Source organism: Boleophthalmus pectinirostris, unplaced genomic scaffold, assembly GCF_026225935.1.
Source record: "Boleophthalmus pectinirostris isolate CB_2022bp ecotype Guang Dong unplaced genomic scaffold, ASM2622593v1 HiC_scaffold_10, whole genome shotgun sequence".
NCBI lineage: Eukaryota > Metazoa > Chordata > Actinopteri > Gobiiformes > Gobiidae > Boleophthalmus > Boleophthalmus pectinirostris.
The window spans coordinates 9,588,037-9,660,125 of NW_026570971.1; the positions used below are offsets into that span (position 1 = coordinate 9,588,037).

At 40.2% G+C, this 72,089-nt stretch overlaps 1 protein-coding gene across 2 annotated transcripts; it reads left to right on the forward strand.

Annotated features, from left to right (window-relative positions):
- The first annotated feature begins 441 nt into the window (after nucleotides 1–441).
- Nucleotides 442–30,343, forward strand: si:ch211-266g18.9 (transforming growth factor-beta receptor-associated protein 1). Of its 2 annotated transcripts, XM_020917534.2 has the most exons (13): nucleotides 442–563; nucleotides 2,370–2,872; nucleotides 4,917–5,124; nucleotides 6,911–7,105; nucleotides 12,660–12,805; nucleotides 14,229–14,311; nucleotides 16,032–16,376; nucleotides 16,446–16,503; nucleotides 19,992–20,147; nucleotides 21,347–21,481; nucleotides 24,300–24,435; nucleotides 26,623–27,044; nucleotides 28,497–30,343. In XM_020917534.2, exons 2-13 carry the CDS (start codon nucleotides 2,411–2,413, stop codon nucleotides 28,674–28,676), a joined length of 2,526 nt encoding a protein of 841 aa, XP_020773193.2. In that variant the 5' UTR covers nucleotides 442–563; nucleotides 2,370–2,410; the 3' UTR covers nucleotides 28,677–30,343. The 2 variants fall into 2 exon arrangements, with proteins under 2 accessions (XP_020773193.2, XP_055017775.1); XM_055161800.1 differs by lacking the exon at nucleotides 28,497–30,343 and having other exon boundaries at nucleotides 24,300–24,430; nucleotides 26,623–26,873.
- The last annotated feature ends 41,746 nt before the right edge of the window (nucleotides 30,344–72,089 follow it).

The window sequence follows — 72,089 nt, forward strand, 5'->3', positions numbered from 1 at the left end:
AAGTTGATTCTGGAAAATATGACTCTTTTATGGCTTTTTTATGGGCCGTGACAAAATAAAAGGACCTTAATACTAGCTAAATTTAACTTCCAAATATCTAATTGTGATAGAGTTTCTTTCATTGCATGCAAAAGTACATGACCCTATCTCCTCCACGCAGTTTTATAAGTTCACCGACCCCGTTCTGGTGACTCTTTGGACCAGGGAATCAAATGCCAGGTTTTCCTCTCACCTTCTGAACCCCACGCACCAACCACAAGCACTCGCCTGTACGTGACCTCAACTACTGTCTCCAAAACCCTACCCCCAAATTACGCTGTCCTCCTCCTCACACCCAGAGCAGCAGCTACGCCCAAAATAAAGCTACGGGTACACCCAAGGGTCATTTCTAAGTGACCAAAACCGCAGCCCTGGACTCTGCCTTGTTTTGGTGGTTAAAGTGTGTTTCTTGGAAGGTTTTGTAAGAGTGAGAGAAAATGCTGACTTGGACTTCCTGTCAGGATGCAGTCACATGGGGAGGCTTTAAACTGCACTTGTAAAACGACCGAGAGGAGCCACACAAGGTAAGACACCAGGGTTGAAGGATATTAGAATAAATGTAATAGTAGAAATGTTTAAAGGTCCTATATTACACAAAACTAACTTCTGTGAGCTTTAAGAATGCTGTTACCTCCTCAGTCTGGAGTTGTGCTTTGTTTGAGCAATAGTTTTCAAGTTAACAGATCCTTTTACCATTAGTTAAGTAGATATAGACAATTCCAGGGCTGAAATCATCCAACTGATTCTAGTGAAGGCGCATGGCATTTAAAAACAAAGCAGAGCACTGTCTGTATCACCATGTGACATCACAAGGAGAAACAGTGGAGTGTTTTCAGTCTGAGAGAATATCTCAGTCTAAATATGCAGGGTTTGTGAGTGACACATGTGTGAATGAAACAAAGGTGCATTTTTGAAGAGGAAACATTAGAGCATATGGGCCCGGTCAAGCAGAAGTAAACAGCAAGACCAAAAATTCAAGTTAATGCATCTGATATAAAAATGTATGTATAACAGATACATATGTACTCTAGTTTATGAAACTGTTTATCTTTTTTCTGTACCATTTTTGGTTCTAAAGTTACATACGTTTTCAACAGACCATGTATGAAACATGGAACAAAAATTATTTCCCAAATTTCAAAGACCTGCAAATCATGTAAATAAATGGATGTATTTCATCATATCTTGTGTTATTCCATCTTTGAACTGTTGATGAAGGTACATGATTTTTCCAAAAAAAAAAAAAGTATTTAAAATGATAAAAATTAGCTTGGAAGGACTGACATATTTTATAGAAATAGTTACCTTTCATTTTGAAGTAATATTAAAGTATTCGGAAGAAAAAAGCGACAAATTATGCAAAATCCTGCACCTTCTACTTGCTGCACAATTTTCCCTCCGTTACTTTTCCCTCTGTTACCATGACCTTTCTTAATAAAAAATCTCATTACTCAAAAAGTAAGAGGTTTTTCAACCTAATCTTGTACCATATGGTAGAAAACTATATGAAGCAAATATTCAAACCAGTTTGTTAAGGATATGTAAGTGAGAACCAAGAGTTATCACTGTTTGTATTTATTGCCCAAAAAGTGCTGCATATTTCATTCCCTCCGTTACCGACATGAGCTTTTTAAAAAATGTTGTCAACAACTTGAAAGAATATCGCAGGTTTAACTTGACCCTGTTGGAGTGTTAACTCCAAAAAAATATCAAAAAATAGCATAATATATACTCTATATTAAAATTAAACCAAAACACATTAAGAAATAACAGCTGACACCAGTTTCTTATCGCAGACTTTTTGGTCAGTGTACAAATGGAAAAAGGTAATAGTTGGTGTACATCTCTAAAGAATGCTGAACTTTAGCATAGCCATTTTGTCCTTTTGTTTATTGGAGTAAGGACATTGTATGCATTTTTTCTGCCATACTGTGGAAGATTACAGCCAAAGGAACATTTCCATGGAAACAAGCAGATAAAGAGTCAGGTTTGTCAAGATAAAAGCCCGGTCACATTCAGGATGCATGTTTTTCAGTGCAATAAAAACATTATTTAGAAACATGCTTTTTCATTCTGTGGCTTTAAATCAATGGAAACTGTAAAGCTCACAACAGCAAGCATGCAAACCAAACAGTTCCTGATTCTGGGACGATAAAGTTCAGAAAACAGCTGTCTCATTTCTACCTTAAGAGCTGCTTTTACAATAAATCTCTATGTAAGACAAATTTTGCTTAAAAACATGGTACAAGGCCTTTAAGTTTTATAGCTTTGTGTAGGTTATTGGTCATAAAACTCACTAAACATATATATTTTTTATTCTGTTATTTTAGTGAACATCTGGATTGATCTAAAAACACTACAAAATTCCACCATGTCTATCAACGCGTTTACATTGTCCTGCGTCTACGAGAAAACTTTAGATCCAAGAGACAAGGACAGATTCAGTATTCAGTGTCTAGAATGTTACCACCCAAACATCTACATGGGAACCAAACAAGGAACCGTCCACCATCTCCTCATCTCCACCAACGTTCATCCGAGCTCCTGCCAGACCTACACCAAAGAGGCCAGGGTGAAGAAACTCTCCAGCTCTCCTGTCGCCCGGATCCGCCTCGTTCCGGTCTACAACCATCTGCTCGCCCTTAGCAACCGCGCCGTCACCACGCTAAACATGTTCTCCCTGGAGACCAACGCGAGCTTTAAGAAGATCCAGAATGTTTCTCAGTTTGAGGTGTCACAGCGAGAAGACACGGTGCAGATGGTCACGTGCTCCAGTCAGAAGAGGGTGATCAGGGTGCTGGCTGTAGAAGTAGATCGATGGGATGTTTTGAAGGTAAGGAATTTCGTAATGCTTAATTTTTTATAATTATTGTGCATCAGAATTACACAGAAATCCCTTAAGGTGTTCGATTTTTATATATATATTTTTTTCTTTTCATCGCATAATTTACCTAGCAACAAAAAATGCAGAATAGTTTTGATTAGACTATTAAAAATAACCAACACTTTTATTTTTTTAAATGAAGGTTAAGGTGGAAAAAAAATTAAATCATTCCTTAAATTCCTTGCATTTTGAGTGAAGTTTTCAGTGTGTGTAGATTCTTCCTGTATTTTTGTACTTTTCTTTTCAACAATTTTTCTTCACAAACTTCCACTTACCTGATGGAAAAGTATGAGAAATAATTACCTATCCCACCAAACCAAGCCATAATTAGACAAAACATGAAAACATGTCATATGCATTTTAACTTTTCTGGTGCAGGGTACGAGCCTGAATCTTCAGCCAGTTTCAATTTGTGGAAACCGTCTGACCTCGCAGCATTAGGATTTGTTTGCTTGATGGTAGGCGGGTACTTTTTTCATTTAACCAATCATTGCTATTTGGTCGTGACGTATGTAATGCACCAAATTAGGGATGGGCATTCGATGAAATTTACTTAATCGATCGTCGGAAGAATTAACGATCGATTATCGATTAATCATTAACGTGTTTATATTAAAATGATCATCATTATTATTACTATCTGCACTACTAATCTGCATAAATAAATTCAACTTTACGACATATAAACCGTAACGACTCTAGAGCCACATCAATCCGTTTGAGATTATATTGTGTTTAACGCAGTTTTGAGCAACTCTCACAAAAACGAAACTTAAAACCGCATCGCTAATTTGCAGAAACTAAGCGAAGATAAAACTACAGCTCTTGTGTCGCTGATGCGGTCAACTTCTGTTGGATTAAAAGACATGACTCAGTGGAATACAGGTTAGTGTGACCAGATTTGCGTTTGTCAAAACCAGGACACCGTACGGGGCGTGGGAGGTGGGGACTCGTCATCGACACTGCGCGACTCTCACCTGGCAAAACTTTTTCCCACTGGACACCGAAACATATGTGCTGCTTTGTACACTGTGCACATGGACTCACACTTGTCCCGAACGCAACGGAAAGCATGGAATTTCTTGTACAAATCATCGTTAAATACGCATTTGCGTTGCAGACTGACCGACTGTTTGTGTCTCGCTCCTTCTGAGTGCAAAGAGCTACATGTACGGACCCCTGTTTGGTCACGCTACGCACAGCAACCTACATTCGGTTTGTCGATTAAAATGAACGTAATCGATGAAATTCTTAATGATCAATTATCGATTAATCGATTAATCATGCCCATCCCTACACCAAATCCTGTAGGAAGAAGGGCAATAACATCTTCATAAAATTCACCAAACATGTTGTTCTGGCTTTAAATCCTCGATCTCGGGAATCGTTGCCAACACAGAATGTCTGTCTTCGTCTACATCCATCTTGGCTGCTTTGTTTACTGTTGTGTTGTTTCACAAAAGGGACCCAGACAGGCGCTTGAGTTTGACGTCATGGCTTCACAACTCTTCGCTGATTGACCAGTGTGCGGTCTACAACTTCCAGGGTTCTTGCAAATAGTCTAGTGTATTCTGATTCCTGAACTAGTCGCTGCAGAGAAATGAAATTGAGCGGAGGCACTAGGTAGGCAGGTACACCACCTGGAATGGGATGTGCTTGTATTGCCTGGAATGTTCCACAGTATAGTATTAAACCCGTCCATCTCCTTTGAGACCAGCAGGTGACTCCACCAGGTCTCAAGTTCCAGGTTACTAAGAATATTGTGGAATTAAAGGCAAAGCAACAATAACATTTCCAGGGAGACAAGGAAGCGGCGTTATTCTGTTTTTTTCTGTCCATCATCCATCATCATCAAGGATAATCCAAAAAACATAGTACTGAATTAAAATGAGCTTGTTTTTGCTTCTAAATATCCCATTCTTATTTGTTTTCAGTTTTTACCATTATATTGTGATCTATAATAATGATATTATCATGATGTCTCTGTTTTCAGGAGATCCCGCTGGCTCAGGAGCCTTTAGAGCTGGCAGTGGATGTGTGCAGCGCATGTGCATGTGTGGGCACCAGTGAACAGTACCTCCTGTGTGACCTGACGACCGGCCACAGGGAGGCGCTCTTCCAACACGGCCACAGCAGACAGCAGGTCCTGGTCAGCTCTGTGGGGGGAGGGGAGTTCCTGCTCAATGGACCTGGAGGACTAGGTAACAACACAAACAACTCAAGTCATCTAATGCAGTAATGTCACAGGAAAAGTCTCGAGGGTTTTAATGATTCTCTAAGGGCCTGTTTACACGAGAACGCTTGCGGGAAAAAAACGAAAAAATATTTTCTCGGAAGTGCCTTTCGTTTAGACGGTGACGGCATTTTTGGGGCTTAAAAACGCAAATATCTGAAACCACACTCCAGGGTGGAAAAGTTGAATACGCTCCACCGTAGAGTTTCCGTCTACACTGTCCAAGACGCAAAACTCTGGTCAGATCTGCTCACGTCACGTACACATTTGCGTCACATACATCACCACCTAGCGTTACCACGAAGCTGCCTAGCATGCATACCCAATCGAATTTCACACTTTTGCATCACCGTATACACACAGATTTCCTCCCAAAAACGCTTGTCTAAACGTGGAATAAAAAGTGAAGACGCGACGCCACTTTTACATCTTCTGTTCAGACCATCATCATATAAACGTAGCCATATTTTGACAGTTGTAAATGGGAAAAGGAGGAATTCAATTTGTCAGCTGGCCAAAAGTTTATTTAGTTGAATACGTTTCGCAGCTCCTCCAAGCTTCTTCATTTCTGGTCAGACGCTGTTGGACACTGAAGCTAACTACACTGAAACTACTCTGAAACTAACACACAACTTGTTTACAGTTGTAAATGAAAAATATTTGACTAAATAAACTTTTGTCCAGTTGACAAATTGAATTTCTACTTTTGCCATGGATGCTACCTGGACGACTGAGGGATTGTGCACACATGTTGCAAATATAAAATATAGTTTTACACAAATCAAAAAGCAGTTTGTGAAAGCTTAAAAATACATTGAAAATAAAAGGTAGTACAGAGTCTACACATCACACAAGGGAGACTCAGAAATCTATCCAAAAGTCTGACACAAGATTTTTTTTTAACACTTTAATCATTAATTCAACAAAATAAAGACGTTTTCATGTATTTGTATTTGACAAATAAAAATTTCTGTGTACGTTATAGGAGGTATGGACCAGCACACAACATGGCTCCTATATAACAGTTATAAAATTCCTTAGTCTGAGTGTCACGATTTTCGTTCAGTAAAATCATAAAACCTGCCAAGTCACCAAACTGTGAACAATTTTGAAGATTTGTAGTAGAATCTAAAATATTAAATCTAACTTGTCATAGGCACGTTAAACCTCTTCTCCTTGCCTATGGACTATGTAAACAAAAATGGTACCACGTTATAATAACTACACCTTAGTTAGCCTTAAGTATGACTGAAATAAAAAAAAAAAAAACATATGTGGCTTGCGCTCTTTCAGTTTAAAAACAAAAAGGTGCTGAACCTGTGTTGCCATCTGCCACCTGCAGACAGAAGACAAGTCCAGGTTTTTGCAGGTGCTTGGTTTAAGGAGTCACCATTCAGATCAGAGAGAGGCATTTTAGGTTTAAACCAGCTGGATTTCAACATTGAAACTGGCAACACAAGTGAGAGGTTTTCTGATTATCAACTAAAACACCAAATTATAACAAGCTGGCATCATATCCAATGTTTTTATAATGAAGAAGGAAACAGAAATGTTCTTACTGAAGTCAAACCTGAGATCAGATCGATTACAGAGACACATATTTTTAGATTTGGTGTCTGTGATGATCTCATTTCATGATATAATCCTCTGAATCTTGGCCATATCGCCGTTGGCTATTTGCTTTGTTGGTACTTTGCCTAAACCTCCTCTCCTCCTCCTTTCCGTCTCTCTCTCTCTCTCTCTCTCACCTCCAGGCTTGTTTGTGATGGCGTCTGGGATGTGCCAGCGCCCGCCTCTCCACTGGTCCCCGGGGGTCCTGGCGGCGTGCTTGTGCCCCCCTTACGCCCTGAGCCTGCAGGACTCTGAGCTGGCGGTGTACAGCCTGTTGGACCAGCAGAGGAAGCAGACTGTCAGTGTGAGGGGGGCCCTGGGGATGGAGCCTACTGCAGGTATTTAGTTTTAGGTGAAATCAAGACATTACATACAGTAGGCCCAAAAAGGTTTTAATTCAAGGCGAGCAAAAAGTGTAACATATCTCATCATCATCTATTTATAAATATATTTATTGGTGTAGTTAGAAAAGTACCATGAAGTAAAATGCTCTTTGTTGCCTTATCATTACCGTATTTTCCGGGCTATTAGGTGCTCTGGATTATAAGGCGCACTGTCATTGAATGGTCTATTTTTTAAACTTTTTTCACAAATAAACCGCACCAGACTTTAAACAAAACTCAACAGTTGGACGGGTCAGTGGGACTTTGTTTGGCGCGTTCACGTTGACTCTGGGCTTTGTTCAGTTGTGGCGTGTAGGGAGGGTGCTGTCTGGGACCAACTGGATTGTCGGCGTGTTCAGTTGTTCAGTTGTGTCTAGAAGTGGCACACTGCACTCGCTTTTTCTGTTCGTTCCTCCGTTCCGTTCCTCGTCGACGTGGAGTGATGAGTGTGGCTGCTGGTGTTTTTCGCTGCGCGGTCGCTGTCTGCTCCGTGCATGTTTGCGTGTGCTGGAGGTGGTGCGGCTTTGTAGTTTACTGAAGTCGTGCTGGGACACCCGAGTGGATTCGTGTATAGGGCGCTCTGGATTGTGGGGCGCGCGGTCGTTTTTTGATGGGGTTGGAGGCTTAAAAGTGTGCCTAATAGCCCTAAAAAAAATCCTAAAAAAGGGTTTACTAATCTTTGGTGTTACCTGGTCCAGACTGGTAGTAGGAAAAAAGTTTAAAAATAGTTTAGTTATATAAAACTAAAAGGATTGTTATGGCTTCTAATTTAACATTATCTGTAAGACATGTAAATAGCCATCCTTAGGGCAGGGGTCTCCAACCTTTTTTTTTTCCAGTGAGCTACCTTTACAAAAAAAAAAAAGAAATGCCAGAGAGCGACTAATTTCAACAGTCACAAAGAAACTGAGTAAATATAAGAGCCACGATGAGCCTTAGATGGGGAACAGTTAGATGCTTATAAAACATAAACCGTTATCAATTTATCGGTGCACCAAGTTAGGCATCAAAACTATACATATACAATTAATTAATCAGTAATTAATCAAATTTTACTTATTATCCACAATACATAAAATTAAGAAATCCCTTGGCGAGCTGCTTGGAAGGAGGTGTAGAGCTTCTGGTAGCTCCGGAGCTTCAGGTTGGAGACGCCTGCCTTATGCCAGGCGTACACTGTGCGATATTTTCGGTCGTGTCACTCAGCCCCAGCTTAAACTGTACGACCAAATCACAGGGTTTAACAGTTCACAGCTCACGAATCATGTTCTCACACTGAACGAACCGATGCTCGGATGCAACTTGCCTGCTCACACTGTACGTTCACATAACGACCGGAGTTGTCAAAGTTGTTGTTCCGGAAGTAGAAAACCACGAAGAAGAAAACCACGGAATTAGAAAACCACAGATGTGCGGAGACACAATGCTGAGCCACTTCTGCGTCCGCGCATGCGCAGTCTGCCAGATTCTGGCAAATCGGTTCGTGGAACAACTTCAACAGAGCGAAATCCTCACGAGAGGCGACTGGATTTCAAACAAGTTTGATTTTCTTGCGACCTACGAATGTCGATCGGGAGCTGGTCGTGAGCCATTAATCGGTTCTCTTTACCCCATGTAAACTACATGAAGCACGACACACGATGAAGCCAAAACTCGGCCCGATCCCCAAAACAGTCGCACGAGCGAAAAATCGGCTCAAAAAGGGTCAAAAATCGCACAGTGTACGCCCGGCCTTAGGGTGTCCACTTCTTGACTCCCACAGAATCAATATACAAAAACTCAAGTAGTCCGTAGTGCGTTTGATTTCTTTTATTTGTAGATTTTCTGGATATTCAGTGTGTGTGTGCGGTCAAACACCGTGTCGGTCGCCCTCCACAGTGGAATGATCCCTACTCACCTGTCTCCCTATTTGACCTCATTATTTGACCTAATTTTCCCCTTCGACCTGCCCTTTTACACTATAAACAAAGGACCTCAACTGACTGAAATAACTTAAGTTAGGACTGAAAATACTTAATTTTCACATTTACATAAATTTAAGAATAATATTTTTATAATTGGTTTTAAGGGAGAATAAAATATGAACTCATAAATAAATAAAATAAATTTTAAATAAATTAAATTAAGGCTTTAACATCTCCAGCCCCTAATTACTGGTCTAGCAATTACAATATTAATAGTAATAAATAATAATAATAAATAATTCTACATTCTATTTCAACATTTCACATTTTTATAAAATATTTTCAAGGGTCAGGTCAGTCAAGTTTGGTTTTGAGGCAAGTTCAGTGTCCATCCATTAATCTTCATTTTCTAATCAAGTCGAGTTTAGTCACAGGTTGTTGGAGGATACCAGTCTTGGTTTTAACGAGCACACTTCACACTGATTCTTTACTTCCAGGACAAAGGTTTGAAATCTTCGTGACTGGTTTCAAATGTGTTTCAGTACAAACCGACTGTCTGTTCAATAAACAGCTTCCTCTAAATGCAGTTTCAGTTCTGATTTTAACACACAAATAGCAAGAGTGGCAGCAGTGAGCTCCAGTCTGGGGATAGTCATTTTCTTTAAGGGTGTTACTCTTGATTTGCCCATCACTAAAGCCACATGGACGTGTCCTGAGCTGTTGGTGAGTCTCAGGTGGCTGCCTGTGCTGTATCCATGCTCGCTTGCATCAGAGAAATGATGTAACTGTTCTTGTTTTACCAGAGTTTTCTAGTTTCAGACATCCGTTTACTTGAAAATGTTTTAGTTGTTCCAATTCAGACAGACACTTTCCATAACACTGTGACAATTCAGTAGGAATTACTGTATCCCAGCCACACTTCATTTGACAGAGATTTTGCAGAGTAAGACCAGCACCGGGGGGTCACACACAGAACTAACAGTGGACAGAACAGCTCTTCTGGTAAGTGATTTAGTTTTGACAGAAATCTGGAATCCAATGTATCGTTTTCTATATTCCCTGTCATGCCCAGAGTCTTTCAGCTGATAGTTTATCTCAGTCTAAATCAAGTTCTTTGATTTGTTTTGCTCTGTTTTCCTCTGAAATGCAGACAAAACGGCACGACTATTACTGACCCATTTAGTCAGTTTGAATCCTCCTTTTGCACACAGTATACTCAGCTCTTTGACGACTTGAATAGCTGCTTTTCATCTACATAGAAGTTTGATTTTATTGTCTCGACCGCTGCAGCTGTGACACTGTGCTTGTTGTCCTCTGCCGACCTTTCCAGTGCAAAATTGGCGCAGCTTGGCGAAGAGATGGCACCAAATAAATGCACTTTCATTCTGTATTCTTGCAGCGGTTGGCTAATGTCTCCATTTGGCCACCACAGAAACCTCAGCAGATTTGTGTCCTCTTCATTCACTCTTGCCTGATGAAACATTCCTTCAATTTCTGCCATTAAAGCAACTTGTTATTTACGAAATCTGAGCAGCACTTCGAGCAGTGAGTCGGTCAGATCAGGTCCTTGGAGCAGCTCTTTATTGAGGGATGTGCCCTGGAACGAGGAAGCACAATCCAATACAACTCTGAGTGTCTTTTTGTGCTTATGGTACTATGGTGGCTTATGTGTAAATCTTTTAACGGCACCTTTTCTGCATATCCTTTAGTTATGACGTCCTCCATAAATGTTTTGTACTCCTCTGCAAAACTGTCATTGTGTTTGAACTTTCTGGCCAGATATTGAGCTCTTTGTTCAGCATTGTGAGAGTTATTTGGTATCACAGTGTCTTTGTTGCGCAGTAGTGATTGTTTTTCAGTGTGGCCTCTTGTGGCATCATATTCATAAACTTTGTATCTTCCACTGACATTTGGAGCCTTTCCTCATACTCCTTTTTTTAGGAAAGTCATGGCTGTATTGTTGTTTCAAAATAGACTTGAGTTTTTCAATTGAAATGTGGTTTACTGATGCCACAGGTCGACTTTGTCTGTCCACAATCCGTGTATCATTCGTTCATTCGTTTTTCAATACAAAACCAAAAATAAGAAAATGAAAAAACAACTATTTTCTTCATTATCTGTCTCCAAAACCAAAAAACAGATAACAATTCTTTTTTTCAGTTTATCCATTTTGTGTTTAAATGAAAAATGGAAAAAAAAAAACAAATAACTGGAATAACTTACGTTAGGACTGAAAATACTTCATTTGAACATTTACAAAAATTTAAGAATAATATTTTTATAATTGGTTTTAAGGAAGAATAATATACAAATTCATGGTAAGTAAAATTACTTTTTAAATAAATTAAATCATGGCTTTAACAAAGATACTTTACATTGTGATTCCTGTGGGTGCATCAAATAATTTCTCTTGCTTTGTTGGAAATTGGAAACCAACAACAATAAAATTAAAAGTAAATTAAAATGATTGTTTCCAATAAAAAATGCATCCATGGAAAATGTACTGTATACATTTTATTTGTATGAAATTGATGTGTCTTCTTTTATCTGTTTTTATCATCTTTATCATCATCAACATCTTTATTCCAGACTCATGGTCCATTTTAAAAACAGACAAGGACAGTGACAGTACAAGTGTCTCCACATACTGGACTGATATCTTATTTCACTGAATCTTATATTTGTGAGTGACATTATTATTTCATTGTCTGATTTGTTCAGTCTGCAGATAAAACTGTACATGTTCACTCCTGCAGTAACAAACAATTCAGTCGCACTCGTCCATCGTGGTTTTATGCATGTAGTTTAGATTTTTTTAAATAATTTGATGTGAGCAGGTGTTGAAAACCACCTAGTGCCTCCGCTTAATTTCATTTCTCTCCAGTGACTAGATCAGTTCGGAATACACTAGATGGTTTGTAAGAACCCCGGAAGTTGTAGACCGTGCACCGGCCAATCAGCGAAGAGCTGCGAAGCCATGATGTCAAACTGAAGCACCTGTCTGAGTCCCTTTTGTGGTACAGCACAACAGTAAACAAAGCATTGAGATGGTTGTAGACGAAGACAGACATTCTGTGTTGAGAACAATTCTCGAGATCGAGGATTTAAAGCCGGAACAAAGAGAATGTCTGGTGAATTTTATCAAGGGGAAAGATGTTATTGTTCTTCTTCCTACAAAATTTGGTACATTACATACATCACAACCAAATAGCAGCGATTGGTTAAATCAAAAAGTACCCGCCTACCATCGAGCGAACGAATTCTAATGCTGCGAGGTCAGACGGTTTCCACAAAGTGAAACTGGCTGATGATTCATCTACTTGAAAACTAGCACTCAAAGCAATGCATCTGGCTTGTCTAATGCGACTGCGATGTCCTTAATAAACATGAATAAATAAAACTGCAGAATGACAGAGTATGTTTCATGTGAGAATATTTAATAGTCTCATCTAGAAGACCTGATGGCGCCATGTCTGTCCCTGTATGAGCTCTCACTTTACATCAGCGACTGTGTTCACTCATCCTGTCTGTACCTGCTGCTGTTGATGTGTGATCCTCTCTTCTCTTCTCTCTCTTCTCTTCTCTTTCTCTCTCTCTCGTGTCAGATGGAGTGGTGTTGTTCACAGACAGGGCGGTGTACACTGTGAGCATGACTCCTCTGTCGGAGCAGGTCCTGAGGCTGGTGGAGGAGGAGAGGCTGGAGGAGGCGCTGCTGCTGCTGGAGGCTCTGCCCACACAGGATCCACACAGGGTCAGTCTGACTCTGTCCTCACTGTGTTGTGCTGTTATTATTCATTATTTAAGAAGGGCCAAGAGGGCACTACACTGAGGAAGTGCTTTTGTGAGATAACATTCAGACTCCATGTTTCTATACAAACCACTTTAATGTGCTTTTCCCCCTTTAGGGATACAGGCCACAGGTTTATATTATAGTCTACATGCTTTAGACCCAGACAGCACAGCATCACACTGACTGAACACTGAATATGAGTGCTCCAATGTGTGTGTGTGCGTGTGAGAGAGAGGCTTCTGGGCTTTAAAAAAACAAATCTTGAATTGACATCACTTTTTCTCTCCTATTATTCCACATTATGGCACGTACCGTACTTTTCGGAATATAAATCGCTCCGGAGTATAAGTCGCACCAGCCAAAGAATGCATAATAAAGAAGAAAAGAACATATATAAGTCACACTTTCTGGGGGAAATTTATTTTATAAAATCAGAGACCAGGAACCGACATTTCATGTTGAAAGGCAAGTTCTAGTAAGAACAATAGAACAGAGAACAACAGACTGTTAACGTCTCATATGAACAGTTCTTCAGATAAGTATAGCATAAACAACAGAACAGAACAAGTTTACCAAACTCTCCATCTCACTCCAAAACAAAAAAACTCTAAATCCATTGCATTCTTCATCCTCGGTGTCACTTCTGAGCAACTCTGGAGGTAAACAGAGCGCCGCTTCCTCCTCTGTGTCGCTGTCGTCAGACTCAGCATCAGTTCCAGTTAGAATTATTCTGACCTTTCTGAATCCCAACAGGATGGTTTCGGTGTCACTGAAGTCCAGGCTTTGTCGATCCATCCAGTGACTTCCAGGAAAGTTACATGGTGCACCCTTCCAGCTGCCGTGAAGCTGTGTTCTCCATCCCCGGTTTCCCCCAGTCCCTCACAAGTTTCTCGCTCACTCCAAACTTTCTTTCTGCTGCTCGATTACCGTTTTCGGCTGAATATTTCACTACTTGCAGCAGGACAACGGCTTTTGCTGCAGCAGACACTGTCACTTCAGCAGCGCAAGAAGAGACAGCGGTACCGTAGAAGATACTGACACACAAGCCTAGAGCCTCTCATGACGGTCATTGTGAAAGTTTTAATATATAAGTTGCACCTAAGCATAAGTCTCAAGAAACACCCAAACTATGAAAAAAGTGTGACTTATAATGCAAAAAAAATTTAACCTTTTTTAAATTTGATTACAGGTGTTGCTTTTGGCTCAGATATAACTGAATTCTTACTGTGAGACCTGTATCCATGTTTAATGAGAATGCCATGTGCAAGGAGACAAGACTTTTCACCTTTAAGAACGCAGCCTCCATCACAGTGAAAACAGGCTAATGTACTGAGTGTAACTGAGTGTCATAATAATGTTTGTACCTGACATGTCTCTGTCACAGGAGCTGCAGAAAACCATCACGTGTCAGGCTGGGTTCCATCACTTCTTCAGGGAGAGGTTCAGTGAAGCCACACACCTGTTCATGTGAGACATACTGTTACATAAACACTGTGGATTCACATGATGCCAATCAAATGCAATGCAAATAACTGGTGACATGTACAGTGTGTCCCATTTATGTCATCATAACCATAAAATAATAAACAGGATACATTTGACATATATCTCACATGTTGACTGCACTCTAACTGTTTTAAAACTGATATTATAATCACAACTGGACCTGTGTTATCAGAGTCTTAACCTGCACATCGAGGACACATCTATGTTTTGGAAAAAACATGGCATGTGAAAGCGCAGAACCTGCAGAATTCACTGACTGAGCTGCAGAGGCTGCAGTAGCACTGATTAAATTAATATTCTGCTTTCTGAGTTCTGTTATAATGTTGTTTCCTCATCACAAACAGACCTGGAGTTGTAAAAATGACAATACTGGCGTGCTGCACTAGATCAAAATTTGCACATAGAGCTGCTCTTCAGACGATTCAGACCAGATCGTTTGAATTCTAGTTGAGTAGGAGGAAGATGGCAGAGGCACTCTGATTTGCGGTGTATTTATAAATGATAAAAATAAAATAAAAAACAAATACACTGCAAATCAGAGTGCTTCTGTCATCTTTTTACTAAACCTGAAATTGTGTTTTGTTTCAGTCACACATTTAACACACAAATCCAAAATATTTAGGCTGAGTTCTTCTCCCAAATGGAAAACACTCCACTTTGTGATGTCATGTGGCAATACACAGGAAGTGCTCCACTGTGTTTTTAAACTGCATACACCTTCACTAGAATCATTTGGATGATGAGTCCTGGAATGTCCAATTTCTACTGAACTTAAGGTAAATGTTAGCCTGATTCATCAGACAGTTTCACTTCGTACAAACCGTCTGACCTCGCAGCATTAAGATTCGTTCTCTCGATGGAAAGGGAGTACTTTTTTTTATTTAACCAATCACTGCTATTTGGTCGTGATGTATGCAATGCGCTGCTAACGGGGCTAAATGGTATATTAAGTTCTTCCCAAATCCCATAGGAAGAAGGGCAATGACGTCTTTCCCCTTGATAAAATTCACCAAACATTCTCTTTATTCCAGCTTTAAATCCTCGATCTCGGAAATCGGTGCCAAAACAGAATGTATGGCTCTTCGCTGATTGGCTGGTGCCCAAATTCGCACTTCCGGGGTTTTTGCAAACTGTCTAGTGTATTCCGATTCCTGATCTAGTCGCTGGAGAGAAATGAAATTGAGGCACTAGGTGGCACCAGCCTGACTAGGTAAAAGTAGCTGTTGTCTTGAAAACTGTCACTACATGACATGACAAAGTGGAACAGAGATGTAGACAGAGTAATGATAAAGTGTTACTCAAACATGTGTGAATGAAACAAAACACAAGTCTGGTTATATTTTTGATGAGGCTTTAAGGCTCACAAGAATCCATGTTGTGTAATAAAGGATCTTCAATAATCGGCTGCAATCGTGTGAGGCACATTCTGCTTTCTAATTGTAAAAACTTCTTGAGAAATTATTTAGTCATGAAGATGAAATCTGCAATGCAAATGTCATTATCTGGGAACTCAGGTAGATCAAGTGGTTTATAAAATTAAAACTCAAACAATTGCACACAGTTCTTTAAGACTTACATATATGTAAATCCTTATTTGAAAAGAAAAGTGTTGCTTATATTTGCTGCTGTTGTCATTCTGAGTAAACTGCATTGACCACGTGTTTTTTTTTTTTTCCTCCAGTAAAGGTGAGTTGGACCCCCGGGAACTCCTCCACCTCTTCCCCGATCTAAGCTCCACTCTCCTGGGAGATTTCCACTCCCAAATGGACCACCGAACCAGGGCCCAGGACCTGCGGGAGCTTTGGCGCACGGACCCCGAGTCCCAGCGCCGCTACCTGGGCTTCCTCATCGAGTATCTGCGGGCGGTGAGAAGGAGCGGGGTGGACTGCGGAGAGGAGGTGGTGGACTGCGCCCTCCTGTGGCTGTACGTGCAAACTGCGGACAGCGACGGCCTCGTGGAGCTGGTGCGTAATCCAAACGCGTGCGCGCTGGAGAAATGCGAGCCCGTGCTGACGCAAGACAACAGGTACAAATGTTTTATCCACACCATCGAAGTGATGCATGTGGTCAAAACTAACTGAATATTTCATGTCAGATTTTTTGCGTTAGGTCTGCTCCATCAAAGCCACGGGAAGTATGAGGATGCAGTGCAGGTAATGATTTTCACGAGGTTTTTCTCAGTGAAACTTATGGTTTTTAATGTGTTTGCACAGTTAGTAATAGAGACATATCTTGCAAATGTGTAACAAAAGAACTAGTGCTAAAACAGTGATTTTAGTTTGACCAGACGTCCTTGTTTACCAGGGGCTGTCCCAGTTTTGAGCCTGTGTCCCTTGTCCCAGCAGATTTATACAAAACCACTTATTTGTCCCAGTTTTTATACAAGAAATGTCCCAGGTGTCCCTATTTTTTGACCAAACTGATCTAAATCTGATCTAAACCAGGACTAAACTAAGATTAAACCAGGACTACATCAGGTCAAAACCAGGACTATCACAATTTTTGCCTGATCTGATCCTTGCCAACAGTAAAGAGGAGCCTATATTGTCATTAAAATAGTAAAATACAGAAATCCGCGTTTGCAATTGACAATAAAGCAAAACAAACAAACAAAAATGCAGCAACAGAAGTACTTCAGATTATGACTCATTCCAGAATGCACAATCTTACACACTCTTTTCACACTTTTATTCACATCAAACATCCCAACTCTAGTGTGTCCCAGTTCAGAATTTTATACTCCAGGGGTCTCCAACATTTTTCTTCCTGTGAGTTACTTTTTCTATATGAAAATGCCACAGAGCTACTAATTTTAGCTGTCTCCAGAAATTTTGTAAATGTGAGCCATGGTTAGCCGATGTCTATCAAACATCCAGTTATTAGTGCACAAAATTAGGCGTCAAAATTATACATTTACAAAGGAAATAGGCATTTAATCGATGAAATTTGAGTTATTCAGCACAAAATGTATAATTCAGAAATCCCTGGGTGAACTACATGGAAGGGGGTGGAGAGTTACTGGTAGCTCCCGAAACCCCTGCCCTATTCAGTACTGAAAATTGTCTGTCAATTTTGTGAGCTATTAAGCTGCTTTAAGGTGCACTCTGCTCCTTCTAAGGTGGAGGCTACAGTTCCTTTTAAGTCTTTGATGTCTTTATTAAGGCAAATTAAGGTGCAATCATTATTACGTTTTAAAATTTTCCATATACTGATTTGTGAAAAAAGTACCATTTTTAAAACTGTAAGAGCTCACAGTTCTTTTTCTAAAGCCCTGTAGTCAGAGCGGCCCTGGGGTAGTAAATGGTCACATTTATACAGCACTTTTCTAACTTTCGAGGCACTCAAAGCTATTACCGTTTATATTTTTACTCTTTGTTGTTATAAAATATTGATATGTGAGCTACTGTGTCCAAATAATTTCCCTTGTGGATCAATAAAGTTTGTCAAAGTCTAAGAATGTGGGAGCTAAGATCAAACCAGTAAACTTTGCTTTGGTTCTGTGGATTTTCACTTATGTTGGGATTGGGAGTTGAACCGCCAGCCTTTATTTTTTGGATGAGAGGAAGAACACGCCAACTGAGTCACTGTTGAGCGTTATATTTGATTTATAGTTTGAAGTGAATGCAATTCGAAGGACTAAATGTTAAATAATGTGCAAAATCTGGTATTTTTAAAGCATAGACACAAAAATGAGACAAACTAAATCAATGAGACTAAACTAAATGTTCAAACCATTTCATATTGTCGCATAAAGGTTTTGTCACTTTAGATTTACTCAAAGTGGGAAGAGTAACCACAACTTTAACTCAAGTAAGAGCACTATTTCTTCAATAAAAATATAACTCAAGTACTCAGAAAAGTAACATTTCTTTAAAAAGTTACTCAAGTAAATGTTCAGTCTATTAAGGCAAATTAAGGTGCAATCATTATTATGTTTTAAAATTTTCCATATACTGATTTATGATAATAGTACCATTTTTAAAATTGTCAGAGTTCTTTTTATAAAGCCCTGTAGGCAGAGCAGCCCTGGGGCAGACTAGCAGTGATGTGGATACAATAGTAAATGGTCACATTTATACAACACTTTTCTAACTTTCGAGGCACTCAAAGCTATTATCATTTATATTTTTACTCTTTGTTGTTATAAAATATTGATATTTGAGCTACTGTGTCCAAATAATTTCCCTTGTGGATCAATAAAGTTTGTCAAAGTCTAAGAATGTGGGAGCTAAGATCAAACCCCTAAACTTTGCTTTGGTTCTGTGGATTTCCACTTATGTTGGGATTGGGAGTTGAACCGCCAGCCTTTATTTTTTGGATGAGAGGAAGAACACGCCGACTGAGTCACTGTTGAGCGTTATATTTGATTTATAGTTTGAAGTGAATGCAATTTGAAGGACTAAATGTTAAATAATGTGCAAAATCTGGTATTTTTAAAGCATAGACACAAAAATGAGACTAAACTAAATGTTCAAACCATTTCATATTGTCGCATAAAGGTTTTGTCACTTTAGATTTACTCAAAGTGGGAAGAGTAACCACAACTTTAACTCAAGTAAGAGCACTATTTCTTCAATAAAAATATAACTCAAGTACTCAGAAAAGTAACATTTCTTTAAAAAGTTACTCAAGTAAATGTTCAGTCTATTAAGGCAAATTAAGGTGCAATCATTATTATGTTTTAAAATTTTCCATATACTGATTTATGATAATAGTACCATTTTTAAAATTGTCAGAGTTCTTTTTATAAAGCCCTGTAGGCAGAGCAGCCCTGGGGCAGACTAGCAGTGATGTGGATACAATAGTAAATGGTCATATTTATACAACACTTTTCTAACTTTCGAGGCACTCAAAGCTATTATCATTTATATTTTTACTCTTTGTTGTTATAAAATATTGATATTTGAGCTACTGTGTCCAAATAATTTCCCTTGTGGATCAATAAAGTTTGTCAAAGTCTAAGAATGTGGGAGCTAAGATCAAACCCCTAAACTTTGCTTTGGTTCCGTGGATTTTCACTTATGTTGGGATTGGGAGTTGAACCGCCAGCCTTTATTTTTTAGATTAGAGGAAGAACACGCCAACTGAGTCACTGTCACTATGATTCTGTAAGAGTAAAATGATTTCAACTCTTGTAAAAGTGCAAAGTAGTAGTAGTAGTAAAAAGTAACTGTCGAGCGTAATATTTGATTTATAGTTTGAAGTGAATGCAATTTGAAGGACTAAATGTTAAATAATGCACAAAATCTGGTATTTTTAAAGCATAGACACAAAAATAAGACAAACTAAATCAATGAGACTAAACTAAATGTTCAGATCATTTCATATTGTCGCGTAAAGATTTTGTCACTTTAGATTTAGTCACCCATTCACACATAAACTCACACAACAACAATAGTCTCACATGGAAGCTAAGATCACACGCCTAACCTTTGCTTTGCGTCCGTGGATTTTCACTTGACTTGAACAGCCAGGCTTTATTTCTTTTTTTTAGATCAGAGGAAGAACACTCCAACTGAGCCACTGTCACTTTGATTCTGCACATTCACAGTGACCACACGTGTCTTGTCTTTGGGCGTCCTTGAATGTTTTATCATATTATTTATTTATGCGTCTGTCTCCGTGTCTCCTGTGCGGACAGAGCTGGGCGGAGCTGGCGGAGGGGGTGCACACGGACCCGTCCTGTCCCCTGTCCCCCCCTGAGGTCCTGGAGCTCATGGTGTCCTCTGTGAGACGGCTGGAGGACGCCGACAGTGTGTGGAAGTACACGGAGAGGATTCTGCGCAACAGCCAGGAGGTACAAGCACAACCACTGTACACTCTATAACCAGATTCATTTTGCGCAGCACATTTCATGACATCACGAGGTGGAACAGAGCATTTTGAGCTTTGGAGATGTAGACAGAGTAATAATAAAGGGTTACTCAAACATGTGAATGAAACAAAACACAACTCCAGGTCTGTTTTTGAATAGACTGACATGACATAAAGCTCACAAGAAGCAAATTTGTGTACTATATGACCTTTAAATTATAAAATGGACACAGTATCTATTATTTTTAAAGCGTAAAATCATTCAGAATGCTGCCCCCACCCTCTGGAAACACATCAGAGACTCCACACTCTCATCTCTTTAAAACCACCTTCCACGAACTCTCTTATTTCTTTTGTTTGCCTTTGTTTGTCTCTTCATGTAAAGCATCTTTCAGTATCTTGAAGTATGTACTATTATTCATTATTCATTCAGTACATAAGTTATTGAAGTACACTCAACTAAATTTTGACCTTCCAAGTACATTTTCTAACATTACATTTGATCAGAGGTGGGTGCAGTAACCAAAAATTGTACTCAAGTAACAGTAACCTTACTTCAACTCTAGTAGAAGTGCAAAGTAGTAGTGGTCCAAGAAATTACTCAAGTAAAAAGTAACTGTTGGGATGTAATATTTGATTTATAGTTTGAAGTGAATGTAATTTGAAGGACTAAATGTTAAATAATGCACAAAATCTGGTATTTTTCAAGTACAGACACAAAAATGAGACAAACTAAATCATTTCTGAAGGAGCGGAGCAAGAAACACAAATGTTCAAATAATTTCACCACAACTTTTACTTAAGAAGAGTGCTGCTACTTCAATAAAATCTTACTCAAGTACTGTGAAAAGTAACATTTCTTTAAAAGTTACTCAAGTAAATGTAGCTGAGTACTACCCACCAGAATCTGTGATGAGTTTAAGTATTTTTATTTTTAACTCAGTGGCTAAACGGTGGTAGGACTAAAAATATACTAGTGCATGGTTAATTACAACAGCTGTAGATGTAGTTGTGGTACTTGCCCTTTTTGGAATCTTCTGCAGAGTGACCAGCAGAGGGCAGAGTTGCACTGGACAACTTCGTGTACCCATGTTCTACCCCACCCAGCGCTCACCCCTCAGGCCCATTACATGACATTGACATTAGATTACATTATAAACTCTGTCTTTCCTCCTTTTCCAGGCAGGTGTGCAGATCTTTACAAAGCCTCCAGCCCGAGTCCACTTCCCCCCAGAGAAGGTCCTGACGCTCCTGGAGACCTTCCCCCAAGCCCGGATCATGTACTTGGAGTTTTTAGTGCATGAAATGAACAGTGAGGTTGGTAATCCTGGTACAAGTGATATAACTTCACCTTAAAGCTCAAGAGTGGGCAGGGAGGTCTATATCTGGAAGAAAAAATCCTATTCATTTTTCATTCATTTAATTTCCACAGAATTATTTTATTATTCTTGACCCGGTTTTATTTTGTAAGTTCTCTAGCTGTGTGTTTTTGAGTTTTACTACCTGTTGTTTGTTTGTTTGTTGATTGTTTGTCCCGCCTGTGTCTCGTTCGCTTGTGTGCCGATATTAAAGGTTGTATGGAGGATTTTGTTTTGTTTGTTTCAAATTGTCAATGGAAGTTTAAAATACCATTATAGAGATGCAGCAGCCTTGTAATTATGATGACCAAAAAAAAAAAAAAAAAAAAAAAAAAAGAATGAAAATCTATCAACTGTGGACATAGTGAGGCCAGATAAACATCAGCCAATAGAAAACAAGGCAACCTCATTTTCTATTGGCTGTTAGGTTGTCAGTCAAACTCCCTAGTGTAACTGACTCACCGGCATGCAGGGATTACATGGTTTATGCAGCGGTTCTTAGAGGCTTTTTCAAACTGTAGGTTCCTTACATTTCGCTCAAAGTTTGTTGCGATGGAGGACGAAAATCCACGACCAGTTCGCCGCAAAAGAAAATCCGTTTTTGAGGTCACTGAAAGAAGAAGAGAAGAGGAAAAGGAGCGAAGCCAAACTGAGGTGATTCTTGGAGATTCCTTCCAACGATGGTGTGACTGAAGCAGACAAAGGGTCTAACACCTTGATGCATCGGTCGCTAAATTACTTCTAGGCAGGTCACTTCAACAGTAATTCTGAACACGCACTGGCTGTAAACAAGCGTGATTTCTAGAGTAAAGGGGCGGGGGCAGGTGTTTCTACTGAGGGAGCTGTGGAGGAGGAAGGTGGTGTCATACATGCACAAGGATGGTCGCTGTATTTCTTTTCCCTTAAAAAATCCTCTATACAACCTTTAAGGATTTGCGTGTGATGTGGCAGTCACGTGATTTAATGTTTTGGCGGCCATACTGGAGGTCAAGACTGGGATTATTCGGTTTAATTCAATGACGTAAAACTGTCCGAAATCGCCAGCTCGTTAGATCAGCCGTCATTAGAAAGGTATAAAGCTAAAGTCATCCTCCTTGGTTGTGGAATAGATCCTGATCTAATTCCGATGGAGCGTTTTGTCAGTCTAATCAACACTCGCTCTGTGAACAACCTTTAGTATCCAGATATATACAACTACTTAATTCATTTGACATCATCCTACACCAACCAAGAACTGAAAAGCTACATGGAGTTAGAAGCATATAAATATATATAGCATATAAATCAGAGTCGTAGCTGCCCCGGGACAGTGAAAATAGAGGGCTGAGGTGGGGGGGATTCCTTGGCGGTGAAAGTGAAGACAGTGTAAATCCCTTCTTTGTTTGTGTGGAGGTCCTTCCCCAGAAATGAAATGTTGCCTGCACAAACGATTGTACTCAGTGAGCTCCATCCCTCTCTTTTTATGTCCGCTATCCACCTCTGTCTGCGATCTTTATCAGCCGGGATCTGATAGAAAGATAATTTGTCCTCCTTCTTTAGCAGATTGACTCCGGCCAGAACGTCTAAGGATAGCGGCACAGGTCAAAACCATTGTTATTCAGTTCAAATGTTATTGCACACAAATACTACACGTTCATCCAGATGGATAGTTTGACCTCCAATATGGCAGCATCAACACCAGGTCATGTGGTTTTGTGACGTAGATGCAAACTTCAATACGCTGTGTTCCCTCTGCCTTTTGTTGTTTCATTATCAGTGTCACGTCTTTTTATGTTTGGACATAGCTGTATCAGCTTCTTCTAAATATCGTAAACCGTAAGATGCATATCATGATAATATCGTACTGAGAGATTTGGATATCGTTACATCCCTAATAATAAACAAACAAAAGAAAAAGACAGTTAACGAAAGGTGGTTTTAAAGAGATGGGTTTTCAGGGCTTTTTTAAACAGTGTGGATGAGTCTCTGATGTGTTTTGGGGAGGGAGTTTCAGAGCGGAGAAGGCCCTGTCAACCCTGATCTTGTGTTGCGAGATCTCCACCGTCTCCCCATCCCTCAGAGATCTCCACTGGCTCCCCACTGGCTCCCCGTCCCTCAGAGATCTCCACTCTCTCCACTGGTCCCTCAGAGCGTCCCTCAGAGATCTCCACTGGCTCCTGGTCCCTCAGAGATCTCCACTGGCTCCTCGTCCCTCAGAGATCTCCACTGGCTCCTGGCTCCCTCCCTCAGAGATCTCCACTGGCTCCTCGTCCCTCAGAGATCTCCACTGGCTCCTCGTCCCTCAGACATCTCCTCTGTCTCCTTGTCCCTCAGAGATCTGTACTGTCTACCCGTCCCTCAAAGATCTCCACTGGCTTCCATCCCTCAGAGATCTTCACGTCCCTCGGAGATCTCCACTGGGGCGGAGGCGAGTGATGTCCTGGAGGTGATAGAAGGCGGGTTTGGTGATGTGTTTGACGTGGTGTTCAAAGGAAAGAGTCTGGGTCAAAGAAGATGCCAAGGTTACAGAGGTGGGAGGAGGAGGGGACTGAGGAGCCGTCAATGGAGAGGGTGAAGTTATTGTGAATTTTGGTGAGTGTTTTGGGGCCGATAATGATTATTTCAGTTTTGTGGACTTTATTTCGGAGATGGAGTTTGTTCGTTGCGATTGTGGTAAGATCACAGACTACACACAGTTCCTTACTTGTAAATGTGAGTCCAGAGTTGCCCGTCGGCTGTTGAGCTCCATAGACCCCCGAATAAAACGAGTGAAATGTGATTGGTGGTTTGTGCTGCAGGAGGCGGGGCATCACACCCACCTGGCCCTGGCGTATGTGTCCCAGAGCCTGCAGAGCCAAGAGGACACGGAGACCAGAGGGAAACTACAGGACCTTCTATGGGAGTCACAGCGTTATGATGTCTCAGCTGTGTATGGTCAGATTTCATCATATTTTTATAGTATTTTTTGTTATTCCATGTGCAAATAAAAATCATTATAAGAGAGAGAAATGACAGATTTGTTGGGAAAATGTGAGGAGGAGTACTAGTAGCTAAAGAGGCTGATGAGGCTGAAGGTTCCACTGCTGGAGAAAGAGAACTGAACTTTTGAAGCCTCTGACAATTATCCTTATGCCACAGAGAGCCTGAGTGCCATGTTAAATGATCTAAAAGTTCAATTCTAATCCAGTCCAACATTATTTGTAAAGTACATTTTATAAACACAACAGTTTTCAAAGTTCTGCACATAATAATGTAAAACAACTGCATTAAAAGAGACTATAAAACAATATTTAAAGGTCCCATATCTCTGTCATAATGTTCCCTCATCACAAACATACCTGGAGTTGTGTTTTGTTTCATTCACACACACAAACCCTACATATTACTTCTCTCAAACAGAAAACACTCTGTCCCACCTTGCGATGTCATGTGGTAATAAAGGAAGTCCGTCACTGCGTTTTTAAACTCCATACACTTTCACTAGACTCATTTGGATCATTTCAGCCCTGGAATTACCATACCATACCATACCAACTTTATTTATAAAGCACTTTAAAAACTTTACAGTACGCCAAAGTGCTGTACACAAACACAGGACAGACAATGACAATCGCAGTAGAAGAAAATATATGGTACACATACAATACAGCTACTAAAAACATAGAAAAACAGTAATATACTCAACAAGAAATATACATGTCACTTATTAAAAGCGAGTGAAAAAACGTGCGCTTTTAGGACTGATTTAAAAACAAGTACAGACTCGGCCTGTCTAAGCTCTAATGGTAACTGGTTCCAGAGCCATGGGGCAGAAACAGAAAATGCATGGTCCCCACGAAGCAACGTTTAGTCTTTGGGACGGCGAGCTGGAGTTGGTCTGCAGAAGTGAGTGTGTGAGAGGGGACATAAGGGTGGATCAAGTCAGTGAGGTAGGAGGGCGCTAGGCCGTGCAAACACTTAAAAGTAAATAAAAGAATTTTAAAATCAACTCTAAAAGACACTGGGAGCCAGTGGGGAGAAGCTAAAATAGGTGAGATGCTCTCGCGTTTCCGGGTTCCAGTTAAAAGTTGAGCCGCTGAGTTCTGGACCTGTTGGGAAAGTGCATTTTGGCTAACACCAACATAAAGTGCATTATAATAATCCAATCTAGTCATCACAAATGCATGTATGACAGTTCTGAAGTGTTGTGTTGACAAAATAGGCTTAATTTTGGCCAGTTGTCTTAGCTGGAAAAAACAAGATTTTACAAAAGCACTAATTTACTGATCAAATTTTAGATCTGGGTCCATTTTGACACCTAAGTTTGTAACCACTGGCTTCACTAAATGATTTAATGAATCCAGGTCCACAGAAAAAGAACAATTTAGGGAGCTAGGGCCAAAAACCATAACCTTGGAATTGCCAGTCTCTACTTAAAATGTAAAACTTAGCTGTTAACTTAAAACTTCATGACATCACAGGGTGGAATAGAGAATTTTGAGCTTTGGAGATGTAGACAGTTTAATGCAGGATTACTCAAACATGTGTGAATGAAACAAAACACAACACTGGGTAGGTTTTTGAGCAGGTAACCGCATTCTAACATGACTTAAAACTCTCAAGAGTCGATTTTAATAGAGATAATTATGAACTTATATTACAGAAGTCACACATCGTTCATCCTTCTTCATCGTCATGTTCAACTAGAGTGCTGTGATATCACATCAACACAACCTATCGATACTTTGCAGTGACATCACACTGGGGGTGTCATACATGTATCTCTATGGTGGAATGTTCAGCACTTACTGTCAAAAAAGTTTTAAGATTGTCTGAAAACTGAAAAACGGTCATTGTCGTGTTTACATGTTTGATTTTCAAGAAAAATGTGAGAGTAATTACTACTTATTATATTATTATACTATGTGTAATTTTATAAGTGAGAGACTTGTTTCACACACAAATCATGTCACCTGTTGTAGTTCCAGCTCTTTCTGGTCAAATTGTTTGAAAATAAAGATGAGATTGAAGTCCAACAAAACTTCAGACAGAACAGTGCTTACAGTTAGCATCAAACCTCCAGGGAATGTTGAGGACATCAGCTGCAAAGTATCATTCAACCCAAACTCCACTGTCTTCCAGATCACGTCAAACCCACAGCTCTGCACATCGAGAAGGCCGTTCTTCTGGCTCGTACCGGGGACCACCGAGGAGCCCTGAGTCTGCTCGTCCACGACTGTCCAGACCCCGCAGCTGCTGAGGACTTCTGCTGTAGGCTCTCCACAAACAAGAACCTCCAGAGCACACAGGAACCTCTACTCCACCTGCTCCACATCTACTTAACCAGCGAGGGGCACTCTCCGGCCGCCCTGGACCTGCTGCAGAAATACCCCCAGCAGCTGTCAGGGGAGAAGGTTCTGGAGGTCCTGCCTGAGTCTTGGTCCATACAGCTCCTCTCGGGGTTTCTGGTCGGGTCCATGAGGGAGATGTTCCACCAGAGTCGTATGAAGAGAGTGGAGAGAGCTTTGGAGCATTCACGGCTACTCAGGCACAAGGCATTCTGGGTAAGTCAAAGCTGAAACCTGCTAGACCTACTACTATTTTTTATCTAGCTACTTGGGTTGGGGGTTTGGTCATTTAAAATGTTGTGTTTATAGAAAAACACTTTAGTCTCCAATTACTATACATGTCATTTATCTGATTCTGTTACCTGTCCAGCAAGAACTTTGAAAAAATGTTTTCAAACTTTTCAAAAGTGGATCTTTGATTGACAGGGGAATTAACCAGTCCAGAGAGACCAATCTTCCGTTTGCGTCAAATACAAACATGACATTTTACAGATCAAAATGGGGAAAAAACAACATGAAGGACTGGGAAACAACACAGACTTTTGCAGAATCAACAATCGAAGCACCAAACTATTACTTATCTCAGGTAGAAGAATTTTGTTCTGAATGATACGAGAAATTTCTAAATGACTTCCATATTTGAGGGACACGTGCTAAAAATTCAGCTGGTTTCACTTTGTGGAAACCATCTGACCTCGCAGCATTAGGATTCGTTTGCTCGACGGTAGGTGGGTACTTTTTATTTAACCAATTGCTGCTATTTGGTCGTGACATATGTAATGCGCCAAATCCCATAGGAATAAGGACAATAACGTCTTTCCCCTTGATAAAATTCCCCAAACAATCTCTTTGTTCCGACTTTAAATCCTCGCTCTCAGGATTTGTTGCCATCACAGCTTGTCTGGCTTCGTCTACATCCATCTCGACCTCGGTCTACAAATTCTGGGGTTCTTGCAAACCGTCTAGTGAATTCTGATTCCTGACCTAGTCGCTGGAGAAAAATGAAATTGAGCAGAGGCACTAGGTGGCACCAGTCTGGCTACTACAAATTACCAGCTGTGATTGAATTTTCTCATTTGGACAGAGGTTTTTCATGCTCTATTGTCCGTTTTTTAGCCCCTTCTGACTGCTCAGGCCAGTGATGAATATCCCCAAGTTCAAAACAAAATACTACTTATGATGAAACGTGATATAATTGATTAAAGCAAAAGAAAATAACATGTATTTTAGTATAACTGGGGACTTTTAAAGACCATATACCCATTTTTCCTCATGTAATTGAGCTGAATCTGTCTTACTCTAGTACAGATATATTGTATAAGCAGCTCTTGATCAGAATAAGCCTGTTGTGTAATATCTGCCTCTAATTAAAAAAAGTTTTAGTGCGCGCTTAACATGCTAGTTGCTGTTGTTAGCATTATCGTCATGGCAAAATCCGCTTTAGTCTCTAAAACATGTCAAAAGCTTATGAACCCATTGGGGTGAATAATTAGGATACTTTAAAGGTAAGTGAGGAATAACTTTGGACCTCTGCACACTATTTAGAATGAACTTGTTATGTTTTTCACATTTTAAAATGGTAAAAATCAAGTACAGCATCATTAACAAACAAAAAAACATGGTGAAATTGCGATGTCTTACTTTACCTCTCTCTTGTCTCATTCACAGATCCAGGCCTCAGACGCCGTGTTGAAACTGGACGGGAAACAACCGTGTAAGGCGTGCCTCAAACCTGTGACCACGCCTCTTTTCGTGCGCACGCCCCCTGGTGGTCTGCTGCACCTGGACTGTGCTAACGACTCTGCCGCTGCACCCCCCACATGCTCTGTACCCGGTAGCGTCAAGTGACCGTGTACTTAAACTTCAAATGTAATGTGTTCATGTGAGAGGTTCAGAGTTGAGTCACAGTGGTAAGACAGTAGTACTTGCAGTTGCAGTAAAAGCAGCTGGAAGATTCTCTGCTCATGTTGTGGGATTTTAATTAGTAACTGGTTAGCAATATCTTACTTAAAGATATTATTATAACGTCTCCTCATCAAAAGCATGCCTGAAGAGGTTTTATATGTCATCCATGCATGTTTGAGTAATTTAGTGATCTCTCCTGGGCCCTATAAGCTGTATTCATGCTTACATCACAAACCAGGAAGATGATTGGAAACATGCAATGACAACTTGTGGCGGGCTCTGTTCGTGGTAGTAAGTCTGACAAAATCTAGTTAAAATAAGAAAATGGCCGAGTTTTCCTCATCTACATGTCATTGTCGCGTTCCGTTATGTTATCAACAGTTACAACCATACCTCAGTTTTTAATCATTTCCCCACTGACGCACAACTCCGATAATCCACAGATTGAAGGTGCAATTAGAGTTCCACATTATGAAGACTGCTGCTAAAGGTTGCAGAATCCATGGTTTTATCACATTTCAATTGGTTTTATCACAGTTGGTCGGCGAGCCCACTGTCCAGAACTACACTGGAAGTGTCAGCGCATGTTTCCAAACGTCTTCCTGGTTTGTGACATAAGCCTGAATAGAACCTATTCGAACCCTCTTACAGTTAGCTGTGAGATTGTGTCCAATGCTCATCTCCATGTCATTGTAGTGTTCTGTTATGTTTGGAAAATCAACAATTACAATCATACCTCAATTTTCATCATTTCCCCACTGACGCACACCTCAGAGTGCACTGGGTACATGTGATTAGAAGAGATGAGGCGCCAATTCAAGATGATTCCAAACAGCACATACATACTGTATGCGGTCTTCATTTCCCCACTGATCACATTTACTTCAGTGGGTTTTATCACAGTCGGTCAGCGAGCCCAGTGTCGGGAAATACACCAGAAATTGTCATCGCATGTTTCACATGAATAGAGCCTGTTGAAACAAGCAGGCCAAGTTACAGGTCAGATCTGTGGAGGTCTGGATTCTGCTTTCTGAGAACAAAAACACAAAATTTTAACATAAAGAACTTGGCCATCAGGTCATAAGTTTTTGTGTGTAACTAAGAATAAACCAGGATTGCAATGGTTATCAGCAATAATGTTGTCATGATACTAACATTTGAAACTCAATTTCTATACTATAAAGAATAGACTCGATTCTCACAGGGTTCCCACTCTTTTTCACTAACAAAATTTCATAACTTTTCCATGACTTTTTCATGACCTAAAGTGAATTTTCCATGACTTTACAGCACCTACATGTGTTGACCAATGGGCGTAAACTCGTCTGTGTGCTCTTATACTTTTTCTGATACAGCTCAAGATCATTGTAAAACTATTCAGGAAAGGTTAATTTCTGTTCTATCAATGGGACTTTGTAGTATTGATATTTGCTTAAACAAGTATCTAGTTTCGAGACTAGTTTTTGTATCGTTTAGTGTCTGATTGTTGATACTTTGATTATCCTAAAATGTATTTGATTTGAACTTTGCCACATATCAGGACACATCTTTGACTTTCTTTTTTTCTCTATGTATAATTCCATAACGAGTACATAACATTTTGAACCACTTTTACAGTCTCATATATATTTATTCAGTCTAGTCTGAAACCCAATCATTTCTCCACATCAAACAGTATCATTTTAACTAAGTCCCTTCACGGATCCTCTCTTCTGGACGAGACACTTTTCCACTGAGCAAAAACAACACTGCGTAAATAACTGCTTCTAAAATGATAAAAAGCGAGCATAGCGCTTTCGTTGGCGGCTGTCTGGGGCCGGTCCACAGCTGTGAAGAGCCCGGAGGAGGAGGAGGAGGTGGAGAAGAGCTTTTGGGGACATGTCTTCCCTCACCGGGCCCTCGTGTTTAACATAGAAACCATCTGTGGGCAGCGAGATGACCAGAGCCAGCACGGGCGGCCATCTTGAGTCCCTCTGCTCTGTGTGTTTACGGGTTTGCAGGCCTGGAAATAGCAAAAGCCCTAACCTAGTCTGCACGTGATGGTATTAATATCAGACGGGGTAAAAATGTAACAGGTTTAGGTTTGTGGAGGATAAAGTGACGCCTGATCTAAAGGTGCACTGTGGGACATTTCTGGTGGATGGGTTTGGCTGCTCTGTGAGTGAACAACCTGAGAAGTTTTTGAAGTCACAAAAATCGTAAGAATTCATCTTTCGGGCAAGGTTAAAGGAACATTCAGACAAAGCATTAACATTTCCAGAGAGTAATAAAATTGTGAAACAAATGCGCAATTAATGAAAATTGCTATGCACTTGGCACTAATGTGAGTCAGTATAGTCACATTTTCTTTGTGTTTTGGTCATTTCTAAGCAGCTTTTCTGTATTTTACCTAAACAAATGACAATTTATGCCTCTCTTTACTGCTGCACGTATCAGATGGGTAAAAAATAAGGACACATGGGACATTTCTTGTATAAAACTGAGATAAACCACTGGTTTTGGACAAATCTGCTGGGACAAGGGACACAGGGCTCAAAACTGGGACCTGGGTAAATAGGGACGTCTAGTGACCCTATCATAACGTTCCACCATGAAAGTTACTTTGTGCATTTTAAATAGCAACATGTAAGTATTTCTAAGTGGTTCCAGTATACTTTTCAAAATATGTCATGACCATACCGGCTTGTCAAAGCCTGATCCCGTCAGATCTCAGAAACTAAGCAGGGCTGGGCCTGGTTAGTACTTGGATGGGAGACACTGGGAATTCCAGTTGCCACAGGGGGGCGTCAGTGGCTAAAACTTTCGTTGTGTCCTTAGGCAAGACACTTCACCCACATTGCCTAGTATGAAAGTGGTGTGTGTGTGAGTGTTGGTGGTGGTCGGAGGGGCCAATGGTGCAGATTGGCAGCCTCACTTCCGTCAGCCTGCCCCAGGGCAGCTGTGGCAACAATAACAGTTTACCACCACAGAGTGTGGAGCGAATGAATAATGAACTGTAAAGTGCTTTGGTTATCTTTGAAGGCGCTATATAAATACAGTGATTATTTAATTAATTAATTTTGTCACTTCAAGTTCATTGTGTATTTTTTAAAGTACAGTGTGTAACTTTCTGGAGGTGGCACTCCACCTGCAAGATTCATTTATGGAAACAGAAAGTTAACCATATTTTATAACATTTCGCATGAAGATATTTACTGTAGGCTTTATGGAATGTTCCACAGTGTGACATTAAACAGCTCTACCTTACATTTATTCAACTGCCTGTAGTTTTATTGCTTAAAATACCTAGAAAAACATGCATTCTGACGGTGAGCGGGGTCGCCTCTCCACAGACCTGATCTGTAACTTGGTCTGGTTTGGTCTCCATGAAGATAGAAAAGTTTAATGCCACACTGTGAAACATTTCAGACAAAGCAATAAAATCTCCGTCACAGAAAACCCAGAAAAGTTGCACAGTGCACCTTTTTAAAATTAGTAATATTATTTTAGCTGTTGGACACACCTCTCATTATCACTGTCATAATTCATTAATCACTCTGCCAAAAACCATTATATAAATCCAGCACCTGCCCGGGTCCAAGGTGTGTCCTGAAATCACATCCAAAAATGCAAAAGAATAAGGAAAAAGTGCACATTATGGTCAGCCTTAATGACTCAATTATAACCAGAATACATGGACACAGAGGTGAATGTGTCAGCTGAGGTAATGATATGTCTTTAACTTTATTTACAAGATTTCCATGCACACTCTGGAGTTTGTATCTTATGATTTGCAATGTTTCCTAATGATATGGCTCAAATCCTCTGCCACAGAAGTTATATTGGGCAGAAGAAATGCTGTTTGTTCCAACCAGAAGTGGAAAAATACACTATTTTAGTCGTTTATGTTGGTGCACTGTGTAACGTTTGGGTAGAGGGTCGGTCACCTGCTTGGAGATGTTATTCAAAGTTTCCACACTTTGCCTGAAATCGTTTGCTTTATTTTTAGACATAGGTCACCAAAACATGTTCTTTGTGTTTGAACTCAAAGTAGACTGAGAACATATATAAACCCAAATATACTGACAAAATAAAACAAATATGATTGATACTGTGCACGGTGTAAAATTCCGCAAGTCCTTGTTATTTTGGCCTATGTCATCAGAGGTATAATACTCCCTACAATGGAAAAATTGCAAGACTGGACTGCACTAGACTGATACGGATAAAATAAAACTGATTTGAATGGCACTGTGCACGGTGTAAAAAAAAAAAAAAAAAAAAAAAAATCCTTGTTACCTTGACCTAGGTTCTATGTCTTCAGAGGTATAATACTCCCTACAATGGAAGGATTGCCACACTGGACTGCACTAGACTGGCATGGACAACACTAACACAATATCTTGAGGGTTCAGTTAAAAAAAACTTCAATAAATTGCTAGAATTCCAGCCGTATGCCTCTTCTTTTAACTCTCAGACTACTACATCATCAGAGGTATAATGCTCCTTACAATGGAAGGGCTGCCAGATTTGACTGTACTAGACTGGCATGGACAACACTATCACAGTATCTTGAAGGTTCAGTTAAAAAACATCCAATAAACTTTTAGAAATCCCGCCTTATGCCTCTTCTTTTAAATCTCAGACTACTATATTATTAGAGGTATAATACTCCCTACAATGGAAGGATTGCCAGATTTGACTGTACTAGACTGGCATGGACAACACTATCACAATGTCTTGAGAGTTAAGTTAAAAACTCCAATAAACTTTTAGAAATCCAGCCTTATGACTCTTCTTTTAACTCTCAGACCACGTCACCAGAGGTATAATACTCCCTACAATGTAAGGTTTGCCAGATTAAACTGTACTAGACTGGCATGGACAACAGTATCACAGTGTCTTGAGGATTCAGTAAATAAAAAAATAAAAAAAACTCCAATAACCTGTTAGAAGTCCAGTCTTAGGCCTCGTCTTTTAAATCTCAGACTACTACGTCATCAGAGGTATAATACTCCCTACAATGGAAGCACTGCCAAACTGTTAGAACTTAGCCTTATGCCACTTCTTTTGACTCTCAGAATCGTAGTTGCACTTACAAAACAGAAAAAAACAGGTGAATAGGAAAAAATCTTAAATTTGGAAATATTATTTTGAAACTTCTCCTGTAGTTTCCTCACATGAATGTAAGAAATGTATTATTTTCATATATAAAGGCATTTTATGTGAAAAAACAGCCAAAATTGACCATTTTTGGAAACATTTAAAACAGAAACAGCTTTAAATCTCTGGCTTCATTTTCAGGACATATTGAACTAAAAAATAAATAAATAAAAAATGTGTGAATGAAATAAAACCCCACTCCAGCTTTGTTTGTGATGGGAAAACACATTATAACATAGAAAACATTATCGTAATATGGGCTCTTTAAATCTAAAAATATTGTTAACTTACAGATTTCTCATAGTTTTTTACTTTTTAACACTTTTACTCAAGTACAATTCCTTCAAAAAGTAACTCAAGTATACTGATGAAACTGAACTTGACTGACTTTTGGTTTGTCTTTTTTTAATTTTTGTTTTGACAAATGTTCAAATTAATAATAAATAAAGGAAATAGAGTAAATCTAACTGAGTACTTCCCAGTAACTCCTCATAAATCAGCCGTTCAGAGGTCTGTGCGGGGGCTTTGATGTGGTGGCAGACACACAGCTCTGGCACTCAGCACAGACCGGCTCCTTCTCATTGTGAAGTGTGAGCGGTCCATCTGGAAGCACTGCGCAGTCTGCCTGTCTGCACCAGAGGCTGAGGCGGATTTATGGTTTCTGTACATAGACGGGAAAGCTATATTCACACGCGGTTTGTATCGCCAACAATGCTCACGTTTTAGCTGTGGTGCAGTGGTGGGTAGGCTATAAAATTGAAATTTGTTCTCTATACTCATCCTCCAGCGCTGCGCCCAATGACACTCTGCTGGAGGATATTACATCAAGCTTGGGGTGTTCTATATGTATGTTTATGTCTTGTTTAACACCACAAATCATCTCATCTGTTGTAGTTCCAGCTAGGTCAGTTCTTTATGGTAAGATTGTGTTAAAAAAAAACAACTCAGATTAAAGTCTAAGGCCATGTTCAGACTTCACATTTTTTGTGAAATCCAATTTATTTTGCGAGGTTGTTCACATTTCCAGTTAAATGCGACTTGTGTGTGACCTCCAGTGTGAACTTTAAACACCCCAAAAGTGTCCTGCACATTAACACTTGACTGTTAGACACATAATAAATAAAATTTGAACAAAAACTAATACAGAGTTCAAATATAGTCACAAAATACAACAAGATGAACAACAAAATTCAACAAAATGATCAAAAACAATTACACGGGATATGGAAATATTGAACCAGAGTATTTTTAAACGAAGGGTCAGAAGTTAATGTGAGATAGCCTGATTCATCAGCCGATTTACTTCGTGGAAACCAGCATTAGGATTCGTTCGCACAACGGTAGGCGGGTACTTTTTTAATGTAACCAATCGCTGCTGTTTGGTTGTGACGTATGTAATGCACCAAATCCTGTAGGAAGAAGAGCAATAATGTCTTTCCCCTTGATAAAATTCACCAAACCTTCTCTTTGTTCTGGCTTCAAATCCTCGATCTCGGGAATCGTTGCCAACACAGAATGTATGTCTTCGTCTACATCCATCTCGACCGCTTTGTTTACTGCTGTTTAAATGAGTGTTTTCCTAGTTGTTTTTTGACTCTTGGGACCACAACAAATATCTGATCTGCCTCACATAAACTGTAAGAGGATCTGAATGGAATTAATAACTGAGATTAATGCATTTAAAGATAAATAATAAGCAGTGAAATGCTTCTGATGAGTGTCTTTGAAGGATGGGTCAAATGCAGAGGACAAATTTCGAGATACAATATATATATAAAAAAAAAAAAGTGAATCATAAATGAGGAATCCATTAAAGGGGTTGTCCACAATCATTTTCATTCGATAAGGTAACATATGCTGTTAACTTAGAGTTGTGAACATATTTGTAAATTGTTGCGGTGAATAATCCGGGTTAACCTGACCCGGAATGTGTGGGATAAGTTTGGACCAGTGCAAACAGTTGAACTAGTTGAACTGGTTCTGTTTTTCATATTTTAAAGGCAGCACCAGAAAACAAAACAATCATTTACATATACCGAGTTCAATTAAAGCCTCACTGTGTAATTTTAAGACTAAAATAAAAGCATGTTCTTTCATTTGGTTGTGTTTACTGCACTGCAAAACTTAGAAAACATGTGTCCTTATGCCAAGTGGGCTTGCATCTCCACAAACCTGACATATTTGACCTGGAGGAGGCCTTTTCCTGCTTGTTTCCAGACTATAATTTTCGTAATTAGGTTTAGCTTTTTTAGTAAAAAGTATCTGTCTCTGTGGAGAATGTTCTGGAGTTTGGTTTTAACTTTTCATATCCATGGAATCATGCAGGTGATGTCCCAAGTCCAGAAAGTTACATAATACACTAACTTAAGTTTTATTCTTTGCAAATGATCTGAATTGTGTGTTATAATTAAATGTTAATACTGCATAATATTACTTTAAATGAATGGCCTATACTAAACTTTTCTGATCTATGTCATAATGTTGTTTCATTCACACGTTTATTAACACACAAACCTGTATATTTAGGCTGAGTTCTTCTCTCAAATGGAAAACACTTTGTTCCACCTCCACAAGAAGTGTCCTACAGTGTTTTTAAACTCCATACACCTTCACTAGAGTCATTTGAGTGATTTCAAACCTGGGCTGTTTAGGAGCTGTTAACATGAAAACTACAACTGAATGACATCACAAGGTGGAACGGAGCATTTTGACCTTTGGAGATGTAAACAGACTAATGCTGTTCAGATCGGGGCGTCATAAAATGAGCTGGACGCCTCTAGTTGGACACCTTTGCTTTTGAGTTTTGACTCCCCCAACGCACGCTTTGGACGCCTTGGACACCTTGGGACGAACGGGGGGAAAATACTTAATGTGCGTCCAGGGCGTCTGTTGTCCTGGAAACAAGTGCCATTTTCCTGGTCTTTTCCCGGAACGATGAGAGACCAGGTTGAGGGAAACTTCAGTGTGTTTATTACAGAACACCATCAGCAGAGGCAATCGGCTCGATGGCTGTGGCATGTGTATATTTATATTCCACTAATGACACTGGTTTAGTCCTGGTTTAGTCCTGGTTTAGTCCTGGTCCAGTCCTGATCTAGTCCTGGCTAATAACACGGCGTAGAGTTTCTTGTTGTTCTGGTGTTTGTGGCAACAGACTCCGGATCTTTCTCAAGACGAAACCAAGACTGAACCAGGACTAAACCAGAGCTGAACCAGGACTAAACCAGGACTAAACCAGACTAAACCAGGAATAAACCAGGTCTAAACCAGTTCTGAACCAGGACTAATCTTGGACTAGGACTTGGAATCTAGGATTTACCCTGAGAGAATCCCGAGCCTGTGGAGCAAGGTGTCCCGACACTCGGAACTGTAACAATGGCGTTTCACTGCTGCTGATATCGCCGTAATTTTAGCGAATTTGTATGAAGAAAAACAAAAAATCCACCACTTCAATCCAGGTTAAAAATGCTTTGTGATGCGCGTTACTGACATTTGTACCAAGTAAAATATTACAGTATTTTCCCTGTACTGCCACATTACTGCGTTACAGCAAAAAGCAACGCATTACAGTAATTCGTACTTCCCAACACTGATTATAACGTGACTTAAACCTCACAAGAGTCAACTGTGTGCACTATAGGACCTTTAAATTCATATGTGCAAACTCAGCTCAACAGTCAAACAAGTCTTTTCCGTCGCTCTCATCAGTGCCTCATCTCCCCGTTTAAATATAGCGAAAACTACTACGCCTACGTTTTAAAACATATATCAGACTAACTATAGCGCTGTGTCTAATGTAACTTGTTTTTGCTGAGCTCAATCATTTCTTTGTCCAGAGTTTTTCTATTTAAAACACTTATTTAGAAAATAACAGCAGGTAGACCTAAATACAGTCACTGGGAACATGGGAACAATGCCTCTGTGTGCACCAGCGTCATATTTAGAACCCAGGCCACAAATGACTCTATCTGGTCCCTGGTGAGGCCCGCTCAGTCCCTCGGCGATGTCTGTGGGCGAGAAATAATGGTAAGGTAGCACAAAACCAACGCCATTGAACTTTAATTTCAACTTTCTATAGATCGGGCTTGTAAATGGAATCAATGGTTAAAAACGGTCAGAGGAGAGGGGAGAGTGGAGACAGAGAGGGCAGGGCTCAGACCACACACCCCCCAGGCGTGCCCTCTGGTCCGGCCGCAGAGGAAGGGTTAGTCAGTGGGTATGGAGCACACGAGGTCTATACTGTTAAGAGCAATGGAAGCAGGCTAATTTTGAAGTGAGGTAATGCGGTAGCTGGAAATATATTTGTGAAATAAGTGGCTCTATCTCTTGTTCTTTGCCGCCAGAAACCAGATTTTGACTGGATATAGACGAAGTGGTTGTAGGGGCGCCGTAGCTACTGTTCCAGGCCATTGAAGGCGAGCAGTTATAGCGGCTAATTTGCAGCAAAGTTCCATATTTATTATTATGAGCGAACGTTTCGTGGCAACCGAAGAGCCAATCGGGAGCGAGGTTGTTGAAGGTGGCAGGCGGCACTTAGCAACGAGGTGCAACAGCTGTCGATCACACCAGAGAGAGAGAGAGGAAGAAGAATCCGTGTATCATTGGTTAATTCATTTTTCAAAATAAAATCAAAAATAAGAAAATGAAAAAACAACTTTTTTCTTCATTATTTGTCGTCAAAACCAAAATGAAAAAACGGAAACCGTCCGTTTTCCGTTTCTGTGAACCAGGACTAAACCAGGACTAAACCAGGACTGAACCAGGACTGAACCAGGACTGAACCAGGTCTGAACCAGGAGTGTCAGGACAGGCGCAAAGGTGTGCTCGCGTAGACTGTCGGGTGATCAGGAGTGAGACTTGGACCAGACTGGGTCCAGGACCAGGACTGAGACCAGTTTAGTCCTGGTTTAAAGCTGGTTTAGTCTTGTTTTAGTCCTGGCTTAGACCTGGTTTATTCCTGTTTAGTTTTGTTTCAGTCCTGGTTCAGTCCTGGTTCAGTCTGGCATTCGCAGTTTAAGTCACGGAAATGGGAAATGGCCGTTATCCGTTTTTTCCATTATTCATTTAAACACAAAGTCGATAACTGAAAAAAAAAAACCCGAACCATTCTCTGTTTTTTCATTTTGGTTTTGGAAACAAATAATGAAGGAAAATAGTTGTTTTTTCATTTTCATATTTTTGGTTTTATGTCCACTTATATATACAGCCTGTGGATTTCCACAACATTAAAGATGCTCAGTGTCACTTTCCTTTCCTGGTAGGGGCTCACCACGTGCTTGTTAGACGTTATTGCTTTCCCTGAATCATTTCACTTCTCTATTTTGCATATAACAAAAAAAGCACCACAGATCTGATCTGTACTTCGACTGACGGCATCGCATCCTGTTCTCCGAGGAGGTTAAATGTTTAATACATGTGTTGGACAGACAAGGGCGTAGGTTTGCATAGGGACGGTGGGGACATGTCACAACCAAAATCTGGGGAAGACAAAATAATCCGTACCAGTATTTGCCATTTTACTTTAATAAACAAAAATATAAATTTATTCTGATATTTTTCCAAACTGAGTAGTATAAATTTAACACGTTTTAGTTCACATTTTGTTTATTAGATGTTCTGAGATGTATTCAGTGACATGACGACAGGGTTACTCCTGCTGTTATGTCATTGGCTGCAACAGAGTGATGTCATTAGTAGAGTCAGGAGCCTAAACTGGGGAAGCGACAGGACAGGGCCGCACCTGAAGATGGCAGCTTGAGCAGGCGTGAGTGAAGATGCTGTGCACCAAACTTTGGAAACCTTTTCAAAATGAACTTAACTTGGCTTCAATTTTAGTTAAACTTGCCTTATAATGAGTTGCTGCAGAAATGAGCAGTGCACCTCCCAAACGGAGCCCTACTTATGCGCTGTTAGCAGCCGACTCTATTGACAATATTCCATGGAAAATGTACGGACATGACCTCACAAATATCTCATCACCAACAAGCTTCTACATCGCTGTTATCCTCTAAAGAATCATCTCAGAAGAACAATGGACACAAACTGTACATTTTGCGAACTGAACTTTAACTCCAAATACATATCAGATGTTACACAGCTATACAGACAGCTACTCTTTTAATTACTCTTAGTTGAGTTTTCCTAAATACTTTTTACTTGAATTAATTCTTGAACCACTAAATTGTAATTCCACTTCAGTAATATTACTTATTGAAGTAACGTGACTCTTACTTGTGTACAGTTTTTGCTACTCTACCACCTCTGATAATGTGTCACCTTTATAATCCTTTTACCTTCTGTGACCCCGGGCATGACCAGATGGACGTCTTATTCTCAATGGGCTGTGCAGTGTAATCAGATAAGTCTACTGCGGTGCGGAAATGACTGTGTAAGGTTACAGAGCTGTGTTATTTGGCCGCCTCACTGTTATTCTGCTCTTTGTAATGACGACACCCACTGGCTCTGGCTCTGAAAATCACCCGCCACCTGTGCTCCATTTTAGCTCCTGGGACTAAATCCACACTCCTGCTACAGTGGAGAAATACAGTAGGCCGAATGTTCATTGTTCTCGCCGGCTGCTGCTCTGGGAGAAAATTACAAGTCTGCAATTATGCTTTGAAATGTTGTGCTAAAAAAGTGCTTAACCAAACATTGTAAAAATACCAATGAATGTTTGCATTGTTGATGATGAATTCTGCCGAAATAGTTTTCACTTCACACCTGTGCACACTATGACTAAAATATGAGTTTTTTAGTTTTATCAGCATTTTAAAATGTTATCAGGGCTCTTGATCAGGAGTATTTGAGCAGCAAGCGGCAAATAATCTGTCGTCAGAGGTATTAGGTTTACATATAAAGTCTAGTGGAGACACGCGTCAAGAACAGTCTAATGTTTCTGCTTACGTCTTGAGCGACAATGCCAAGCAAAATTCAAAAACCTGAACTTTCTGTAAATTTCACCACACGTCAATGAGCTTCAAGCGCTTCCTGTCAAAGTCTACGTTCAGACTGCAGCCTGAAGTGACCCAAATCTGATTTTTTTGGCCCCTATGTGACCTGTATCTGATCTTTTAATGACAGTCTGAACGACACAGATCAGATTTTTTTTCAAATGTGACACAGGCCGCTTAGATATGTGCTCCTCAAACCGATACATATCTGATCTTTTGACATGCGACTTCAATCTGAACGGCCAAGGTGCATTCATCCACCTACACATTATCAACAAGCGACAAATGTACACAAACGTTCTTCTTGTCATACAAAAATTGTTAATGAACTCCGTGTCACTGAAGCAAAGCACATCACTATCCCACCACTCTTGGCTACATCTCCACATCCACACGTTCCTTTCAACGGACTGTCCCACAAAACGCCATGGCCAAAAATCTCACCTTTCTCCTTCTAAATCTCCTTCTAAAACAAGTAAGTTGTTCATGTTCTGGCTCCGGTACGAGAGGAACTTTAAAATCTCCAGGTGCTCAATGCTCGCGTCCATGTTTGGACAACTTCCGTAAACACAGAGCACGCTCGCTGCGGCTGACGTCGACGTGTCCTCCAATACGCATGCGGAAGACTTTTGGGCCGTTTAATGTTCACACTGGAGATCACATACAAGTCGCATTTAATTGGAAATGTAAATGACCTCGCAAAAACATCGGATTTCACACAAAAAAAATCTGAATTGAGCATTAAGCCCTGCAGTCTGAACGTAGCCTTTGATATGTGCTTCTAAAACCGATACATATCTGATCTTCTGACATGCGATTTCAGTCTGAACGGCCAGGTCACATTCATCCCACCTACACGTCACAAATAGGCACAAACGTTCTTCTCGTCATATGAAAATTGTGTATGAAGCAGTGAAGCACAGAGCGATCCCACCACTGCTTTTCTGCCACTTCCCCACAAAACGCCATGAACGCCAAAAACCTCCTCCTTCTCCTTCTCCATCTTCTTAAAACAAATAAGCTGTCCATGTTCTGGCTCTGGTACGACAGCAACTTTAAAATCTCTAGGTGCTCAATGCTCGCGACCATGTTTAGGCGACTTCCATAAACACTGAAGTTCGCTGTGTGTGACGTCGTCGTGTCTTCCAGTGCACATTTGGGACACTTTTGGGGTGTTTAAAGTTAACACTGAAAATCATTTACAAGTTGCACTGGAAATGTGAACGCCCTTGCACAAAAATTGGATTCCACAAAAAATCCGAATTGAGCGTCAAGCCCTGCAGACTGAATGTAGCCAAAATAAATAGGCGTCCTACTGGAGGCATTTGGCGTGTTTTTGATGCCTTGGCCTGAACTCAGCATTAAAATGTGTCCTGAGTGTGTTGAGCTCAGAATTTGCATGTTCTCCCTGCGTGCAAGTGTTTATTTCTCCCGGCTTTCTGCTTTCAACACGCACAATATGGCTCGAGATTGAATATTGTAAAACTAAATTACAAACAAAATCTGCATTGTAAAATCTCAATAGGTTTATTTTCGATCAGACTAAAAGCGTAATAACACACTCCCTGCCTCCTGCTGTTAGTCCTGACCCAGCCTCGCTCAAGATCTGGAGGTGGGTTGTCACGCATGTGCTGCTCTGACGCCCACTGCTCCTGACAGCAAAACCAGCAGCAACGAAGGATGGGTCAAATGCAGGACAAATTTACCTACAGGGACATTAAAGTGCACCTTAACTTATTATGTTATTGTAAATTATATTACAAGGTACCTTTAACAGATTAATCCGTGTATCATTCTTTCATTCGTTTTTCAATATAAAACCAAAAATAATAAAATGAAAAAACAACAGTTTTCTTTGATTTTGTGTTTAAATGAATAATGTAAAAAATGGATAATGGCCATTTCCCATTTCCATGACTTAAACTGTGATGCTGGACTTTTGTGCTGCATATGGACTGAACCAGGACTGGACCAGGTCCAACCAGACCAGAACCAGACCAAGACTGAGCCCAGGACCAGGACCAGGACTGAGATGGGGACTGGGCCCGGGCCTGAAACCAGGACCATACCAGAACTGAGACCAGGACTGAGACCAGGAACAGGACCAGGACTGAAACTGAGACCAGACCGGGATTGAGACCAGAACTGAGGCCGGGACCAGACCAGGGCCAGGCCATGATTGAGATGGGGACTGAGACCGGGACCAGACTTAACACTTAAATCCTTTAATTTTCTCAAAAATCGACAGTGCGGCTTATAATCCAATGAGTCTTGAGTTCTGTTTGTGCTTACTGAACTCAAATTGATTTTATGTTGTACACATAAATTTTATGCGGCGCTCAAAAATCTGTCAAAATCACAGTTTTTTCAGGTTCATAGTTTATGCAAATTAGACATGTGGTTTTAAGTTTCATTTCTGTAAAGTATAAACAAATGTGCACAAAACTGATTTAAACACATTATTACTCAATATATATTTGAGTCCTCCTCATAGGAAATAAAAAGAACAAACTTAGGCTATGTTTATAAGATGACGGTCTGAACAGAAGACGCAAAAGTGGCATCCTGTCTTCATTTTTTTATTCCACGTTTAGACAAGCTGGGAGGAAATCTGCGTGCATAAAGTGACGCAAACGTATGTGGAATTCGATTGGGTATGCATGCCAGATTTCTGTGTATTGTTACTGTATGTATGTGACGTAAACATGTACGCAACATGAGCAGATCAGACCAGAGTTTTGCGTTTTGGGCAGTGTAGACAGAAACGCTACGGCGGAGCGTACTCAACATTTCCACCCCGGAAGGTGGTTTCAGATTTTTTTAAGCCCCAAAAACGCCGTCACCGTCTAAATGAAAGGCACTTCCGATAAAATATTTTGTCATTTTTACCCGCAAGCGTTCTCGTTCACATTCACATTCATACATACATTCATCAAGATAGGAAGGCAATACCGGGCGAATTACTCAATGATCTGCCAATGGATCGTGGATGCCTGGGCTAAGGGATCAGTCTCAGGTGTCATCTGCTTGTTTTGCTTATTGCGCCTTATAATCTGGTGCCTTATGTATGAAAATAGACGAGAGAATTCAACATTATTGATATTGCACCTTATAGTCCTAAAATTACAGTATATTACAAGGCCCTATATCCGATTTCCCGATGTATTTGAGCTAAATGTGGCTTGTCCAAGTGGCTCAGTAGCTTTAAAGGTCTGCATCCAATCAGAAAGTGTTTTATTTTAATCAGGAAGTCCACAATAGCATGCTAGTTGTTGGCAACTCTCCACGTCTGGCTTCTGACTTTGTGAAAAGCGCTTGTGGTAAATAATTAGGATGTTCGGAATGCAGACGGTGAGTGAGGGAATAACTTTGGACCAAATGAACTAGTTCTGTTTTTAACATTTTTAAGACTAACAAAATTAGAGAGTAGTCATTCAGAGTAATCTTCGATCAATCACATAGATCGGCTCCTTAAAACCGCAGCACATTTTTCAGTCTCCAATCCAATAATTACCACATTTCTATTACCAGTCCAAACATTTATTCATCCAATATAGAACGCTTATAACCCTACTGATAAAACGCCAGAAAACTTTTATAAATGAGGAATAATTAAAGCTTGGCCCGTATATGAGGGCGTGTTTATGATGCTATCTGTTCCTGATTATAGAGGCCTTGGTACACTCACTCTCACTGCAGCCTGCATGGGAACAGACTCACGCGTAATTAGACATTTAACGCCAAACGCCACTGAAATGGACCCGCCCTCCGCCACATCAGACGACCAGCTAGCTAAAAATGTCCCCGGGCCCCCCCATAGCCAAGCATCTAACCCGCTATGTGAACTTACTGTAAGCCACAAGCGCGTACAGCAATGCCGAGAAGCTCCAATCGCACCAAAACCGACTCTTGAGTGATGTACCACCGGCTATCATAAAGTTATATTTAACAATCAAAGGTCCGGGGTAAATTAGAAGTAGTTGTAGCGTCAAATTACATGTATCTTTTTCTGCAGATCGGACATCTTCAGAGCTCCGTGTAGTTGCGCGTAAGCCGTCATTATGTCTTTTCAGGAACTAGAAGAATAGGAGGTATTGTCTGCTGACTCTGCAGTTTGTGGTCCGTGTTTCATCACTGAAGTGTGGTTTGAGATGATTTGTTGTCACTTTGCAATGGAAATGAATGAAGGCTAGAGTGATATCATAGTACTGTTTAAATTTTACTTTTCAGAGTATTTTTCTAGCAGCATACTTTTTCTCATACTCAACATTTTCATTGAAGTAGTAGTACTCTTACTTGAGTAAAAGTTTTGATTCCTCTATAAGTGACAAAAGCTTTAAGTGGACAATGTGAAATTATTTGAACATTTGTGTTTCTTGCAGCTCCTTCATATGATTTTGTTTTTCTCATTTTTGTGTCCTTTGAAAATACCAGATTTTGTGCATTATTTAATATTTGGTCCTTCTGATTATATTCACTTATAATTCAGATGTTACGTCCCGCCAGTTACCAGATTTTTTGGACTATAAGTCACTCCGTAGTATAAGTCGCACCAGCCAAAAAATGTGTAATGAAGAAAAAAAAAAACATATGTAAGTTGCACCGGAGTATAAGTGGCACTTTTTAGGGGAAATTTATTTTATAAAATCAGAAACCAGGAACTGACATTTCATCTTGAATGTCAACTTATAGTAATAACAGTAGTAATAATTGTAGTAACAATAGAACAGAGAGAGGCTGTTAACGTCACATATGAATAGTTCTTCAGATAAACTATAGCATAAACAACTGAACAGAACAGGTTTACCAAACTCTCCATCTCACTCCAAATCACTAAATCCATTCAATTCTTCATCCTCAGCGTCACTTCTGAGCAACTCCGCGACCTCCGGAGGTAAACGGAGCACCACTTCCTCATCTGCGTAGCTGTCGTCAGACTCAGCATCAGTTCCAGTTACAATTATTCTGGCCTTTCTGAATCCCGACAGGACGGTTTGAAGTCCAGGCTTTGTCAGTCCATCCAGTAACTCACAGGAAAGTTACATGGGGCACCCTCTCAGTGTCACAAGTTTCTCGCTCATTCCAAATTTTCTTTCTGCTGCTCAATTACTGTTTTCAGCTCCATATTTCTCTACTTGCAGCAGGACAACAGCTTTTTCTGCAGGAGGCATGCACAGTAGATCTAAGTGACAGAAGTACAGGAGTAATAGGAGCAGCAAATACTGATCCACAAGTCTAGAGCGCCCCCTCAAGGCTATCAGTGTAAAATAAGTCGCAGGACCACCCAAACCATGAAAAAAATTGCAACTTATAGTCCGAAAAATACGGTTTTCTTTTAAGGTACACTGTGCAACTTTTCTGGTGTAACATCCGCCACCAGCCTGTCTCCATGGAGATATTACTGTTTCACCTTGATTATTCCAGCGTAAAAAAAAACTTTATAATAGCCTATTATACTTTGCGCTCCAATATATCATAAGATGCACTTGATCAGAGAATACTTCAGCCACATAGAATGTCAGACAGTGGGAAAATGTCCTCACTGATCACCATGGAAACAGTCACAGAGCGTAGGACAGCCTTCGAGAAAATGTCTAATCTAAAACGGAGGCTGCATGGGCTTAGGGTTGGAGTAGCGATACTAAAACGTGCTGGAAAATCGGAACGTCTAAATAGAGTCATGTCGTAATGGTATGTCCATGGAATTAGAAAGTTAAAACTGTACTTTGGAACATTCCGTTCCAACATGACATACTGTGGAAGATTAAAGCCAAAGGAGCATCATTTCCATGGAAGAAACAAGCAGGAGGAGACTTTCTATCATCAAGATATATTTAACAATGAAAGGTCTCATCTCCGCCAAATTACATGTATTTTTCTAGAGATCGTCGGACATCTCCAGAGCTCAGTGTAGCTGCTTTGAAGTTGTCATTATGTCTCTTCAGGAACAAGAAGAATAGAGGGGTATTGTCTGCTGATTGTGCAGTTTAGAAAGGATTTAAGTGTGGTTTAAGTTGGTTTGCTATCACTTTGTTACGAAGATGAATGAATACGTGAAGACAGGACAAAATGTTTCTGTGTAAGGGCCATGTTTGGGGTCAGCAGTTTACATTTTGGGTTCAGACTTCAAATTTTAAAATTCAGAAATACAGAGTGCCTTGGATTTTTGTCTTAGAATGTTTAGCTGTTTTCAAGAAAATCTCCTGCATACTGTTTCACTCCTCGTTTTCTTTTATTGATACAACGTTTCGGTCCCTCAGACGATACTTGAGGAAGGTCTGGGGGCCAAAAATTCATATCAATAAAAAAAAAATAAACAGGAGGGGGAGTGTGCGGGAGTTTCTCTTGAGTTAAGAGATAAGTGCCTCTCCTCCAACGCACCTGTCGCCCAGTCAGAGTCTAGACAGAAATGAGTCTGGGAACGACAATTTAACGACAAAAGAGTCCTTACAAAAAAACATCCTATCTCTAACTGAGCACCTGTGTTTGAAAATCGTTTTTAAAATCTCTTAAATTTCTATGAACCCACTTGACAATCTGATTTACCTTCAGGGCAAGGCTAGGAGAGGCATTCAACTGCATGGGGTAAGAATTCTTCAGGCTTTTTGAACTAATTTAGGATTCCTTTGCTAAGTAGGGGTTGTTTCACTGTGCAGTTTGTGGTCCACGCTGTTGAGACTAAAGCGTGGTTTCAGATGGTTTGCTATCAGGTTGCAATGGAAATGAATGAATATGTGACGACAGGGTAAAATGTATCCATGTAAGAGCCGTGTTTGGGGTCAGCCGTGTCATTTTGGGTTCAGAGTGGTGGAACCGTGTCATTACAATCACACAAATGTGGGTTTGATTCAAGGGAAAACAGTTCTGTCCTTTGGGTTTAATGTGTAGCAATAATTTAAGAAGGCCCATTGTGCTTGTGTCTGCTCTTTAGTTATAATTTATGACACTTGTGGATCATTATGTTATAATTTGGACATTTTAAATCACAACATTCTAAACATCATGAAAGAAACAAGTCTGTCGAATAGAAAATCGTGTGCCCTGAACTGACTTCACTGTAAACACTATCACAACAAATAGTCTTAAAGTTGTCGGCACCTCCAATGAATAGCTGTAGATCACACAAGCAAGTCGCTGATTTAATTTTATTTTTTCATTTGTACCAAATTGACTACATAACGCTGTTGAATCATATATGTCTTACAGATAAAGTCTAAAAATCAAATTCTTGAAGTAAGTTAGTACAGAGCAGTGGGAAGTGAAAATGTAACTTGATTCGTCAGTTTCACTTCGTAGAAACCGTCAGACGTCGCAGCATTAGGATTCGTTCTCTCAACGGTACAGGGGTACTTTTTTCATTTCACCAATCGCTACTATTTGGTCATGACGTATGTAATGCGGTGCTAACGGTTCTGGCTTTCAATCCTGGATCTCTGGAATAGTTGCCAACACAGAATGTATGGCTCTTCACTGATTGGTTGGTGAACGAACTCACACTTCCAAGGTTCTTGCAAACCATCTAGTGTATTCCAATTCTTGACCTAGTCACTGGAGAGAAATGAAACTGAGTGGAGGCACTAGGTGGCGCCAGCCTGGCTAGTGAAAACGGGGGTTGATCGCAAAAATGGCGTCTTGAAATAAATGATTAAAGATTGCTCAACATGCATTAATCACCCCAGATACAACTCGGTAGAATAAACAATGAGGAGAAACAATTCTAACATGCTTAATAGCTCTGAAAAGTTGATTTTGCAAAACAGGTCTGCTTTAATGTTTGGGTAATGTGCAGCAAGATTTTTAGCAAAAAAAAAAACAGCAGAGTGCCTGGATTTTAGTTTTTGGGAATATTTAACACAAAAAACACTCCTCTCTCCATTTGAGCACTTGTTTTTGAAAATATTTTCAGTTTCTATGGACCCACGCAGGACTTCGTGTCCTTTTCCTTCTTGAGTAGAAGATTTGATATTGTGTGCATGTGTATTGTGTATCTAAGGGTCCGCTAACATGTGATAAATGATTTTGTTGAGCTTTAAACTCACTCACAATACTCACAAAATGCAAAATCAAACACTCACGTAACACTCATTACGTTTACATGAACAGCAGAAAAAAAACAAATAACCCGCAACTTACATTAGACATAGATTGGAATTTCTCAGGCTTTCTGAACTAATTTTGGATTCCTTTGCTAAGAAGAAGTTGTTTCTCCAGTTAAAGCAACATCCTGCAACTTTCTGGAGGTGACACATCACCTGCACATTCCCATGAAATTAAAAAGTTAAAACCATTCAATACCAACATGCCAACTGTGGAAGATTAAGGAGCAACATTTCTCTGGAGATTTTCTATCATCGAGATATATTTAACAATCAACGGTCTCATCTCCACTGGGGTAAATTAGAAGTCCACCGAGTCAAGTTCGTCAAAATTACATATGTTTTTCTACAGACCGGACATCTCCAGAGCTCCATGTACTTGCTTGTAAGTCGTCATTATGTCTTTTCACGGACAAGAAGAATAGGAGGTATTGTCTGCTGACTGTGCAGTTTGTGGTCCGCGCTGTTGAGACTAAAGCCTGGTTTCAGTTGGTTTGCTATCAATTTGCAATGGAAATGAATGAATATGTGACGACAGAGCAATATTTAGACGTGTAACGGCCATGTTTGGGGTCAACTGTTGACATTTTGGGCTCGGAGCGGTTGGACCTTGTCATTAAGCGTGCAGGGAAAAGTAGAAGGTTAGAAGGTTGTCAAAGTTTGTTGTCGATTTCAAGCTCTGATAACGTGAGAGAAAGAAGTTTGTTGAGCTTTTAACAGTGCTTTAAAGTTGCACTATGGAACTTTTTTGGTTGAGGGTCTGTCACCTTCTTGTTTCTATGGTCATTTCTCTGCTGCGAATGTTCCACAGTGTGACATTAACCAGCTCTAACTTACATTTATTCAATTACAGGTGGGTTTATAGCTCAAAAATACTTAAAAAAACTTGGTCTGGTTTGATCTCCATGAAGATAGAAAGGTTTAATATCATACTGTGAAACATTCTAGACAAAACAATAACATTTTCATGAAGAAAAGCACTTGACCATCCACTACAAAAGTTACACAATGCACCTTTAATATTGTTGTAGTAGGACACTCAAAATATGATTCTAAGGAGTATTTTGGAGTTATAAGACTATAGGAATGACATGCAAACAGTAAAACCTTCTGTCTTTCTGGTCATGGTCCCTCACATCTGATTTTCCAGTGGCTTGTGCTCTTGTCTCAAAGTAAAAAAGTTCCTGGTTCAACTTCCAGGCCTTTATGTGTTGAGTTTACATGTTTTCTCAAACCCAAAACACGCATGGGAGGTAAAATTTTCTGCTTTAAACACGATTTCAACAAAATAAAGGTGTTTTTTACTCATTTTATTTGTCAAATAATAACCTCTGTGTACACTAGAGGAGTTTTGGCCTACTCTGTATCTAGGTTGCTCGGTAAATGTTGGGCAATTCCCTAGTGTGATTGTCAGGAAGTAAAATTTGACACCTGAAAAAACACTTTAACATCACAGCTCCTCATATTTGGTGAGTGCTTTTGTCTCATAGTAAAAAGGTTCCAGGTTCAACTCCCAAGCCTGTTGAGTTTGTCTGTTTTCTCAACCCCAAAACATGTGTAGGAGGTAAAATTCTCCACTGCTCCTGACACGTTACTCCAGCAGCCTTGAAGGATGGGAAATTCATGGATAAATTTCTCTATGGAGACAATAAAATGTTCATTAAAGGTGCATTGCGTAACATTTCTGGTGGAGGGTCTGTCAAATGTTTTTCTTCATGGAGATGTTATTGCTTCGGGATAAGACAGATCTGTGGAGCGGCATGAATTCTTCTCATATTTAGTCTTAAAAAGCTTTTTCCTCACTTGCTTATCTACTTTTGCACCAACAATGCACAATTTGGTTACTTTGGGAAGTGGTTGGCAGAGTAAATATCAGTTGGGTAGGTTCTGGTTGCTGGTTGGGTTAGGGTAAGTCTAGAATATCTCTTTGTATTTTTAAACAGAAGGATGCCAGTATGATCACCACTCCTTTCATCAGCCACATTCAGACAGTACCCTACCACGCCATCACATTTGTTTATTTCAGTGATCCATGTGAAAAGAAGGAGCTCACTGGTCACATATCTTTTATAATATGATAAAATTACATTCTCTGCCCAGAGTTTGTTGCTTCACTCATGGATTCTGCAGAAATCTTTTTGCCAATATTTGCTTTGGAGTGTTTCTGACTGGCTCAGTCACCAGTGATTCATATCTTCATTAAGTATTGAAAAAGTCTTCATAAATGTCTACTTGTACATACTCACGAGATGCCGGCTCAGACGTCACCTGGCCAAACAATTGTCTGCTTCAGGTGCTGGGGAACCAGAGCATCTTGATGAAAAATGGGCCACTGGAACAAGGAGGAAATTGGCGAGATGTGAGAACAAACAACAGACATCTCAGTCCAGAAAAGTGTGGTACTAGGAGCAGCAACGATACCTCAATCCTTGCGTCTTTGCACTGGCGTCCTGTTAATTTTAGAATTGATTTTAAGGTTTTATTGTTTGTTTTTAAAGCTTTGAATGAACTGACCCCACAGTACGCCTTGGACCTCATCCAAATTTACACCCCCGCACATGCACTGAGGTCTGAGGGCCCTTCTTGCTCTTGGTGCCTAAGACGAAACTTAAAACGAGGGGGGACAGGGCCTTCTCTGTGGTTGGCCCTAAGCTCCCAGCTTCCACAGTGGAGAGTTTTAAATCTCATCTTAAGACCCACTTTTATTCTTTGGCTTTTAACACCGCGTGAGTTGTGTGGTCCTCTGTGTATTGTATTTTTTTTTTTTAAATGTATTTTATAGTTTTTTTTATGTATTTATTGCTATTCTATGATTTTGCTCCTACTGGTTTTATTATTTTAAGACTAGTATGATTAAATCTGAGTGTTTATTTTTTTCATTTTATTATTGTTGTTATTATTATGTATTTGTGCAGCATTTTGGAAACAGAAATAAAGTGGATTGGATTGGAGAGACCAACTACCATGGAGGGTTTTTCTTTTTCATTCGTAACCAGCCTTGATTCTATTTATAACTTACTGTATCTTAGAAGATTTGTGTGTACTGTATATGTATGTATGTTGTGTATGTATATATATATATATATATATATATATATATATATATATATATATATATATATATATATATATATATATATATATATATGGTAAATGGTCAATTTTTAAACGGCACTTTTCCACCTTCAAGGCACTCAAAGCCTTTTACAACAAGGAACCACTCAACCATTCACACACAAATTCATGCACCAGTGTACACAGACACCCAGGCAAACATTTTGGTACTACACTGATTTCTTCCTATCAACAGAAGGCAAGATAGATTTTTGTGAGTACTGTAGAACATTATGTTGTGTTGTGTATAGTTAAAGTTGTGTTATAATTAGTACAGTCCAGTCCCTCCCTTCGCTGTAATCTTGTGGACTAACCCTACAGATCCACATATAGCCCTGTCTGTGGTGAGGAGCGCTCTGAATCAGGCCTAAATCAAACGCTCCATTGTCTAAACAGGAGCCCTATAACATAACAGTGTGCGTGTTTGTGTACGCTCCACATGTTCCCTGATGAAGATCGCCATGGTAACAGCCGCTGTGTGTAAACCGGCTCGTGATTATAAAACCAGGGAAAGTACAAGTGTTCCAGACCTGAGGCTGTAGAACAATGTCAATATTTCAGATCTGAAGAGAAAAGTTTCAGCATTTTTCAGGTTTTTCAAACTGATTTTGGAGCTGTATTCTGTAGTTTCACCACTTTACAAGTAAAAGTATTAAAGCCTACTGATACTTCGCACTGACATCACACTGCGGGTTAACTTCATGTATGTCTATGGCAGAATGTTCAGCAGTAACCAATGCACACATCAGCAAACACAGCCAAAAAAGTTTTAAGATGATCTGAAAACTCAAAAAGACAAAAAATTCATGTTCATAAACTGTAACTGTTAATATTATTTGAGAGGGGCTTGTTTAGGGAGACCAAACATCGCCAATTTACCCGGGACACTCCCAGTTTTGAGTCCTGTGTCCCCTGTCCCAGCATTTTTACCCAAAACCAGTGATTTGTCCCAGTTTTATACAAGAAATGTCCCAAGTGTCCCTATTTTTGACCAATTTGATCCCTGCCAACAGTAAAGAGAGGCACTGTCATTTGTTTAGGTAAAATACAGAAAAGCTACTTTTCTGACAATACAGACTCACATGTTAGTCATGAATGGGCCGTGTGCAGAGCAGTTTTCCTTAATTAATTACACTCTTGTGTCACTAGAGGTCTGTGTGGGACGAAGTCATCAGTCGGTTTCACTCCATGGAAACCGTCTGACCTTGCAGCATTAGGATTCGTTCGCTCGATGGTAGACGGGTTGTTTTTTTTATTTAACTAATCTCTAACAGGGCTGACTGGTATATTAAGCTTTTCCCAAATCCCGTAGGAAGAAGGGCAACAATGTCTTTCCCGTTGATAAAATTTACCAAACATTCTCTTTGTTCCAGCTTTAAATCATCTATCTCTGGAATCGTTGCCAACACAGAATGTATGGCTCTTCACTGATTGGCTGGTGCCCGAACTCGTACTTCTGGGGTTTCTGCAAACTGTCTAGTGTATTCCGATTCCTGACCTAGTCACTGAAGAGAAATGAAACTGAGCAGAGGCACTAGGTGGCGCCAACCTGGCTAGCCCGCAAAGAATTGTAATTTTCATTCCCGTTACGTTCACTTTCTTAAGTTCTATCAAACACGGAGAAGCAGAAAGGAACTGTCTAAAATGTGCGCGAGATTAGACCACATCCACAAGTTTAGGCTGCTTAGAATGTTTTTATTAAAGCCAAATAAAAAATCCAGCACAAATGATGTATGATAGGCAAGAGGCACACATGAATCATTTGTATATTTTACTTTACACTCATATTTAGTTTGTGGGACTGCAGTTTATCATCCTAACCACCACTGAAAATCTGGTCACCCTAGACTTGTTTAACAGTCCAAACCAGCTCCTCAATGTAATTCCAGCTCAGTCAGTTCTTTCTGGTCACACTGCACAAAACTCAAATTACAGAGTTTTGTGCAACAGAGCTTCAGACAGAGCAGTGTCTTCGGTTAGCATCACACGCCCAGGGAATGTTGATGACTTGAGCTGCAAAGTATCAGCTGAGTTAAGATGTAGGCCTAGATAGAGTGACAATTTGAGCACCAAAACGATCAGATTTTTCTTGGTTCACCACCTGGACTACAGAAAACATAATGCGTAGAATCTTGTTGTATTTGTGACAAGAAACTAGGTTTGTCAAAAGTATCGAAAATCAGACATTGAATGCAGACAATGAATACTGAAACAAGTATCGAAACTCATATCAATCATACTCAATCTTTCCTGAATGTCTTTAGAATCATCTTGAGCTGTATCAGAACAAGTATAAAAGCACATAGACGAAAGAACGTACTATCATTTAATTTTAAAGAGTGTTTTATTATTATTATTATCACTGTGGCATCGAAATCTGTTTTGTTACAAGAGCCTGAGTGTCGAGCAGCACCCAGAAGATCTCAGCTTCGACTGCTGATCTGGGTGAGGAGTTTCCATGTTCCAGTCTTATTTAAAAATGCCCAAATTTCCTCCACATTCTGTTGAGAGTGAGACTACAATTGAACAAGGAATTCCGCATTTTCCACATTACAAAAACATGTTTAGAACCGCAGAGCAAACATGCGAGAGGGTGGGGGGGACGCATTCCACACTTAAAAGGCTCTAAATGCCATGCTCTGTAAGCACCCCACGGAAAACCCAAGCACCCATGTAGCCCCTTCAAGAAAATATGTCTGGAGCGAACTCAAAACATGCACATAGGTAAAATTCTTATGCTAAAGATGCACTGTGTAACTTTTCTGGTGGAGGGTCTGCCAACTGCTTGTAGAGATGTGGAGACGACACTTTACCTGGAATGTAACTCTAGACTACATATCATTGCAGATGTTTTTATTGCTCTAAAACACGCATTCTTACTGAGTGGATCACCTCTCCACAGATGTGACCTGTAACTCCATGGTGACAGATAAGTTTAAAGAGCCTATTTTATACAATTTTCTGATCTACAGTATGTTATAATGCTGTTTCCTCATCAAAAACTTACCTGGACTTGTGTTGTGGTTTCATTCACACGTTTGACGCACAAACCCTGCAAATTTAGACTGTGTTCTTCTCTCAAACGGAAAACACTCTTTTCCACCTTGTGATGTCATGTGGTAATAAAGGAAATGCTCCATTGTGTTTTTAAACTCCACACACCTTCACTAGAATCATTTGGATAATTTTAGCCCAGGAATACCACTTCATTAGCCAGTCTGGCGCCACCTAGTGCCTCTGCTCAATTTCATTTCTCTCCAGCGACTAGGTCAGAAATCAAAATACATTAGACGGTTCGCAAAAACCCAGAGTCGTGCGAGTCCGGGCACCAGCCAATCAGCAAAGAGCAATAGTCAACAGTTCCCGAGAATGAGGATTTAAAGGATTCAAAGAGAATGTTTGGTGAATTTTATCAAGGGGAAAAATGGTATTGCCCTTCTTCCTACAGGATTTGGAAAAGTTTAATATACTGGTTACCCCCGTTAATGGCACATTATATATGTCACGACCAAATAGCAGCAATTGGTTAATTTTAAAAAGTACCCGCCTATCGTCAAGAGAACAAATTCTAATGCTGCGAGGTCAGACGGTTTCTATGAAGTGAAACCGGCTGATGAATCAGGCTAGCACTTTATGGCATCACAAGGTGGAACAGAGCATTTTGAGCTTTGGAGATGTAGACCAACTAATAATTCAGAATTACTCAAACATGTGAATGAAACAAAGCACAACTCTGGGTATGTTTTTGACAGTTACATGCAGCTATTTAGATATTAACATCTAAATGTCGGAGTAGTGAGATAGCGGGGAACATTATTTCTCAAGAGTCCCATGACTTTCTTTTTTAATTGTCGGAGTAGCAGCACAAACGTAAAATTTTTTAAACATTATGCTTTTCTGACATGAATACTATTAATGTGATAACCTATTATACTTAGCACTACCATATATCATAATATATTATACTTATAGTAATACTTCGGCCACATAGGATATCAGACCGTGGGAAAATGTCCTGATAACTGTGGGAAACGTGGGCTACTGTAATCCGTGTATCATTCGTCCATTCATTTTTCAATATAAAACCAAAAATAAGAAAACAAAAAAACAACAGTTTTCTTCGCTATTTGTCTCCAAAACCAAAATGAAAAAAACGGAAAACAATTAGTTTTTTCAGTTTTCGATTTTGTGTTTAAATGAAGAATGGAAAAAACGGATAACGGCCGTTTCCCGTTTACGTGACTTCCGTGACTGCGATGCCGAACTTTTGCACCGGGTACGGACTGAACTAGGACTGATCCAGGTCCGAGACCAGACCGGGACCAGAGCGGGACCAGAGCGGGACTGGGGCGGACTCCAAGCTTTGACTCTGAGCCTCCGCGGGGTCCAAGCCTCAGCTTCGAGCTCCGGCCCTGTCGTGGGCTCTGAGCCTCCGGTCTGGTCCCGGTCTTGTCTCAGTCTTGTCTCTGACTCAGGCCCGCTCTGGTCCTGGTCTGGTCCCAGTCTCAGTAGCGCTCTGGTCCAGGTCTGGTCCCAGTCTCAGTAGCGCTCTGGTCCCGTTCTGGTCCCGGACCTGGTCCATTTGAACCAAAAGCTCTTAGTTCGGTGCGTTTTCGTTGGTGTGAAAGCGTCAGTTGGATGCTTTGCACCACCTCGGAACCAGCCGCGGTTCTTGAGCGCGGAGGACTGGAGCAGCCCGTCCGGACCTGTAGTCCACAGCGCATTCTCACTTTCCCCGCACGGAACCGCTCAGACCACTGGTCTCGGTCTCAGTTCCGCTCTGATCCCGCTCTGGTCCCGGTGTGGTCCCGGTCTCAGTCCCGCTCTGGTCCCGGTGTGGTCCCGGTCTCAGTCCCGCTCTGGTCCCGGTCTGGTCTCGGACCTGGATCCGTCCTGGTTCAGTACGTACGCGGTGCAAAAGTCCGGCATCGCAGTCACGGAAGTCACATAAACGGGAAACGGCCGTTATCCGTTTTTTCCATTCTTCATTTAAACACAAAATTGAAAACTGAAAAAACGAATCATTATCCGTTTTTTCATTTTGGTTTTGGAGACAAATGACGGAGAAAACTGTTGTTTTTTAGTTTTCTTATTTTTGGTTTTATATTGAAAAACGAATGATGCACGGATTTACTGTGTGTGTCGTTTTTGTGTTTGACTTGATAGTTGTTGAGATTATGAACCTCAAAGAACAGCAAGAAACATGCCTGAGTAGACTATCTCAACTCTAAAAAAAGACAAAAAATTGGGTGTCGGAGTAGCAATACTAAAAAATGTAGGAAAACCGGCACGTCAAAATAGAGACATGTCGTAATGAAGGGATGTTTGAATAGGCAGCTGACCCCATCGTAATTATGGTACTTGTGGCATCCATGTTAACGTAGTAACTAGAACGTGCAAACTTCACCAGACAGAAAGAGTTACTACGCAGCTGTGTAGCGTGTTCGCATGTAAACAAGTTAGCTCCGACCAGATGTGTGACTTAACAAGCATAAATCCAAATACACTGTAATACTCGCTCACTCACGCTAGCTAATTAGCTGTAAAGTTGATGTTTATGACCCCAAATGCTAAACGCTAACGGTCACGCGTGTGTGCTGATTACAGAGCGTTACCTTCAACCTGTGGAGGCAACGCAAATTTACAGAGTTTCCTTAAATGCACCTAAAAGAAGCAGTTAGCCTTTACTACGTTAGGGCCCTTTACTTTCACTATCTCCGGCACGTGAAGCCCCGAGCTGATTGTAGCCTTCTCCTGCTCCAGTCTCACACAAGTGGTTAGCTTCGTTTAAATTAAGCTAATTATATTCCCGTGCTGCTACTGTAAGCTGTACTTTGGCTCGCCATTATCTCCAGGAGAGTTCGTGACTGCAACACCCCGGGGCTGATTAGAGGTCGAGATGTTCCAAACCTGACATTAACAACTGCACTAAGATCTCTACGCTCGCCTTGTTTCACACCAGCTCCAAAACAGCACCAGATAAATCGGCATCATTAACTTAGTGACGTTACGTTCTTTTTACTTTTAACCGATGTGGGGTAGTCAAGGGTCCGCCGCCTATTCCGACACCCCTTCATTCCGACATGTCTCTATTTAGACATGCCGGTTTTCAGACACTTTTTAGTATCGCTGTTCCAATGTGTCGTATATGTTGTTCTCCGCAGATTGTCTACATGACGAAATGAATGAAGCACAAAGGGCCCATGCAGCCTCTGTTTTAGAGTAGAAGGCTGACCTATGCTCTTTTTAAATATGCATGACTGTTTCCCATGGCGACACGGTCTGATATCCTCTGTGGCCAAAGTATTCTCTGATCAAGTGCTTCACATCGCCCAAGCAACTTATGATGTATGGGAGCACAAAGTATAAAAGGCTATCACATTAATATTTTTAATGTTGGAAAAGAGGAATGTTTGAAAAACAGTAACGTGCACCTACTCTGACAAAGTAGTGGTACACTTGAAAAATAATGTTTATGCTGCTACTCCGACAATTAGACCTCAATGTGTAAATCAAAGATCCCAGTAATTCCTCCATGAACTCTGGGTAATGACCGAAAGGATGAGATTGCAGATACAAGCGGCGTTTTCCTCCGCAGGGTGGCTGGGCGCTCCCTTAGAGATAGGGTGAGGAGCTCAGTCACACAGGAGGAGCTCAGAGTAGAGCCACTGCTCCTTCAGCTAAGGTGTCTCAGGCATCTGTTCCGGATGCCTCCTGGGCGCCTTCCTTGGGAGGAGGCCCCGGGGAAGACCCAGGACATGCTGAAGGGACTATGTCTCTCGACTAGCCTGGGAACGCCTTGGGGTCCAACCGGAGGAGCTGGAGGACGTGTCTGGGGTGCAGGAAATCTGAGAGTCCCTGCTTAGACTGCTGCCCCCGCGACCCGGCCTCGGATAAGCGAAAGAAAATGGATGGATAGATCCCAGTAACACATCTGGAGAAGTTGATATGTACTTGGATACAGAAAACACCTTGTTCCACCTTGTGACGTAATGTGGTAATACAGGAAGTGCTTTACTGCATTTATAAACTCCACTGACAATTTCCATTCTCTACTGCACAAAAGGTAAAAGGTGTTTAAGTGAAAACTAGCACTTCATGACATCACAAGGTGGAACAGAGCATTTGGAGCTTTGGAAATGTAGACAAACTAATAATAAAGAGTTACTCAAACGTGTGAATGAAACAAAACACAACTCCAGGTCTGTTTTTGACAAGGTAACAACATTATAACATGGATTAAAGTTGCATTGTGTAACTTTTCTGGTGGAGGGAGATGTTATTGCTTTGTCTGGAATGTTTCACAGTACGGCATTAAACATTTCTATCTTCATGGAGACCAAACCAGACCAAATTACAGGTCAGATCTGTGGAGAGCCAACCCCGCTCACAGTCACAAAGCTTGTTTTTCTATGTATTTTTGAGCTATAAATCCACTTGTAATTTAATAAATGTAAAGGTGGAGCTGTTTAAAATCATACTGTGAAACATTCTAGGCAGAGCAATGACGTATCTATAGAAATAAGCTTCAATTTTGCGTAATACAGGACAATTGATCTTCCCAGGCTTAGTTACAGGTCAGATATGTGGTGAGATGGCTTCACTTTTTTCACATTTTTGTAAAGTAAACCCATTTACAGTTGAATAACAAAAGATTTAATGCCATACAGTGGGACATTTCAGGCAAAGCAGGTGAAAAGATAATGCATTTTCAGCAACATAAAGGAATGTCATTTTAGTATGGCTATATCTTTCACTATTAGAAGATAAGTTTGAATGGGCCTCTTGTTATTCAAAAACATATGCTCTACTGAATTATAATTGCACGTCTAAAAGGATCTATTTTCGAGGCAGACATTTGTACAACTGTCCACTGTGGACTGGGACTCGTGTGGCCATATTTGAGGTCAGTAATAGCTAAGTGGTCACATCGGCCCCTTGTAAATAATGATTATAATCGGCCTCCGCAAACAAATTACCCTATAACAGATATTTCCATCCTTTCAAAAGAACCATAAACTGCCGTACTCCGACTGTGGCTGGCTGACTGACGGCTCCGGCTCCGTCCCAAGCGGTGCGGCGGCCATTTTGTGCCTCTCGTGCCGGAGTTTCCACTGGTCATCCCACCTGAACCGGAGCCACGGACCACATCCACACTCCAGTCTGACCAGCAGCCAGTTCTGAACCAGCAGGGTAAACAGCGGCAGTGTTAGCAGTGTCAGTCCCCGCCGCAGGATCTGAGGCCGACATTTTGGGGCAAATTCTTCCTTGTAAAGACTGGGGTAAATAGAAACTGGGTAGACATGAAAGGAAGGGCTGGTCAGTCGATGTTGGAGCACGCACGGCGATATGGTTTGAAGCACCCATATTTAACGCTGTTTTCTAATCTATGTTCTCATTAAAATCGTACTTGGACTTGTGTTTTGTCTCATTCTCGCATATTAAACACACAAATCCTGCATATTTAGACTGAGTTCTTGTCTCAAACAGAAAACACTCCATGCTCCATACACACACACTGGAATCATTTGGATCATTTCAGCTCTGGATTTGCCAAATTCTACTAAACTAAAGTTAAAAAGTAGCTGTTTATGGCCAAGTCATGACATCACAAGGTAGAACAGAGCATTTTGAGCTATGTAGATGTAGCATGAAACCAAACACAACTCCAGGTGAGTTTGAGGACGTAACAACATGGCTTAAAGCTCACAAGTCAATTTTGCGTAATACGGGACCTTTACTTCTTTACTCCTGCCTACTTAGTTTTTTTATTGAAAATGCACCATAACAGAGAATCATGCATCTGGGACAATTGGCAGTTGATAGTTGCTTTCCTGTTATTTTTAATAACAATGTTCCTGACAAAAAAAGGTGTCCCTGTCAGTAGCTTCTGTTAGTTATTACCTGAGAAAATGCTATGTAAAATGAACAGATTATATTTTCATCTCTATCTTTTTTCTTACTTTAGTGGTTTTTACCTTTTACAGTGGATGAAGTGAAAGCATTGTTCTTGACAAGAATAAACACAATTCACTACATGCCCTTTAATGTTGTAGCAGTATATAAAGGTACAGTAATGGAACATTTAGTACTACATCTTTGGACCTTGGATCCTTTATTGTTTTTATTGAAGATATTATTTATAATTGTAGATATACATGGCTGATTATATATATATATTATATATCAAATCTGTAGCTCGGAAGCTACCAGTAGCTCTCCACCCCCTTCAGAGTAGCTCACCAAGGGATTTCTGAATTCTGTGTCTTGTGCTGAATACGAAAAATATGATTAATTATCATTCTAAATGTATAATTTTCATGCCTAACTTTGTGCACTTATAAATGGATAATGGTTTATGTTTTATAGGCATCTAAGACTTATCAAGGGTCTTATACATACTCTTTCTTCAGTGTCTGCTCGCTGGCATTTTTATTTTTGTAAAAGTAGCTCAGTGGAGGAAAAATGTTGGAGACGCCTGTTATACAATATCTAGCCTGGTTGCAGTTGAGTTACTCACTTGTGTCTTTAAAGTCCTGTGCATATAAAAGAAAAAACAGTTTTTAACAATATACAGATGCCTGCAGTATAAGACTGGGTTGTGTCTAGTCAAGTCCAAGTCTGGGTCCTTGGTCCACGAGTCCAAGGCTGAGTCCTTTTCCTGAATCTCACACCACGTCATTACCTTCACAAACTCACAAGTCCCAGTCCTTTTACATTTGATTTGAGGCGCTTGGATTTATACTATTCTGAGCGAGTCCAGCCCCAAAGGGAGGAGTTTTAGAGTGAAATTGCCCTGGTTTACTGGCTTGTTTAGCTAAAATCATTATGATGTTCTGCTCCAGTTTTCCTCCTCATTATCTGCAGTCCTTGGATTGTCTTGTTGTCTCCTTAGTCTAAGAATTGAGGAGCTCCTGTAAACAGCTGGCAATTTAGACGTCAGCCCAGTTCTGTTCAAAGAGGAATTTTCTGTCTGTTTGTTTGTTTGTCTGTCTTCATAAAAATAGCTTCCTTCACACCCGTCGCAAACCACTTTTTTCTCTGCCTTCAATCTGCACCTCGCTGTCTTCAAATGAGAGGTTTGTGGTTTTAGGATGGTTTTTAGTGTCAGGTAACAAGTCTGATTCAGGGACTCAATCACTATATTTCTGTTATCAAGGTAAGGGAGGAAAATTTCCATAGCACCAACATTAATTTGCTGCAGCAACTGAGAATTAGGTCATTTGAAACCTGGTCAAAACAAGTCATAAAGTGTATGAACTTAAGTAAGCAAGGAGACACTGACTGGTTAACCATGAAGGATTACTCAAAAGAAAATGCAACTCCAGCGATGAGGGAATACCATAACTATGATTCAATTAGGTTACATTCAGACTGCAGCCTGAAGTGACCCAAATCAGATTTTTTCACCCCTATGCGACCTGTATCTGATCTTTTAATGACAGTCTGAAGGACACAGATCAGATTTTTTCAAATGTGACTCAGGCCACTTGGATATGTGCTCCTAAAACCGATACTTATCCAATCTTTTGGCATGCGACTTCAGTCTGAACAGTCAGGTCACATTCATCCCACCTACACGTCAGGCTCCGAGTCTTGTCAATGGCAGGAAAGTGAGTTTATTTGGGGGGGAGTCGTTGTATTATGTATTATGTATTATGTATATAGGCCAAATTTTAGGGATTTTATCTTTATCGGAACCAGGCGTTTTTTGAAATGATTGCCAAAGAAATGTCCGAGCATGGCTACAGGCGGTCCTGGCTCCAACGTCAACGAAAATTAAAGAGCATGCGAGCCAAATACAAGGAGGCTGAAGACTCAAACAAACGAAGCGGCCGTGGATGTGTAACCTGTCCATTTTAGGAAGAACTGGACCGTATTTTAGAAGACAGGCCCAGTGTTTAGGCGACTTCCGTAAACACTTGAGCACGTTCGCTGTTTGTGACGTCGTCGTGTCCTCCAATGCGCAATTCGGACACTTTTGGGGCATTTAAAGTTCACATTGGACATACAACATACAAGCTGCATTTAATTGGAAATGTGAACGACCTCACAAAAAAATCTGAATAAAGCATTAAGCCCTGCAGTCTGAACGTAACCTTAGACACCCGGTTAAACTCACCAATGACATAACCAGGACATTAACACACATTACTCATAATAGAAGCCTTTACGTTTTGGGTTTTAGACGAAAATGGATCTGCTTGGACATGTCATAGATCAACCACAGCATCAGAATTTACATCAAACATTTACCGAAATAGTTCTTTTTTTGCCTAATTCACTAATCATAGTCCTCGCAATGATGTCACCAAAGCTAGCGGACCACCAAGTAAGTATGCCTGTATGTTTATTTAAGATCCTCTGTACCTCTGTAAGGCCATGGAACAGTCGCTTCAAAGCTCCATTCATAATTGTTTTACCTTGTGCCTTCTCCAATTCTAAACACATACTTACCACACGCATTTAAGTAAAGACTAGGAGCTCGGAAAAGCAGTATTTACAGTCATGGCCTTATGCGCTGAAATGAGATTGGGAAGAGGAGTTGTAGAATGGATTTTCAGAAGAAGTTTTTTTTGTCGAGAAAGAAGGTCAGGGAACCAAAATAGTCATCAGGCACAGCAGGCTGTCATTGGGCTTAAACCTGTACAGCGCAGTGGAAGTGACATTATAATTATACGGTGAAGAGGACAGGAAAGTTTGACATGTGGATGAGAGGATTTGGGACAGGTCTGGTGCTGGTCGGATGGTGCGGTCGCTCCAGCTGCTCTGTGAGGGTATTATACTGCACAGTGACTCACAGGCTTTGACTGGGCCTTCTAGGACAGGATTAGCCCCAGAACAGCCAGTGCTCGTTTTGTTCTAGTAAATGTATTTGTCATGTGTGTCTGTGCCATTTTTGCTGACTTAAACTACATTAAAAGTAAAAATAATGGCTAAATCCCGAGTTGCCCAGGCCTTTCTGTGTAGAGTTTGCATTGTTTCTCCGTGTCTCTGTGGGTTTCCTCCGAGCACTTCCCCCGTCCACTAAAAATCCCCCAGTTTAAGTAGACCTGACTAAGAAAGATCTGGAGACTGGTTGAAGGATGGCTCAAATGCATAGAATGAATAATATTAATAGTATACTTTACCTTATCTTATTTTGGATATTTTGGGCTAATAAAAAACTAAACCATAAATGAAGGAATGTAACAAAACCAGACCATGAACAAACTCAGTGTCTAAGGAACATCATTCTGGATTTGCCAGGCAAGTCCTATGACACAATGACAGTTTATCATGGTTTAAAAAAAAATCATCATCAAATAATCAAACTTTATTTATAGAGCACTTTTCATACAAAAAACATAACAAAGCGCTTTACAGTGATCATCTATTTTCTCACCGCACTTCCATTCCTCCTGCATTTCTGAATAAATGTATAACTCACGACATAGAATGGTATGTACGAGCTTGTAATGTCTCACAAAACACTGACTTGAATCTTGTGATAAACCATATGTCTTACTTGACTATACTAAACCTCTCTATGACAAAACTTTTCAAAGACAAGTAATAAAACCAGATCATAAACAAACTCAATGTCTAAGGAACATCATTCTGGATTTATCAGGCAAGTCCTAAGACACAATGACAGTTTATCATGGTTAAAAAATTATCATCAATCAATCAATCAAACTTTATATATAAAGCACTTTACATAGAAAAAAAGTAACACAAAGCGCTTTACAGTGATCATCTATTTTCTGGTTGACTACAACTATTAAGGATTTTGTCAACTTTAATCAAATAGACTTTGAATTTGAATAAATCTTAGCTGAAACTGAAAATCTTCCTAGTCAAACAAAATTAAAATGTATCGTCTAAATTAACACTGTGCTCTACTATGGACTCTTGACCACAACAAAAGAACAGATGATCAGCTGTGGTGGAGCTCACTGTGTTGCAGCTGGAGGGAAGGAGGGCTGCGGCTGTGTATGAAACTGCAAGATAATGAGTAGTGTTCTGATCTTTGACCTTGACTGGTAATGGCTTGATGCCCGTGTTGGGAAGGTTACTTTTAAAATATATTCCCCTACAGATTACAGATTACATACCCCAAAAGGTACTTTGTAACAGAATCCATTAAGTTACTTTAAGTGAGTAACGTAATCTGAATACTTTGGATTACTTGATATTATCATGCTTTTTAAAACTACATGAATGTAGCAACCACATCCTGAAAATTCATGTTTGTTCTCTTCAAATTGTCTGATGAGCCCAAGTCTCCATGAACAGGCAACTGTTTGCTGTAAAGTAGCAAAGACTAGGATATCTTCACAAGCCTAGTCTTTCCTGAACCGTATTAAAAGATTATTGATAAAGAAATGCTTTCTATATGAGACCACTACAGCCTTCAGTTATGTCCACCCTACTGTTAGGTGTCATAATGTTTATTAAAAAATAATAAAAATAAATCACTTTCAGTACAAACATAAAGGCACCAGCCCAGTAAAAATCTGTAATATTTGATGTTTTTTACATGCAGAATCAGATTATTAACATTGACGATTATTAACGACCTCGCCCATTGTGTGACTGACGCCAGCAACATTAACAAGACGTTTACACAGCTCTTATTGCGCGTGGTCTGTTTGGGTTCCCAGCAGTGAGTGGAATTACCAAAATAAAATAAAAAAAGGATATAACCCAAAATGTGAAAACAGGAAAATACTGCCATGTAATCCATTTATTTCAACAAAGTAACTGTAATCCAATTACCACTCACTGAAACAGTAACTGTAACCGAATACTGTTACTCATAATTTGTACTCTGATTACGTAACTCCGGTACATGTAATCTGTTACTCCCCAACACTGCTTGAGGCTAGTTTCATCCTGACTTTGATTTGGTTCTGTTCTAGTCCTGGTTTACTCCTGGTCTATTCCAGATTTAGCTCTAGGACAAGTAATCAGATTTGTTCCAATTGTACTTAAAACTTAAGCAGTACAAAATGTAGGTAAAGAGTGAGGGAGACATTCAGATCTCCTATCAGAACTGCACTTTGCCGGCAAAATACAACTATATTCACTTGCCAGTTCGGTTAGCTCATGGAAACTTCTGCAGAACAAATCTTAGTAACCACTTGAGGAAGCGATTATCACAGGTCCATTGTAACCTGGCTTGTTTTAGCAGAGTTCCATGTTTCTTTAATCCAGAGGTGCAGCGGGCGGTCGGTCATGTTTGAGGTATCTGCTGCAGACTTGTTTCCACGCTCTGTGACCAGACTCCCACACCACTCCAACAGCTCGTTTCAGATAAGTCTCAAGCTAATGGCGGCGCTAGCGTGACTTCCTTTAGCCAAGAGGTGATAAATCAGTCTCAATTTCACAGCGTTGTACCAAACTAAACTCACCGCGCTTCCGTTCCTGTTGCATTTCTGAATAAATGTATAACTCACGACATAGAATGGTATGCATGAGCTAGTGGACTTGGAATGTCTCACAAAACGCTGACTTGAATCTTATGGTTAACTGTATTTCTTACTTGACGATCCTAAACCTCTATTTGACAAAACTTTACAAAGACAAGTGGGTCTGGAGCTGTATCTTGTCTCCATAAATTCAGAGGGCGTGATTGACAGATGGATTAACAGAGAGACGCATATTATGTCCGTGTCAAAAACAATCATGTTGAAAAAGAGAAAAAACAACATGAAGGACTGGGCGACAGCATGGATTTTTGTAGAATCAACACCAAAGCACCAAAATTATTACTTCTTAGGTTAAAGAAGTTATATATTTTGTTCTGAATATTACAGGAATTTTGGAGAGGAGATCTTACAGTCTCAAAGTTTTGTATTTCCAGTGATGGCATCTTAGGCTACGTTTATATGATGACGGTCTGAACAGAAGACGCAGAAGTGGCGTTGCACCTTCACTTTTGATTCTGCATTTAGACGAGTGTTTTCGGGAGGAAATCTGCATGCATAGGGTGACGCTAAAGTGTGTGGAATTTGATTGGGTATGCATGCCAGGCAGCTCAGTGGTGACACTAGGTGGTGATATATGTGACATAAACACGTACGGGACATGAGCAGAGTTTTGCGTCTTTGGCAGTGTAAATGGAAACGCTACGGCGGAGCTTATTCAACTTTTCCACTCTGCAGGGTGGTGGCAGATTTTTGTGTTTTTAAGCCCCCAAAAATGCCATCACCGTCTAAACAAAAGGCACTTCTGATAAAATATTTTGTTGTTTTTACCTGCAAGTGATCTCGTGTAAACATGTCCCTATATTTTGAGCCAAAACGGTAACAAAACAAAGGTAGCCCATCTTAATCGGCTAGCATATTATAAAAGCACTTGCTGTAAACTCACGTGTCGTCTGACCACACACACTTCTTGGTCTCCTTGTCCAGGTGGTGTGCAGTCTCGTGTGTTTTTGGGTGTTTTGTCTTTGTCTTTTGTGGTTCAGTGCTGTGGTTAGGCGACGATCACGTACAGTATATTCTCGCTGGCTTCGAGTTGATGCCAGTTACTTCGCAGATGCAGCCACGTTCCCAGTCCTTCATCTGAGTTGTCCTGAACACCATGTACTCTGGACTGACACATCGAACAATGGACTGAGTGGTTATGCATACATGTTATTTACATAAACGTTTCCTCAAACTCAGTATCATGTATAAATAAACTGTCTACAGTGGATCATGCCTCTGTCTAAATCCATAACAAACCTGAGTGTTTTAAATAAATCTGTTTAGTTCCTTAATGGGAGGGTGTTGTTAGTGTCATAATTCATTCATTACCATCAGTTCTGTTTCATTATTGCACTAGAATCTCACCGCTGCCACATTAGAAACAGCTGCTTCTTGTTTACTGAAGCGCTACTACACTCATTCCAAGATCAGAAATGTTATATTTTCACTGCACAATGCATCTGATCTTAGCCAAACCCACGACTTTACAGAAAGAGACATTCAAATATGGCTTACAGGTGCAGAGAAGTGAAATAAATGCAGGAACAAACTGACAATAAACTGTAAATTGCTGAGACCTGCCTTATAATTACAAGTTTAATCAAACATATTTTAGATTTGATTTATTAGGAAAACGTTTGTAATGTTTGCGTGGGCTGCTCCTTGGCAATGTGACCTGATTACCAGAGCCAGTTGTCTTAACTCATATCTCTATGATGTTTAAATGGTTATTTCAGTGCAAACTAATTTCATCTGTTTGGTTTGTGGCTTTCATAATGAGACAGTGTAATCCATAATTCATTCAGGAGTTCAGTGTAGAGAAGAATTCAACTGTGGTCATCTGCACACTGTTTTTGCAATTACATTTGTAACAGTATAAGTTACACTGACACAGACAAGTTCATGCAGTAGTAAGTATTTTTTATTGGAAAATAGCACACAGAACTAAGTTTGTTTCCATTTACTTACATTACAAGTCGAAATAGTGGTAGGAAAGTGGTGTGAGTGTGAGTGTTGGTGGTGGTCGGAGGGGCTGATGGTGCAGATTGGGAGCCTCGCTTCTGTCAGTATGTGTGACGAGAAGGAAGAATGCACTGTAAAAGCGCTTTGGGTGTTTTGAATGGTGCTATAAATCCAATGATTAACTGATTAATTAAAATGACCAAGTTTCTGTTTGGGCCTCATGCATCTGTAGGGCCATTTAAGACTAAAACAGCACTGAGTCAGTCTGTTCATGCATCACTTGTGTGTATAATAAGAGACCCAAGTCTTATTACATACTATTTGTGATGTCTTTTGATTGTCTGATTCTTCATTCATTCAAAGTACCTCCAGATTCCACACTGATACATGTGTCGCAGCTTTTGCCCCATCCAGAATTGGCGGGCGTGTCTGTTGTATTCAGTGCCCCCTGGCTGCAGGATCTAGAGGCCACCAGTCTATATTTTGGGGTCGACTATAATTCCCTCTCTCATTATTGTCTGTACAGTGTTTTTGTTGTATGTGCTGTTGCAGAGGGGTTTCTTTTTTCTTTATGTACTGGTTCCAGATAGTTAGTGTCCCATATTATAGATAGTTAGTGTAAGTTTCCAGATTCCAGATAGTTGTAATTGTAGTTATTAGTTTAAAAGAATTATGTCACAGATATAATCAGTGATATAATCAGTCCTCCAGCCCCCGGAGGAGCTGGAGGACGTGTCTGGGGTGAAGGAAGTCTGGGAGTCCCTGCTTAGGCTGCTGCCCCCGCGACCCGGCCCCGGATAAGCGGACAAAAATGGATGGATGGATGGATGGATATAATCAGTAATCTCAAGACCCAACTGTTTACAGGGGGGTGGAAGGAAATATGAGATTGTTTTTGATCACTGTAAAGTGCTTTGTGTTGCATTTTTTGTATGAAAAGCGCTCTATAAATAAAGTTTGATTGATTGATTGTACTATCTACTAACTACACAGAACTACATGTTATCAATTTATAAAGAACTGAAATGATCAGTCTGAATCGTTGAACTACCCCCACGTCTTAATGGCGACGTAATGTTTGTGTATGTTGTTTGTCTGTTTTCTTGTATGTATGTTTATAATAATTTGTACGTATATATATGCAATTTTTAAAAATATATACAACGTGTACTGCACCATGCCAGACCAGGAACCTAAAGGAAAACTACCGCAGTTTGAATATATATATATATACCCCTCACGGAAAATGTACAGTTGGCACTTATGCTACAGAAAACCAGATCCCATTTTCCCGGACATGTCTTCGGTCATTTCCACGTGAGTCTGTGGACAAACTCTGGACAAGTGTTTTCCTCAGTCAAAATACCCCTGACAAACATGGCGCGGCACCTCTCCAAAGCCTTATGCAAACACAGGAGAAGGCAGCAGCAGGCAGCTAACCATGTGTCTGCGTTCGGAACTATTCTTGGATCTTCTGATGTCTGTGGATTACCAAACACAGACTCCAAAACATGGCCGTATTTTGGTCCAGGCAGACACAACACAAGCCCTCTGCAGCATTCCTGGTTTCGGATTGGAGTTAAATGTGACGACTGTGGTGTTTCTTGGGAATTAGTAAGAGTGTGATAGAGATTATAAGGTCGGCGCTGGCAACAAAGCAGCGCGTTTTGAAAGTGTAGATTGAGAACTGGGTTTGGTGAGCGAAAATGCCATTTACCTAATTCAATGTTTGCTTTTACCTCATTGTTTTAGTTCAAAGTGAAAATTATCGTGGAATTACCGAAATGAGCTAACCTGGCAACCAGCGCTCTGAGACCGGCACGTGCAAGAGTTTTGTCACTCCAGTCAAAGCTGTTTATTTATAGTTTCTGACATCACATATACGTTTCTTTCTTTTATAATTTATTTTTGCACTTTCTCGGTCGTCTGTGCTTTTTTTGGCTCTTCATTTGACCCGCAAGCACACTTTTCTCTGAGTAATAGCAGACGAAATTAAATTCTGTCAACTGGACAAAAGTTTTAGCCTTAGCATTATTAGCATTTAGCGTTTTAGCATTAGCGTTATTGTCAGTAACCATTATCAGTGTTTGCATAGCTTTAGAATATGAAGTAGGATTTTTCTTAGTTTATTAGACGATTTTGTTTAGTTTATTAGTCATTATGCTAACAACCTGCTGCAGATAATGAGAAAAATATTGTTCTTGGATATAGCTCGGTAAAAGTGATCTAAAGTTAGCATCATCAGCATTTAGTATTTGGATTTATCTGCATCTATTGTTTTCTTTATCGGCATTATAAACAATTGCACGATTTGCATTTAGTAATAGCACTGATAGCATTCTGTATCATAACACGACTATTGTCTTTCTTACATTTAGCATTAGCATAATTCGCATTCAGCATTGTAGTATTGTATCCTGACAAATTCAGTTCTGTCAACTGGACCAAAGTTTGCCGCTCATCCAAGCAGGAGCTTCAGGTCCGGTTCAAGTACAAGGTTGTTCCACCAGCAGAACAGAATTTTTTATTTGCTAAAGATTAAACTTGGACAACTGAGGGGTTACAGGGAGGGACAGAGGAGCTCATTCTCCAGCAATACTCCCTACAACTGTACAACAACTCACCCTTATGTAACAGATAATACTCCCTACAACTGTGCAACAACTCACCCTTATGTAACAGAAAATACTCCCTACAACTGTACAACAAGTCACCCATATGTAACAGATAATGCTCCCTACAACTGTACAACTCACCCTTATGTAACAGATAATACTCCCTACAACTGTACAACAACTCACCCTTATGTAACAGATAATGCTCCCTACAACTGTACAACTCACCCTTATGTAACAGATAATACTCCCTACAACTGTACAACAACTCACCTTTATGATGACCACTATCTGTGTCCTACACCTGTCCTCTCAACCACATTTTGTTTTCTTTTTACGCCTTCTTGTTTATAGCTGAGAGATGTACAGTATGTGTGTTACTTTCATGGAAATATAATAAGATCTGGAGATGAATCCAAGATGGCGCTGTATTGTTTTCAAGGGCCTGTGCTCATTGGCGCATCCCGCCAAAAAAGATTTTGACTTTCGCATAGCTGCTACATCTGAGCCAGCGCGGGCTCATAGCAGAGCTTAACTTTTTAGGCGCTTTGAGAAAAAAAAAAGTTAACTTCATATTGTAAAAATACAAAAGAATCTCTACAAAATCCAATCTATATGAAAGCTCTCGTTGTCAACTGAACACGGGCAGGTTTTCCGGTACCTGCAGTACCTGGAGCGGCCAAAGGGGGCGTGTCTTATCTAGTTCTTATTATAGATCTATGAGCACACGATTTGTTTTTTACATTTTTACATAAGTATGCCTTATTTGACATCAGTCTTGTTATTTTTGCTACTTATTGGTGTCAAACAAAGCATAATTATATAAATCTATATGTACAAATAAAAATCTAGAAATATAGTAAAACAAATGTATCTCTCAGCTACATACAAGAGGTCATAAGGAGAAGCAATGCAAGTACAAAATAGTCACTGACATGACATTATGTTATCTATGCGGTAAATGTAAACAGCACCCTTAGTCCACGTGTTTGCAGTTGTATTTTGAATCATATGAACAGTA

Coding starts and splice junctions, on each gene's coding strand:
- si:ch211-266g18.9 (XM_020917534.2), top strand. CDS start 2,411: ATGTCTATCAACGCGTTTACATTGTCCTGCGTCTACGAGAAAACTTTA. Junction 14,312..16,031: donor GAAGCCACACACCTGTTCAT/GTGAGACATACT, acceptor TTTTTCCTCCAG/TAAAGGTGAGTTGGACCCCC. Junction 20,148..21,346: donor TTCTGCGCAACAGCCAGGAG/GTACAAGCACAA, acceptor CTCCTTTTCCAG/GCAGGTGTGCAGATCTTTAC.